Source organism: Lineus longissimus, chromosome 14 (assembly GCF_910592395.1).
Source record: "Lineus longissimus chromosome 14, tnLinLong1.2, whole genome shotgun sequence".
NCBI lineage: Eukaryota > Metazoa > Nemertea > Pilidiophora > Heteronemertea > Lineidae > Lineus > Lineus longissimus.
In genome coordinates, this window is record NC_088321.1 from 13,492,696 (window position 1) to 13,553,643 (window position 60,948).

At 41.2% G+C, this 60,948-nt stretch overlaps 3 protein-coding genes across 22 annotated transcripts; 2 read left to right on the forward strand and 1 right to left on the reverse strand.

The window, feature by feature from the left end:
* Nucleotides 1-5,735: 5,735 nt before the first annotated feature.
* On the reverse strand, nt 5,736-13,371 carry LOC135498571 (procathepsin L-like). 2 transcript variants are annotated; one of them, XM_064788868.1, is made up of 9 exons: nt 13,230-13,371; nt 12,841-12,971; nt 12,633-12,738; nt 11,933-12,088; nt 11,298-11,421; nt 10,449-10,549; nt 9,828-9,988; nt 8,259-8,369; nt 5,736-7,876 (listed from the first exon to the last, which is right to left on the reverse strand). In XM_064788868.1, the coding sequence occupies exons 2-9, from the start codon at nt 12,969-12,971 to the stop codon at nt 7,774-7,776; spliced, it is 993 nt and encodes a 330-aa protein (XP_064644938.1). In that variant the 5' UTR covers nt 13,230-13,371; the 3' UTR covers nt 5,736-7,773. The 2 variants fall into 2 exon arrangements, with proteins under 2 accessions (XP_064644938.1, XP_064644939.1); XM_064788869.1 differs by having other exon boundaries at nt 10,423-10,549.
* A 3,261-nt stretch (nt 13,372-16,632) lies between these two features.
* On the forward strand, nt 16,633-22,495 carry LOC135498624 (procathepsin L-like). Its single transcript, XM_064788981.1, has 7 exons — nt 16,633-16,793; nt 18,091-18,333; nt 18,838-19,111; nt 19,969-20,069; nt 20,482-20,642; nt 20,937-21,047; nt 21,980-22,495. The coding sequence occupies exons 2-7, from the start codon at nt 18,091-18,093 to the stop codon at nt 22,077-22,079; spliced, it is 990 nt and encodes a 329-aa protein (XP_064645051.1). The 5' UTR covers nt 16,633-16,793; the 3' UTR covers nt 22,080-22,495.
* A 1,535-nt stretch (nt 22,496-24,030) lies between these two features.
* Nucleotides 24,031-60,504, forward strand: LOC135498773 (inositol hexakisphosphate and diphosphoinositol-pentakisphosphate kinase 2-like). Of its 19 annotated transcripts, XM_064789196.1 has the most exons (32): nt 24,031-24,120; nt 25,110-25,275; nt 25,673-25,934; nt 26,450-26,540; nt 26,834-26,913; nt 28,700-28,726; nt 29,388-29,644; nt 29,984-30,145; nt 30,948-31,258; nt 31,485-31,756; nt 32,294-32,356; nt 33,576-33,698; nt 34,161-34,282; nt 35,649-35,798; nt 38,643-38,758; nt 40,533-40,559; nt 44,054-44,120; nt 45,009-45,150; nt 45,601-45,827; nt 46,269-46,393; nt 46,509-46,731; nt 46,927-47,046; nt 47,557-48,201; nt 48,661-48,775; nt 49,151-49,255; nt 50,601-50,633; nt 52,279-52,413; nt 53,313-53,417; nt 55,357-55,440; nt 56,128-56,226; nt 58,919-59,116; nt 59,390-60,504. In XM_064789196.1, the coding sequence occupies exons 2-32, from the start codon at nt 25,153-25,155 to the stop codon at nt 59,638-59,640; spliced, it is 4,860 nt and encodes a 1,619-aa protein (XP_064645266.1). In that variant the 5' UTR covers nt 24,031-24,120; nt 25,110-25,152; the 3' UTR covers nt 59,641-60,504. The 19 variants fall into 19 exon arrangements, with proteins under 19 accessions (XP_064645266.1, XP_064645272.1, XP_064645273.1 ...); XM_064789202.1 differs by lacking the exon at nt 56,128-56,226; XM_064789203.1 differs by lacking the exon at nt 53,313-53,417.
* Nucleotides 60,505-60,948: the final 444 nt, after the last annotated feature.

Below are 60,948 nucleotides of genomic sequence, written 5' to 3' on the forward strand. Positions count from 1 at the left end.
AGGTATGACAGGGGAACTCTATGCATGACATAAGAGTCTTTATTTGGTTATCATTCCAGAGACATAGCTGGGGGATAGGGGCAGGGGGAAGTGTTCTTGACCATTGTTTTTCTCCATCAACTTACATGCAGCGCCCCCGTAGACTTCCACTTCACAAAGCGAAAATGAACCTGTCCTATTGGTTTGGACCGTGACGTAACGTCCACTGCCTTGGCACGGGGCCACTAGTACCTCTGCCGACTGGGCAGATGCATCTTGGTGAAAGCAAATCTCGGCTCCAGCAAAGCCGCTAGGTGGCGCTGTATTGGATATTTTTACATCAAAATTGGTCAGTCGGTCGCCTGGAAGTGTATTTCGAAACGTACAACCTCTCTATCGAGGACAAACAGCGACTTATTCTTAGGATAAAATTCTATAGAAACAGATCATTTGTTAATGAGGAACCTGCACAACAAAACCTGCCAATAGGGGGTTCTGCAGGCAAGTTACCATGGTTGTAATTAGAAAGCCATTTCCAGGGTCAATGATTATCGGATATTTTATCCTTTCATTACTCTACATGGGGAAATAGCACCAAAAATGTTGTTTTATTGGTTCTTAATTATATTTTCATGAGTTTTAAGGAGAAAATCAACAAAACTTAATTTTAATGGAAAATGCACTGGAAGTGTACCTTATAGTACTGGTGCTGCCATCTGGATTTTTAGTTCTGCAGGTTCCTCATTAGTCAGTCGTTCATCTGGAAGAATGTTTAAGTACAGAACAACTTCTCTACTAAGGTTGCCCTCGGAACAGACGAACGATGTTCCGATTAAAGAAGTGAGTTGTAGTGTACAAGCAAGGAGGATACCGCGGTGACGTCACATCACGTGATCCCGACCCATATTAGTGATCGCTATGGCCAATCAGATTCAGTCTACTGACAGCACCAGCACTGAACACATCTCCACGTCTCACTGTCTGGTGCGCTCCTGTACACAAAAACACCAATAGACATGAAATATTGCAATACCTAGTATGGATTCTTCCTGTGTAAAATAAAATTTACAGAGCAGATTAACTTCCACGAATAAAAAAGACGTTTGGCGTGGCCAAAGTGCGGAAATAATGTCTCCGCTAAAATACACTACGAAATACACTAGGCAATGCACTACGCAATATACAGTAGAGATGCAGTTGAGTTTGTTATTGTTTTGACTTAGAAGCCCGCCCACATCATAATATATTCATGTATTCATGAAGTATGAACTCATTTCTGTCCCATACAACTCTAAGAACAGTCAATTTCTCCTTAAATCATCACCGAAACCGCGATATCCGCAGGAAGATTTCGTTCTAGTGTCCGAAAATGCATGATCTTACAGGGGCGCTAACTCGACAAATAGAGGGGATCTATGGGGATCTATGCGAGTTTTAGGTATTACAGGTCTCGAACTTGTAAAATCTGTAAACATGACTCCAAATCCCATTGTGATAATGAAGAGATTGCCCCATATCTGGGAGACTGTTTTGAAACCATCGCTAATTTTGGAAGATCGGTGCCCGGCTATTTGGTTTAAAAAACCCTATTTTTCCCCATCAAAACAGCACTTTTCATTATTCAAATGATAGCTTATTGTCTGAAGACTTACTTCATAGCAGGAAAAGTACTAATAACTCTGATTTGATGCGAAAAATCTAACTTTTTTGATGACTTGATTTTCCCTTGACCGTGGATCGAGTTTGTTTACAATATGCAGCGCCATCTTGGAAAAGCCGTGACGTCACCGCGGTATCCTCCTTGGTGTACAAGGGGGAAATTGCATAAAAATTAAATATTTTGGACCAAATTCCTTGCTACTAAAGTAAAGAGGGTTTCCCGAATTGCCTGTCCCTACAGTGAGTCCTGTCCTAAGGAAGTTTAATATTTTGCTAGGGAAAACGGTATCTGCTGACTTAATTACTCCCTAGGGCACATTTCCGAGTTCACAAAATACTGTGTAGACGCTCTTAGCTGGTTCTTGCACTATTGCCTATTACACGTAATATTGGCCGTTCGTTCGGGCGCCCTTCAACCGGCACAATATATAAGAATCGCTACTGACATTAGTAGGAGGCTTTTCCCGACTTCTTATTAACGGTTTCTCTAATTTTTTCCTGATTTATCCGACCAAAGTCCGACATAGTCCGACTTTCCCCTGAAAGTCGGATTTAGGAAAGACTTGTGTCCAAAAATAGGGCTTTGATGATCAAAATCAATTGTTGAATGGGTTATTGATGTACGAGCCAAACATTCACAGAGTCCCTAAATAAGTCAGCTAATTCGAATTCTCATTTAAAGGTCACTCAGAGTGTTTGATTCACACCTCATTAACCTCATTCAACATAGGCCTTTGATCTTTATTGTCCTATTTTGGGAAGCCCTGGTATTTTGGACAATGCAAGACTTTTGTCGAATAATTCAGGAAAAGTTACAGAAACCATTAAGAATTCGTAAAAGACTTCCTACTTGTCTGAGTAAGTATGAATTTCTCTCATTTATTCTTGGTGTAAGGTATTACAGTCTTCGATTGCAGTGCAGATGATATGAACATTCACTCACTATATAAAGCTCCCAATCGGTTGACGATTATGACTGTCCTGACTGACACCTCCGTGCCCAGATCAACAGACCACCAGGGGTTTACGTCATTGTCCATGTGGCTGCATGACCCTGACTCGTGGATTGGATTTCTATTCCCATCCACAGCACGATTTGGCCCAAAACCGCGATAAATTGAACTCTGTGTGGCAGGCCTACCGCGCGCCAAGTTAGCACCTGAAAAGAATGATACAATACAAGTTATGTTCGACGTGGGACTGTGGAATATAAAACATATGTGCTGCCCCACGGTGAATATTTTCAGATTAATTCTAAAGTCAATTACTCATATGAAAGCAAGTTTTTTTGCGTCATGTAGAATATCTTATCACTTTATTCAGAGGCGAAGATTGCACCACGACAGAATCCCGTCGCGGATAACAAAATTCGTTTAAAATCATATCCACCAGCAGTGGCCGATCAGCGCAACCCGTGGGTCTAATGGTATCAGTGTTGGGATTCGGACAATCAGCAAAGAACTCTCCACTATGGTCAAAATGCAGCGCTAGCAGACGAGAACAACAAATCTGAAAACACAGGCAGATTCAACTGCGAATATGTCCTGTTCTATGACACTCGACGTCGATATTTGCAATATGTGTTGTGTTGTGTAGCATTCTGATTTGTTGTTGTCGTCTGCTAGCGCTATGGTAACCATAGTGGACAGTGCCCTGCTGACACCGTCCGAATCCCACGTTGGGTACGAGGCTACGACTCGGTGAAGATTGTCGATTCCCTTGGTGCAAATGCATTATTTATCATACAGTTGAATAGAGTGTAATTGCCTTCATTTTGTGTAGTTTGATTTCTTTAAGCTTCCGTTATGTTTGTGCATTATGTATGTGCGTTTGGTAATAGTAGGTAATGCCATGCTTAATGTTCGTTTCTTTCTATATAAATACATGGATTGGATATGTACTGCATACAAACTTAATGATTCTATATGTTATTTTTTCTTCTTCTCCGAACTCGTGTTGTTGTTCATTATAGTAACATCAATCTGTTTACTTTATCTATAGAGTGGTTTCACGTGACGTCATCCCCTGCCATGGTGCAAGGACAGACAACAAGAAAGCTAGCCCAAAATGGCAAAAACAGCATTTGATTCAAATCAGTCAGGCACGATAAATCATTGTTCTGCCCTCCAACATGACTGACCGTTAAAACACTCTATTATACATGTACATAAAAAAGCCATGTATAACCATAGTCTTTCAAACAAAGAGTCAGGTCATGGCAAGTTTCCTTCGATCCCACAGCTCTCTCGGGCAATTAACTGGAGACCATGATGAAGCCATTTTTAATTCAACTTCAAACTGAGCTGAGGTGCAAAACAATGATGGCACGACCTAAATTCAACGAAATATATTTACTCTGCACATGAGGTACACATATGATTTATCTGGTTACAAATACATACAATATTATATTATATTGATGAGAACGATCTAAAAATTTATATCAGGAAGATGCTAATTGCCAGATACTGTATAACAATAATCAAACCACAATTAAGTTGCATGCACTCTCATCTGTTTACAATTTGTTATAAAAAATTCATAATCAGGTTTTAATTAATCGTAACATGCACTGCAAATTGTGAGGTGACTCAAAAATTGACGTACACATCATAAATGTTTGTAAGGTTTCAGCCAAATTGCGTGTTCAACAATATTGGAACGGGATACCTCACACCAATTTGCGCTTATGTGTGACAAAACAAACTCATCGATTGGAAAATGAGCCGTTTTCTACTGCTTTGATGTTCAACATCTTGGATGTTGAAACCATATGTTCCCTTGTTGCCTGACTCTTTATTTAAAAGACTCTGGTCAGACCAAAATTGATACGGGGCCGAGGTTTTGGCCAACATTTTAGCTCCACCGGAGTAGTTTTGGTAAGACATTCAACACCGACGGGGAGGTATAAATTTGAAATGCTTTCTGACTACTTCCACATTTTGCAACAACCCAAGCGGTTTTGGTTGCCAACCATAACCGCTGCTACGTAGGCGCATAGTGCATTTACACTGTAAAGTGCTGTGCATTCTAAATCGAGGTGTTTTAGAATATCATATTATGCTTACCGAGACATGCTTCTTTAGTCTCACTGAGAATGGTGGTAAAAATGCATATCTTGAATAATATAACGGCTCCGAATTTTCCTCGTAACCACAGAACCGGCATGGCTGCTGCCGTATAGCTTTTCTTATTCTGCCGCCGACCTGCTGTTGCCTGCTCTGCCGATGTCAAAATCGATGGGATGAAATGGCCAGGAGCCATGTCTCACCTGTGGTCAATAACCATTATATTTCTACCGCTATGATTACATAAATATTGATTCATGTCACGTGTGAAATATTAAGGTCAAGGTCAAAATGTATCAACCATTTTGTAGTGATGCTTGCAGATTAATCAAGGACACTCATTCGAAGACTAGACAGTGATTTTGTTTTCTAGAGCTATGACCTTGACTTATTTTCGCCAGAAAAGTAGGTCACATTGATCTAAATCTTGGTCACCACGTAGGTCTAGAGATGTTTAATCAGTGTCAACATGTCAAATTTGAACAGCCTGGGACAAGTATGTTTGGGAAAATTTATGTTTGACCTCTGTGACCTTGGCAATCTTGTTCAGGTGAAAAAGGCACGTTGTAAGGTTTGTTTAGATAAGCCATTGACATTAATTTAACAGATCACACAGTGAATGTTTCTTCAGATATGACCCACATAGAATTATTTACGACCTTGACCTATTTACTCCAGAAAAGTAGGTCACATTGATCTAAGTCTTCGTCATCATGTACACATGGTAGATATGCCTAATAGGTGTAACAGTGGAACCTCTCTTAGCGGAAACCTCTCTACTAGGGCAATCTATCTAATAAGGACACTTAGTTTTGGTCACAAATTGATTGTTTCAATTCAATAAGACCTCTGTAATCAGGACTCCTTTTTATTAAGGACAGCACTTTTTAGCCTATCTGCATTCTATAATACCAAATTTAAAGAGTCTTGCGAAAAATACAAATGCCACAAGACATAGATTTGCGCCCAAAATGCTCCAACCAATTTTTTGAATTTGAAAAAAAGAAAGAAATTTTCTAGTACGCTAGATTATAAAAACATGAACATTTTATTCATCCCATAAGTTTTTGTAGATTGCTTAAAAGTGAGAGGCGAAAATGTGGTTGCCTACACTATACACTACACAGGTTTCGAATGATTTTAAGCTTTTGTTGGTCGCTTGTCATCTTGCTTAATGTGAAAAACTGGTCATGCTAGATCATGGAATAAAATATTTATGGATTTTAACCAACAATTCCAACATAAGTTACTATAATGTAGATATAGTTAATTGTGATAACGATTACCGAGTGACAGATTGAGTGAGTTGTCGTGCAGTGCATTACGTACATTGGTGTCGGGTTGATAAAAAACGCGACAAAATTGAACGTCTGGAATAAACTGCGATAACCGGTCGATGGCAGTGAGATGATCATGCAGTCCTAATTGCACCTTTATACGTTATTCGTAATTTTGCGTAAGATAGGCTTGATAACTTAGATTAATTTATAGCAAATTTAAAATCATGATGTGTCAAAATATGAGGTGTCTCAATATAACAACGTTACAATTTTATCGTTCAGACCAAATAATTATTCCATTACTACATGTTCCAAAAACAAATTTCTCTAATCAGGAGAATTAGGTTACTCTAATGAAATATATTTATTTGATGGGATTCTCGTATATGACGTCGAATTCATTCCAGAAAACGGGACGAAATATTTCATTCTTTCCAACCCGATAACTCTAGATTCACGCGGTACATTCTTTTCCATTTGAAAAATGACTTTGTTGTTTTTGGAGATGCCTTTACGAGTGCCCTGTACAATCAGCGCGATAGTTACCAGAAATCTCACAAGAATCGCGTCGATACTCATCCCAAAGGAGCGGTGTCGTCGCTGGTGGAACACCCGGGAACAAATCGCAATCAACGTATGTCTTCCCATGGTCGCATAGCAGCGGTCCGTACAAGTTGCCTTCCCAAAAAATGGCATCATCCCAGGCAATGACATCTTTGCCGAAAAAATAGATGTCATACTTGAGTCCAGCATACGGGTTGTTGGCAATACCCGGGTGTGGGCATACTCATTCTGCACCGCTCTCGGCATTCTTCAACATATTTTGCGCTTCCCAGGCGACAACAACGAAATTATTGCTACTTTAAGATATGTAAACTTAGACACCGCTAGAGAATGCTAAAAGTCCCGATATCACTTGGTAGATAGAGGGTGTACGAATAAAACCATTTCACTGGCGATGTAGTTCCACACAGTCGTAGTCCTACCGAGTCACTTCTCAGCCCGCAAAGATAACTGCTGCCCTGTGCGGCATTTATAGTGTCCCATGAAGTCACCGTAAAACTGACCAAAAAGTTTCAGGTTTTACTTACAAAAGGTCATACGTTGTTATTTATTGATAAAATAAACCGTATCATGAAATAAGGTGGCACTTATCAGGCCTAAATAAGACTTTAATTCGAACTGGTGACGCAGTATAAGGTGTAGGATTATCAAAAACCTAAATCACGGGATGCTTTGATCAATTCCAGTGCCTGAAATATCTATCTTAAATTTCGTCACTGTGCGAGTTTGTCAAAATGTCGGTATATCTGATTTGATTGTGCAAGTGTTAAATTAATACCACTGATTTTAAACATGTCATTCTATTTTGTCCATCTTCATAATAAAAGTGTTTCATCACATTTTGATACTTTGAGTTCATTACAGATTCTACAAACTTAGCATACAATGTGTACATGCATATTTCCTAATTCTTAATTCGGATACTTCCTAATTCTTAATACGAAATCGGACGTTCGTAACGTGCACAGTCGGTTACAACATTGAGGATGAATAACATCCGCCTGCTAGTAGGCCTACGAGCAATACGGAAGAGAAAGCGCAATTCTACAAACCGAATACAAACGTCCCTCATTTTCGGAATATCTATTTTCGGACAGTTGGCATGGTTTACAGACGATCATCGATCTATGGCTAGATAACAAAAAAGGCCTGGAATGTTGTATTTTTCACAATTATTGCGCAACTTTATGTATACTTCTATCAACATCCGTCATGCACAGTCCTCACATGACCCATGGGTATGTCGCCATTGTGGATATCCCACACTGGTTGTTTTTGTTACGTGTCATCATGACGTAGCCCTGTTGACCCCAAGTGGTACCCCAACTGAAAGAAAAGGATTATTTTGAAAATCAGGAATGAAACCGATGAAACCCCTCCCGCCTACCCCTAAGAATTTTAAAATAAAGGTCAGCATCACAAGTAGGGGGCCTTTTCCGACTTCTTAAAAATTTCTCTTACCTTTTTCCTCATTTATCCGACAAAAGTCCGACTTTCACTCAAAGGTCGGATTTCTAGAAAACTTGTGAAAAATACGGGGGCTTCGAAATAGGTCATTAAAGACCTGTGTTGAATGAGGTTAAAGAGGTGACTGAATTAAGTGAGCTAATTAGTATTCACACTTAGGGTCACTCTGAGTATTTGGTTCACACCTCATGATGTGTGGCTTCCAGAAGTTTCAGATACGATTGCTCTTTTGTTTACTGACCTATTTTTGACTAACCAATAGGGTTGTCCCTGGTAAGTACCGTACCCAACCGCGAGGACACCGTGATCCAGATGAGTAGTGCTGCAGTTAGGTTCGTTGTAGATACCAGTTCTAAAAATATAAAGATATTACGGCATGAGTTTCTGCGCACTATCCATAGATGTCTTCGAGTTTTAACTTGGGTTTTGATTTTTTTTCACTATGGGGTGACTCATTTCTCTGACTCTGAGAGAATCAACTTGAACATTAGTGCAAGTCCGCCATTAGCGAGGTCGATGTATGGCACGCGAAGTGTTGCTTTATTCGATCGCAAAATTGTTCTGATCGATAATTTTCTTTTATGATCAATACTTTTTTTTCTATTTGATAACACGGTTTCTTTTGCAAAAAAAATGTGCAGTATCATTTGTTTATATGCGATAATGAAATTATGGTCATTTAAACATTTGCAATTTTATATGTGCAAACATATTTTATAAGTTCGATAACTTGCATTCTGGGAAAGGATGTGGCGTCATCACTTAAGAGTAACAACGTTTCTCATTGGTTAGAAAACATAAACAATACTGCCACGTGCTTTCAGGCGCGGGGCACGCTGTCATACAATCGGCTGTTAGGGTCAGTGTCAGTCATGGGGACCTCCGCTAGTTTTCCGCAGTTTGTGCGAATAAGTTGTCTCAATAACGACTCTATTCGCTTTGCACTCGTCAGTGGTCATGCCAAGATGGTCCTCCCTATACCACTAGTCAGTTTATATAAGGGCGCTTCTGGCCCTTTAAAGACCAGGAGCAAATAGAATACGCCGTTACAGTATATACGATGACGTACCGATGACGTCACTATATTACCCAGAATGCAATTTACATTGTATTGCATATTAAAAAAGGTTCGCAAATAAAATTTTGTCACCCAAACTAACTGCATGAAAAATTATTATTGCATGAAATAAAAACATTGCATATATAAAAATATTATTGCATATATAAAAATATTATTGCACATATAAAAATATTATTGCATATATAAAAATATTATTGCATAAATAAATTAAGCAACACTTCGCCTGCCATATCAATGGCACCAAAAAATACTTCTCTATAACTCAATTGGGTAGTACTACATATGAGAGGGTTTAGTCATCGACTAATGAGAGGGTTTGTTTACATTAACATCAAGCACGTGGCCTAGAAATCTCGTGTTTGGGAATCAAGTACATAATTGAATGAAGTTTTTTGAAACGAGAACACGCAGCAGGTTGCCCCCCCCCCCCCCACCCCCGTGCCTATGATCCCGGTAATAAGACAGTTGAAGTTACATGCCCCTGATACTGTAATCAAATACTGTAATAAAGAGATAACAAATCTGTAATTAAAGGACAGTGATTGCACACCCCATCCCCCTCAACCCCTACCCTACCCCACCCTTAGCGCAGACACTAACCAGGCGGGTTAACTGTACTCTTTTATTCATGACCACATCTTGCGCAGTACAAATTATTCCCGAATCTCGGTCCTAGGTAAAACGCACTCTAAGGTTAGATATATCTGTAATGCATTGGAAGGAACTTACTTGTACAACTGGAATGACTTATGACTCGCGTCAATCGCGACCGAGATTGGTCCGACCGTCGCGACTGCCACCTGGAGGGCTGTTTCGTTCCCATGGGGGATGTCCTGATACCCCACACAAAGGGAACCAATGCAGGTCGATTTGAAGCGGCACACATCATCCTGAAAAGTTACAGGGGACAAATTAGGAATACCTACTCCTAATCATGGGCATAGCTAGCACGAGTGAGGAGGCGCCAAAAATGTTTTTGACCGTGATTTGGCCGAAAATCATTGCTTGTCAGTTGTGCCACAACCTTTCTTTGGCATCACGTTCGCGAGACGTCTGTGTCAAAACCTCTCTTGCGACTCTCTACATAGCGTGATGTTTTAGGGAGTTTTCGCAAATCCCCCGAATCGCCAACGCGAACGCCTGTCCCATTTTTCGACATCGTGGCCAGGAGCTCGAACAATGGAATTGGCATTGGAGTTGGCGTTTCGTGGGCTTTACGAACCCTCCGATTATCCATCCAACGCGTATCGCTTCAATTGTAAACTCTTCTTATGGTGGGTATCTGAAATAAAATTCTGTGCGTTTCCCTCGCACTCATAAAGACCTTTCTCCTTCCAACCAATCACGTACTTTGGCCTCATACGGGTAACAATCTTCAGTGTCAATCCCAGCATTCATTCTAACGTAATCGAAGGCGTTGCTAGATAACCCTCCGTGGCATCCGAAGTTTCCTGAAAGTAGAGATTTACCAGAAACTACAAGAACTGACATATATGAAGCCCATACAGTTTAGATTATACTTTGTATTATGTAGTGTGTGAGTGGCGGGGGGGGGGGTTAGAAAGCATTGGTCTTGTTTTGACAGAAATTACGATGACAAATCGATACGTCCGTATTACATGGGGGACAGATTTCGGTTCCGGTGACACTAGACATGCTAGACCAGCCCGATCTTTTCGTGGCTGGTGTAATTGAGGGGTGCTATAGTAGTGCATTTCAGCCCTCTTATCGCTTGAGGAAAGATTTAGGCGGGTCTGTTGTGGCCTGCAATCAGGATATTCATTTAATAAGGCACCGCGGAGATCAGTGGACTGGCGACATCTACCAGAGCTTCACACGAAAACAAAGCGTACCAAGCAATGCTTCTACAAACAAAAGTTGATCATGATTGACGTGTTACACAAAAAGCTGTGACAATCCTTGCAAAATCATTGACGTAGTACCCAAGTTTCCTCACTTAATTCCAAATACCGTGCTCATGATGAAGACGATAACGTTCCTGATGGAACTTTTGTTGAAAACAAAAAAAGTACTTGTATTTTCCAAAATACAATCACAAGTACACAAGTAGTCGTGACGTATATTACTCAAAAAAGCACAACAGTACACAAAAAGTGATGAGAATTACGACTAACACCAGTGACGTAGCACTTCGTCTGGTAGACCACAACAAATAAATAGTGTAAAGCATGCTCTCACCTTCAGCTTTAGAGCAGTCAACAAGGTTTTGTTCAGACAAGGATACCAGTTTGCCCTTGACCTTGAAATGCTGACCTTCAAGGGCACCAGTGGCTGAGAAGGCCCAGCAGGAGCCGCATTGTTTCTGAAATAACATAATTATGATTTTGTAATATTTTAAATTTATCTTGAATGTGAGTCAATACCAGACACCACAAAAAGGTCTACACCTGATAATTGGTGTGCGATCTTCTGGGAAATTTAGTGAAACTGATATATATTGACACTATGAGCTCGGGTTGTTTCTGTCAAATAATTGTTGATCAATCAAGTATGGTCAGTTTATGCCAATTTCCTGGTCATATTGACGTATAAACTGAGGTCTGCTTTCCCCCTACTCCCTTGAAAATAAATAAAGGTTTTTCAGCTTTTGGTCGATATTTCAGCCAATACAGATAAGCACCCCATTGATAGATAAAGGTTTTCAGGGAAATGAAGAAAAAACACATTTGAGGTTATTCAACCTTTAGGGGGCCTGTCAATTCTCTGGGAAACCTTTAAATATAGGAGTATTTAACTGCGCTGAATGAAAAACAACTAAGATGTTTTCAGAAGCAAAAAACAATTTTTTTAAAGAGTGTAACTACGTATCGTACCTGATTCTTGACATCAGTCACAAACCCCTTCGGCCTCCAGTCGACAGTGTCAGGGAGAACCAGGTACTGAGGTTCCTGAAAGGTGGAGCCGCCAGTCCTCGTCCTATTCTGGTTCAAATTGATCCCGTTCATGTAGTTGACGAATTCTTCATGAGACTGAAAAAAGATAGAATATCTCAACTCTGCTGTTATTCTTTTGTCTCAATTTGTTACTATAGTTAAGGGAATAAAATGCATTTTAAGAACACTTTGATTTTTTTACTTCCAAGTATGTAGCATCCCCAGTGACGTTGTGGCAAACTATTAGAATTCTCTTAATGTTCTGGCACAGTGTATAGGTCTTTTATTTACCCAGCTTTGCGTGACTTTTAGTCGGCTACGATCAGACACTAGAACTTTCCAAAAAAAGGAACGCATATATTTGTACGTATTGATAGTGAATATTGATCGTCCAGATTAAAGATTGTGAAAATGCCAATCAATTGATCAACGCCGGTGACTAACGAGCCGCCGATTAAATATCATGACCTTCTTTCTGAAGTGTTTTTCACGAAAGAAGAAGGAAAGAAGCCTTGTTTGTTAAAAATGTGCGATTTTCTTTTTGGGTGGGCTTAAATTTTGATGGATTCTTTATGCGTTGACTGTGGTCACCTGTCTGGAGATTGCATCTACTGTACTAATGCATTGTATTATTACGTACCCAGTCTGTGTATTCGTTGATTCCTAACCAGTATGTGTGCATGCCCATATCTGCCTGGAGATTGTGCTTCTGGACGTGAGCGACATTCTCCTTGAAAATTATCTTCCTGAAAGTAGACAGGAAATAAACTATGGTGTGGTATATGGAAGGATTAAAGGCCATCTTCGTTTTTTGGGTGGTTGTGTAATAAAGGGAAAATCCAACGTACCTGACTAATTCCTCAGTCTGCTGATAGTCTTTAGCATAGGTCTTCTTGAAGGACATCCACTGAGCATCAAGGTCAAGGGCAAAGGTCAAGGTCAAGGTCATAAGACCGAGGAACAAAACTGTCCGTATCATCTAGAGAATAGAAAATAAGTTTGTGTCATACGTGTACAATGTACAGTATACTCAATGAATAGTTAAAATGGGGGGGGGGGGGGGCTTTTTCAGCTCTTTTGATTACAAAGTTAAATAAAAGCATCTTACACTGTTCCTATGAGTGATTGAGAGTTCGGTACAATTATCTACGCTGATATGAGATGATTATACTAAATTCTAACCTTTTTTTTGCTTTTAAGTCAAAACAAACGATCTGTGAGAAGAGACTGTACCTACCTTGGCTGTACTTTCTCTTCAAATCCTTTAAAAATGGACACAAATGCCAGAAATCTATACGGATAGTTCTTCCCTCTGCCGTGGGACAACTACAAATGAACTCCACATGACAAGACGACTCGGATGGGACTTTGCTCTGACCTAGGGGAACAGTCAATCTCCTAAAAGATCGAATGATCTCTGCCAACACAAATCGCCATTACACCAGGTAGCAACAGGCGCATGAAGATGCCAAATTTAACTAATCTATCGATTGCCCAGTCCCTTTAAAACATGCACAAAACACACATAAACCTTGACAGAGTGATATTTGTACTTATTTTCAGGTTGTGTGTATCAATAAACTTAGGGCTAATCGATCCTTTGATTCTGGTATCTTCACACGCCTGTGGATAACCACAAAATCTAGAGTGGGATTTCAATAATGGCGACATGTGTTGGCAGACATGGAACAAATATCTGCACAGAGACTGGACTTTGGGCTGACATTTCGGACAGGATAAATCATACTTCTGAATCATAGGCCTGTATTCTAATGAGCAGCGGCCAAAAATAAATGATAATTACGCTTTTTCTATGTTATAAGGTCAGTGACGAATGTTTATATATTGTTCCCTATTGGTAGACCTCTTTGCCTGTCTCAGCTACAAGAGGAGATTTCGTCAATCTCTTCGGACTACACCCTATGGTCCCAAGATTCCAAGGAGCAATCTCCCGATTAGAGGATAGCAAGCATTTGCTCCGTAGGGCATAGGTACGGCCCGACTATCACAAAGCAATCTTGCCAATGGCGAGGCTTGTAGATTGGCCAAGGCGGCCCCTGACGACGAAAAGGACCAATCAGGCACCAACGCTGTGTTGTGAAAGATGCCTTTATGCTTGAAAAAACCACTGACCAAATGTCGTTGATTATAGAGTACATCGAAACAGTACAGCGGCGAATCTGTGTATGTTGCCGATAACCCTGACCTCAAATGCCTGTTGCTGTTGAAAAATTAGGGCACAATAATCGACTCATCATAGCGATTTGACTGAACTGGTATTGGCAAAGGTACACCCGGCTACTTTTATGGAAGCCATGGCGACAGTAAACAACTGCCAGCTTACATCATCGCGAGTACAGGGCGACATATATTCTTGGTCAACAGACTATTAATCACTTTCATCGGGAAATGATAGCAAAAGTCGAAACTCATGTAAGGATATAGTCTGATTACAAACTAAAATGCATGTATCACAAAGTTTAAAAGAATGTAGGCTTTTTATTAAAAGGATACTACAGGTTATGTGCCATGATCCGTCAGAATACAATTCATTGTAGTCCCGGCACTTTTTCCATTGGGACGTGGATCAGGGAAAAGAAAGTGGGTCAAATTCTTTTCGAATTGTTCCTTTTTTAGCTTTTGGGTATTCGTTGAATCCGTTCCATAACTCGGGCCGGGTTATGGTTGGCAGGCGATTTGAGTAAACAAAAATATGAGAAAATTTGATGTCTTTTTGGCATTTCATTGACCACCAGCCGAGAGTCCAAATGCGATGTTAAACATCTTAAAGGCCTAAGCCAATCGTTAAATATCTAAAATTAGTAGTTTACATATAATTAGAATTTACGCACGGGATAATCGCTGTGTAGAGAGATATACAAATACTATAAGTGGCAAAGCTTCAGCAAATTCGTATGCATGAACTGCACTGCGGCATTGTGTAACTGCACATAGTGCATTTCTATTTTCCTGCCCCACCAGTGATTACGAACGACGTACCCCTTTAAATAGCAGTTAGGGAGGTATCTTCCACATTCACCAAATCTACTTTCGTCTAATCCTCATTCGCCTAAACCTTTTTCGCCTAATTTTTTTCACCTAATCCACATTCGCCTAATTCCACTTTCGCTTAATTCCATTTTCGCCTAATTCCTTTTTCGCCTAATCCACATTCGCCTAATTCCCCTTTCGCCTAATTCCATTTTCGCCTAATTCCTTTCTCGCCTAATCCTTTTTCGCCTATTCCATATTCGCCTAATTTTGGCATATGCCTAACCCCCCTGTGGCACATAAAATGGGTCATTCCAAAATGCCATGTCTTATGGTCAGTGATCTTAGCTTGGGTTATGGAATATTCTTACTCATAATATGGACCATTCCTTTTCAAAAAGCCATTTCCTTGGTTCAGTGATCTTAGCTTGGGTTATCCATAAAACGGACCATTCCTTTTCCAAAGGCCATCACTCAAGTTAAGTGGTCTTAGCTTGGGTTGACAGCTTTTCCACCCCTTTGAAAAAATGATGAATCATAAATTATTTTTTTGTCTTACATAATTTGTGATGATGCTTTTACTGATGCTTCTACCTGTATAAACAAACTGAGATGGAATCGATCATATATCTTGATTTGATTGATGTCAAAAAGATTATGAATTGTACATTAATGCGCACTCTTCTTTTTTCTGGGTTGAAAACCATTAGTTACTAGCAATAAACCCTCCGAGCCCCATCCACTAACCCCCCCCCCCCCTCAAGTTAGGGCAACCCCTTAGTAACAGGACCTGATATTCAGAGATCCCCTGCATCACTTAAAATTTCTACTCACCATAGTCTATACCTTGGACTCGATTATGAAAATAATGAGCCGGTGATTTAAAAAAAAAGAGTCTACCGTATAGCTCAAAATCCCTCCCCAAACCCTAACACCTGGCACAGGAATCTTAACCCCTCTGACTGGAAGGGTCCAAGTGATAGGGGTGGTACCTGTTAAGCGAATATGGAATTAGGCGAAAAAGGAATAGGCGAGAAAGGAATTAGGCGAAAATGGAATTAGGCAAATGTGGATTAGGCGAAAAAGGAATAGGCGAATGTGGATTAGGCGAAAGTGGAATAGGCGAATGTGGAATTTTTTAGGCGAATGTGGATTAGGCGAAAAGGATTAGGCGAATGTGGCATAAACCGTTAGGGAGGCTACACGAGTTTTTTTCTTCTTTTATACATTATTCCAATGTTTCTGTTGTTTTGCAACATCCCTTAGTAAGTATGTATCCACCAGTTCTTTTTTTTCACCCCGGTGTGACATTGCAGATTTTCGATGACAATCTCAAATTTGACCTCAAATTCAACTAACAATTATAGACTCGTGATTTGGAAAATTTCAAGTGCTTTTACCTGTCGGTACAGGTCAATCAATACACCTATATAATGCTTTATGAAGTAAAATGTATTGATTTTTTTTCAAATTGGGGTATTTCAACAAAATAGAGTACGAATCGATTGAAACTGTTTCACATGACTGGCATACAAATCACACGACCTATGACCTCGCTACCTAAGTCATGTGACCTCTCTCGTGATTTTTAGGCAGAAGACATCCACCTCGTCCCGTGGTGTATTCGACATTAACTCCAGTGGTACAGTTACATGTAGTTGGCACCTTGGGACGGAAAGCAATCAAGACAAGGAAGTAAGCTCTGGCCCAGTTTCATTGTCTCTGGTTTTGTATAAAAAGCTGAATTCCGGCCGTAGAGTTTACATTCGGCAAATATCATTCCAGCGGACTACAACATTCCAAATCCAAGGTAAGCCTTATCAACGAATTTCTCATTTTTTCTTGCCACATTTTAAATTCAGATTTTGTACACTTTTGCGATCATTTTGCCTGCGCGCCTGAAAGGCAGAAATGTCACAAGAGTATCTATATACAGATTTTGTTATCGAACTCTTGGTACCTGTTAGCAGAGTGGATTCAAATGTCCCGGCCTGTGATCATAAATACAACAGAATGTTTAATAAGTAGTAAACTCTTTAAATCTCTATTCTGGTCCTGTCGAAATTAAGGTGTTACGTCCGAGCAAGGGTGTGGAGGCTTGAGCAAATTACATGTAGTTACACCAGTCCTCCTCGAAGAGAAATAGGGATTTGCCAATAAAACATTTCAATCTAAAGAAGTAGTTATGTTGCAAGCTTTCCCAAAACTCGTTCCTGAGATAGTCGATGGTGATGTTCGAATACACTTTTGTTCGCGTAAGACACACTGCCTCATCATCACCACTCATTTAAGCACAACGATTAACGTGTAGGCCTAAGTAGATGGCCATGCAGGAAGAAGCTTGAATGTTATTATCACCGACCAAGGAAACGTGGCCAGAAGGATATTTATCCAACATTGTATTCGACCAGATGACCTCATTTTTAAAAATTACATGAACGAACATAACATTCAAACAGGAACATGTAGATAAAGACATGAACATTTCCCAAGCACACTTGGTAAACGTTGGAAAGAGAAACTCCCGCGGCAGTTCATCAGTCATCCCATTTTTCTTCCTTGGTGGAAGGGGCTATTGGCCGGTTCACTGCGCCCGGAGTAGGCCTATACCATAGAAAATACATATTTCTACTGATTTTGTCCATTCACTGCATGTGAAAAGAGTCAAACCTACAGTGCAATACAGTAGGCCTACTGTTATTTATTGACCAATACATAGCGCAAAATCCTGAAGGTCTATGAGGACAACTCAAATAACCGAGAAAATGAAAATCAGTTTTTAGCCGAAAGGTGGAGTTTAGGTACATGTAGTAATGATTTGAGTTTTTTTTTAAATATCCGTGCGTTCGTCCTTCTTGCTGTCTTGATTTATGGCCTTGTCTATCCGCCCATCAACCACAAAGATAAATTCAAATTTGCCGGCGACATCATCATATTTGTCTAAATTACTCTGTTTCAATGCCCCTTTGTGGCAGATGTCGAATGTCATTTTCGTTATTCAATATATTATTAGGTAATCAGAGTGTTCGTCCTACTCGCCATCCTGGCGGTTGCCTTCTCGGTCCCCTTAGATTTCTATGTCATTTCTTTTCCTCCTCATTTCATAGATGATCAAAGCGTTCGTCCTACTCGCCACCCTGGCACTTGGCTTCTCGGCCCCCTTAGATCTCCAACAGGACTCGGAATGGGAACTCTTCAAAACAACCCACAAGAAAACATACGATCAGAACACAGAAGGATTCAGGAAACAGGTCTTCCTAGCTAACCTCCGCATCATTCAGAAGCATAATATAGAAGCCGATTTGGGCATGCACACATTTTGGATGGGAGTGAACGAATTTAGTGACCAGGTGAGTACCTTACAGGCTTTCGTAGAAACTACGAAATATTAGCGGGCTGCATGTGCGTCATTTCATGCATATCTCGGTATACTAAGTGATTCATTTCATGTTCGAGGAAGACAAAACCTGGAACATCAAATTATTTTTGGCCTTTCACGGAGAGAAATTAAAAATTAATTTAACATGTAACCTTTTGGGAAAACGTTAACTCGCGTAAAATATGCCACTTAAGAAGTTGAAAGAAGTTGACCCGGATATGACGATGGTAGGGTTTTAGTCAATGGGAGACTGCTAAAATGTGGAATAATCGGCAAAACGAGGATGCTGATTATGCATGAGCGTAACTCAGTATTTTTTTGAAGAAGATATGCTTTACAAGGTATATCCGGTACGCGCGAACCGTACCATTATCATATCCGGGCCAACTTCTTTCAATTTCTTAAGTTGCGTATACACCAAGACACCTGGTATAACATGACATTAATACGTGACATTGCCGGATAAATTTTCCAGACCAATCTCGAATTCCGCAAATACGCCAACGGATACCGCATGGCCGCCAACAGGACTAGTGGCTCCACCTATCTGCCAGCATCAAATACTAATATTCCCGAAACCGTGGACTGGAGGACCAAGGGTTACGTCACACCTGTAAAGAACCAGGGTCAATGCGGATCATGCTGGGCTTTTTCGACCACGGGATCGCTTGAGGGACAGCATTTCAAGAAATATGGAAAACTCGTCTCTTTGTCGGAACAACAGTTGGTGGACTGCTCAGGGAGTTATGGTAAGATATGAGAGTAATCCCCGACGTGATTAGTCGATTCAAATAGGCTCCCATCCGCTACAGTAGATGGGCTGGCTAGGCCGGTCTACGAGATTGAGAGCAACTAGCGCATTCACTGCAGAACTGTAAATCGATTGTAAACTGAACAAGTCCGTATTTCGCAACGGGTACCAATGGCATGGCTTGGAGATGAAAATATGCATGCCACTCACGATGCATCTTTTTATCCATGTTCTGGAAATACTGATTCTGGTCCTAGAATTTGAATAATGTAGCATCATCGGGCTGTCATTACTTTCTAATTATTTTTATTATCGACTGAAAGGTCGGCTAAAAGAAAAAAATGATATAATCATGAGACGCATGTTTCCCAATCGATATCGTCTTAAGGTGTTTACCTAGATTCAAAAGTTCAAGTAGGCCATCTTGAAAGTCTTATTGTCCCGTCATGTGAAACCTATCTCCACTTGAGAGCGATTGGTCAGCTGAATGATAAGTCACGTGTTTAACTATTTTCCGAGCAGACCGAAGGAATTCCTCTCTGCCAACACACAGGGGTCGATTACACTATGGGGTCAGATCGAGACCCGATTCAAAAACTCATGACACCCGTGGAGTACTGGTGCGAAACTGTGCACCTTGTGTAGCTGACCACAAAGTCCCCTGGAGAAGTAGTCATGGACGGTGGATTGTTATATATACATGTAATTACATGACAGACACAGGTTCATCATGCCTCAGTCTGCCACTTTTATACACCTCCTGTCACTAGACGAGTCACGTCGCCCGGTGTAGCAGGTTTTTAAATCCCATTGGGGAGTTACTTTAGTCCTAGCCTATCGTTTAATATTTTTCAGGAAACAACGGTTGCGAAGGAGGTCTTATGGACAATGCATTCAAATACATCAAGGACAACGGCGGGATAGATACCGAGGCTTGTTACCCGTACGAAGCCCGGGTCAGTATCCAACGAGTTTCATTAGTTCCACTTTGTTCCACTAGGGCGTATAAGATGATTACTGGTTCTTCAGTCATCTTGTTGCCTCATCAGTCTCGTCCCTCTTGGTTTGGCAGCCTGTATGTACACGCTCCTAAGTTCATACCAAGCTAGCATCATCGGAGTACTAGCAAGAATGACCCAGAGAAGAATGAGCAACACAAAACAACACCAAAGATATGTGTCTTTTTAATTCGTATCCTGCTCGGTTGCAATGATGGGCCTCCTTGCTGTTTAGGCCTTCTGTACAGTATCGACCCCCACGGTACATCTTTTATGGGCGTCGATCGGTCTAAATCGGCAAGGGCTATAAACGAAATTCTTCGGTTTAGAAAAACTTCTTTTTTCTCATAGTTTGATTTTGATCTTTCAGGATGCGACTTGTAGATTCCAGAGGTCCTGCGTAGCTGCCACTGACACCGGTTTTGTTGATATTCAGAGGGGGAACGAGGATAAACTCAAATCTGCGGTTGCCGAGAATGGACCAATCTCAGTGGCAATTGATGCTGGTCACCAAAGCTTCCAGACTTATAGGTATGCACCACCATAAATGTATAACATGTGAATGAGTCACTTTTGACCACAAACTGTTATTGAAGGAGCGAGTTCTCAGCTTTGCCACCAGGTGGCTACGGCTAAAACCAGCCAATAATGCTGGCCATCAAAACTTCCAGGGTTATTGGCATGAATACCATATTAAATGAACGTATAGAGGAGTTGCTTGAGCACGAAATGAAACTGGAGAGATGAGTTCCATGTTTTGCCACCAGGTGGTTATGACTAGAAAGCAGTTCACCGCATGCTTATTACCTTTGTTTCTTTACACAGGTCTGGTATTTATGATGAGCCACAATGCAGCTCAACGCGACTTGACCACGGGGTGTTGGTGGTGGGCTATGGTACGGATAACGGTCAGGACTACTGGTTGGTGAAAAATAGGTAGGCAATTACTGTGGAGAATTCAACTCACTCCCGACAGTCGTTCAACCCCCGACCTAGCCATCAACATAGGCTTCGGTCCGATGAAGTGAGGTGGGCCAGCGCCGGTATATACTCGACCCTCTGATGAAGAGTGGAATCACTGAGGCAAAATTGCTTTGCAGGGAAATACTAAACATTTCACAAGTTGTTACACGGAGAAGGGGTAGGGGCCCATGAGTTGGGGGCGGTGGGGGCGCTTCTGATCACATACGAGAGAGAGAGTTTTAACTTTAAACACGCTGACAACGCGTCCATAATCGCATTAAGATGGAAGCCATCTTGTATTCTATGACACTTTTTGGCTAGAGTTCTGCCAATTATATCTCTCTTGCATTGTTTTTACACAATTCTCTTACGCACTGAAGCATTGTGCTCATAATGTATACGTACATGTTTTGGGGCTACGTATTGCTTACAAGAAGCTGCGAATATCCCGGAGATTTGAAGATATTCAGCATGCTCAAGAAGCAAAATTTGTCCCCCCCAAAAGAAACGTGTATATACATGTCTACGCATATATTCTATGCGCATACGACACCTAGGAACTTCGGTCCCGGATATGACGATGGTACGGTTTGCGCATAACTGCATATCAGCTATAAGAGCCAGCAAATGACGTAGATCATGCATCATCAGGACTGGTGCGCGCGCAACTCGGTGTTTTCTTCCGGAACCGAAGTTCTTAAGTGTCGTATTGCTTGAGTGGGTTGGGGAATTGGCGAGCAAAAATGATGTACGACGATACGAGAGAAATTGCTGCCGTCACAATATTCTCATATGACAAACAGGCCCACTAGCCCCCTCCCCGTCACCGAGTCCCAATCACAAGCAGATCACTTGGTAAATGAATCAAAATGCGCATTCTCTAAACTAATGTTGTTTATTTTCAGCTGGGGTCCATCTTGGGGAATGGAAGGCTATCTCAAGATGTCTCGGAATAAGAATAACCAGTGTGGTATTGCAACACAGGCCAGCTTCCCACTCGTCTAAGCCCGATGTAAAAAACACCTACTAAAAACGACAACAAACACATCATCAGAAAAGGCCGTTCACTTACATGTAATTTTCCGTCAAAAGGATCCGTTGTAAAGTGTTAATATGTCCCTGGATCGAGTGTCATGGGGACAAAGGTTTTTATACGTTTTTTTACTTCTGAGATAATGAAGGTCATCTCTCTATAGAACCATCCTAATCTGTCACAATACATAGAGAATGATACCTGGACTTTATAAAGACTGAATATAATTTTCTTCGAACATGCTGAATGTCAAACCAACGAGCTTTCTCGGCAAGGGTCTCCTTGTTGTACAAGGAGAAATTTATGTTAAGAAATATACTGTACTCTGTAAAATTCGTGTACGCAATGCGAAGTCAATATGTTTTATAATAAATTGAAATTCTTATAACTTTACTCTTGTTCGTTTTTTGAGAGTCAGAAAAATAATGACCAGGCTAGTCAGCAAGGATCCCCGTTTTGCGAGTTGTCGCAAGTTTGAGCGACCCCCGAGACTCCCCAATTTGACTATGGAGATGCCTCGGCAACTAGAGAACTAGATAGCTGTTGCGAAACGTGGTTGAATGTATAGCCTGAAATCTATATCGTAATCCTACAAAAATCTGCGATATCTCGCTAAATCTTAACGATTGTCAGTTGGTGTCAAACCAATTGACAGACATGACTTCAACCCCACATGTTCGTTTGTTTCATAAACAACCAAGTATTTACCCTGTGTGTGATTCCGTACGCCCCCCCCCCCCCGATTCTCCCTTTCCGATGATTTCACTGCGACTTCTGTATGATAAGTCGAGATGAATGAATCACATTGCGATCATCGCAAGGGACACAAATCATAATGTCAGTTCCCACTCTAAAATTCGAAGTGATGATGACCCCCTGTCTTACCAGGCGGTTGCACAGCATGACGTCGACTGCAAGATGGTAGTGTCCAACCTGGTTATGAAAACGCCATGACTTCAATTCAATTAGGTTGTGACACGGTGCGAAATTCCCTCTTTAAAAGTACTTTACAGGGGGTTATCCCCCTCAAAAATACATATAAAAACATCCACCCAACGTAAATCATGCCGAAGTTTTCACAAGAGTGCATTCGTATTTCCCGCGTCATGACGTAACAGTGACGTCACCTTCATACTCGAAATATCCGATATCCATCAATGTGTGTGTATGAGAATGTAACAACTCGCAGATTTTGGTGACTCAAATGATTTTGTCCAATACGCCTAGACATGCTAGGGTCTCGTTAGGGAGTTTTTCCCAAATGTACGCGATGATGACGTGCCATCTGTTTTAAAATGCGTTTCCAAAGTGAATGCATGAGGACAACCCATTTGTGTCGTATATCACTGGAAACGCCCGATTCCCCTGATTCTGCAGGATGTTAAATCGGGCATTTTATTTCTTTAAATAAATCATAAGCGTCGCATTTGCTCCTAGCTCTGTTCACCATCCCAAATGGCAATATTGCCAATTGGGCCGGACAATCACGAAAACCCCCAAATATTATACATTTCTTCCTGAATAATTCTTACAGAGACCATTCTCCCATGAAAGACAGTTGCTTACGCTATACAAAAATCCAAAAAAAATCGAGGGTCAACCATTGAACTTTTGAGATATGTTGAATTTTGCACAAATCAGCGAAAAACGCACCAACTGGCACTGGACGGCATTTCAACACGGGGCCGACGCACATCCCAAGTTCAGTGTATACATACGTCGGCAACAACAGTATAAATGCGTAGTTTCTTGTTAGTCGCCTATTGAATAGCGCTCTAGGTTTCATAAACTCCAGAAAAACATGTCTTTGCCAAAACAACTGCTGAATCAACACTGACATACTGTAAGGACCGAGAAATCAATGATTTTAGGAACTACGGTTAGGGCTTGGCCGCGCATGAATAACAAAAAAAACTCCCTAATGAGACCTAGAAGGTCAATTAATTTTGAACCAATAAACATGATAAAAGTCGTATTTTACATGGTTTTCGTGGAGTAATCGACGATGAAGTGGTATTTAATGATATTTCATATTAAAGGGTAGATGTTGTTACTGAATGTGGTGCGTGATACGCTGTTGTTATTGAAGGAAATGAAGTTTGATTTTTATATTTTGGTGTCTTGTTTTTCATTTGTTCAGGAAGTGCACTGCACTGTCAACTAGCCTATAGGCTAAATGCACTTGACAATGCACTACGAAGCTTGGTTTTAAAATCGGCGGTTGTGGTTGGAGTTGTCAACTATATCAGATGATGGCGCTATTTGGCCTAATCAAGTCATAATCAATGACATGATACGTGAATATGAGATGACTTGGCCTTCAGATTCAGAACTTTGGTCCCAGGCCATGATAATTTGATATCACCACATGATGACGACATTATAGAGGCCCTCACACCAGGCATGCAGAGGAAGCAACTGATGGCCACAACAAACAAGCAACAAACAAAAGACCGCAATGTCGCACACCACATTTTATAGGCCCCTAAGCTTTTGTTCGTTGTGGTTTGTTTGGGCCTAGTTTGCCCATGACTGACTAGGCTAGTCAATCAGCTAACAGAACCAGCAAATGACGTAAATCATTGGCTTAATCAGATGATTAACGTCATACCTCATTTGCTGGCTCAGGGTTGTTAGCCGATTGGTCAGTTAATGCACAAACCGTACCATCGTCATATCCTGGACCAAAGACATTCTGAAGTGTCGTAATTACTCAAAATCAAAGACATTTACAATCACAATACGACACTAAAGATTTTTGCCCGGAAGTTGTGACGGTACGTTTAGAAAATGGGAGACTCAAACACACTGCTAAAATGTGGAATCTGCCAACTGGCAAAGCGAGGATGCAGCCATTCCCGATTCCACATTTTAGCAGTCTCCCATTGTCTAAACTGTACTGACGCAACTTCCGGGCCAAATTTGTAAGTGTCATATGCCGCTTGCATGATGGCCTAGGATTAACACATAACTGATATTGTACATTTCTCAACGTTTTTCAGAATGTTGTGACCATAACAAAATCATTCCGTACGTTTCAACACCATGTCTGATGGTTACAGCCAGCCGTCGCCCCACAGGGTGGACTCGGGTGGGAGGGCATCATTCTTCCTAGGCGGCGAGCAGTTCAGTTCGGAATATCAAGGCTTTCCCAAAGCCAGTCAGATGGTAAGATGTACAGAATTTTATTCTTATCAGTCAGGAGTGCTAATTTAGAGCAGAACATCAAATGACCTCCCTTGCAAGTACTGTCCTTCAAAAGAAGAGGTATTGTGATAGCACAGGTCAATTTCAATGGAAATGATATAATGGAGTGTCCTTAACAGAGAGGGTGTCGTTAGTAATAGTAGAGAGGTGTCTGGGCTCTCAATCACACGAATACACACCTGTTTAAAAGTGCAGTCAGTGGAACCTACCTTAGAGGTTTGACCTCTCTAATAAGAGCACCTCTCTATTATGGACAGTACATGTCAGTCCCAAGGGTGTCATTAATTAATAGAGAGGCCTTTAGAGGGAAATAATATATTTATAATAATATATCTTATTCCTCTCGGTTATCTTTCAGGCTGCTGAGACTGGCCTCCCAACGTTCTCATGTGTGTCGGAGGTCGACATCCCCGATGTCGATGATGATGACCGACGTATGATCTCCGTCGGAATCTGTGCGATGGGGAAGAAGTCGAAGTCGCAGCCGATGCAGGAGATCCTCGACCGTCTGGACCGCTTCGAATACATCAAGACAATTATATTTGCGGAGGAGACGATCATGAATGAACCAGTTGAAAACTGGCCGATTTGCGACTGCCTCATCTCATTCTATTCAAAAGGTTTGTACAGTAGAACCTATTAAGGACACCCTTGGCTGAGAAGTACTGTCCTTAATAGAGAGGTGTCCTGATTAGAGAGGTCAAACTGAATGGAAACAACCAATTTGGGACCAAAACTAGTGTCCTTAATAGAGAGGTTGTCCTTAATAGAAAGGTGTCCGCTAAGGGAGGTGACACTGTACTCTTGTTGAGCTATCGCTTTATACAGTTGCAGAAATTTCATACGAGTCTAAGTAGCTTGTCGTTAATTCCATCACATGAAATCAATCCATGATTTAATTGCATTAGTGCATTTTTCTATACACATGTGATTCAAATCATGCTTGAAGAACCTTATTACGAGATGAACACAATAAAATTTTGTTGAAAGGAAAGATTCTTACAACACAGTCTGCCAACTTTATTGAATAGCTTTTTCCTGTCCCAGGACACGCCAGCTCGGCATGCTGAAAGGCATGCGTGATACTAAGTAATCTGGGGTGGCTATATATCAAAGTCTTATTTTATTTTTCTAGGATTTTGTTTGGATAAAGCCATCCAGTACGAAAAACTTCGCCGGCCGTTCAGTCTCAATGATCTTCCACTACAATACGATATACAAGACAGGTAAATTATCCATTTTCCTGCCAAAATTCAGTTCAAGGTCCTCTTTACCGGGTTTCATTTAACTCTTTCGTTACTTCATTGAGGCCTGAATGATATGAGAGAAGAGGGTGATGTAAGAGACGGTATCATGCTTGAGTTCACAATCAAGTAAGACTTCATTGTTCCAACCCACGCCCTATTATGTGTGGAGGCAAGTAATGTTATCTATGAGGCTCCTCGCAGGAATTGATAATTTCAACGCCTTTACAAAAGTACAAGTAAATACTATCCTCATTTCTGTCTCTTTTTTCCAGGAGAGCCGTTTATAAGATTTTAAAGGAGAACGACATTGATCATCCGCGGTTTGCCATCCTTGACAGAGAAAGTGGTGAAAGTAAGTCTAATTATTCCGGCCTGGTTGCTCAGTCGTCGTTGGCAGTAGCATGGCATTAAGTCCTAACATTGCTATTGTGAATGAAATTGACTGAAGTGAAGGTGATAATAGAGTCCAGTTGCTCAGTCATCATGACCTTTAGTATTGACATTGCTCAGCTTTACAGACAATGCAATATTAGAGTCCAGTTGCTCAGTCATCATGACCCTCAATGTATTGACATTGCTCAGCTTTACAGACATTGCAATATCAGAGTCCAGTTGCTCAGTCATCATGACCTTTAGTATTGACATTGCTCAGCTTTACTGAAAATGCAATATTAGAGTCCAGTTGCTCAGTCATCATGACCCTCAATGTATTGACATTGCTCAGCTTTACAGACAATGCAATATTAGAGTCCAGTTGCTCAGTCATCATGACATTGCTCAGCTTTACAGACATTGCAATATTAGAGTTCAGTTGCTCAGTCATCATGACCTTTAGTATTGACATTGCTCAGCTTTACAGACAATGAAATATTAGAGTCCAGTTGTTCAGTCATCATGACCCTCAATGTATTGACATTGCTCAGCTTTGCAGACAATGCAATATTAGAGTTCAGTTGCTCAGTCATCACGACCCTCAATGTATTGACGTTGCTCAGCTTTACAGACAATGCAATATTAGAGTCCAGTTGCTCAGTCATCATGACCTTTAGTATTGACATTGCTCAGCTTTACAGACCATGCAATATTAGAGTCCAGTTGCTCAGTCATCATGACCCTCAATGTATTGACATTGCTCAGCTTTACAGACCTTGCGCGGAGTTACCATCTTCTATCTCCTTCAGTAAATTGCATTTCAATCTGAGCAAAAAGACTAAAGCCAACGTTACTGCAAACTTGGCTTGAGCAACTGGCCTCAACCTATAGTCTAGTTTGATGACAGGCCTTTCAAATTGCATGGCCATCTTTATACCCGCTATCATTCTGGCCTACATGTATGTTATGTTTTTTGCTTTAGCAAAATTTGGGTGCATTTTGCCTCTGCAATCTGTTGCAGTATAGTCAGAATTTAGGTGGTTGTAATTCAGAGTAAAGTCCCTCATATTGCATGCGATCTCCACAAGAAAAAGAACAAATTTTTGACAAGTCGTTTTGGAGCAGATTTGAGCATTTTGAGCAGCAGTAAATGCTCTGGAGGGAGGGGAGGTCAGTTAGACCACAGAGGCTGACGAAATGGGCTCATATATACGTCACCTCAGAATTAGGCTAACATTTCAGCCCTACTCCAAATTAGTCTACTGCGCAGAAAGATGTCCTGGCTCTGTAATGTATTTTGCTATGTAATGCCCTTGCATGGAGCTGTATTTATGATAGCTGTTTGGAGGGTGGCTCGCATGTCACCAGCGCTATTTTTAGCAATGACCTGGCGATGATCACATGCATGCCCTGTATCATTTTCGAATCGGCCAATCAGTGTGTGTATGGTGACTTGTGACATCAGGAATCAAGTAGAAATAATTAATTGGATCAAGGTGTTTACTTTTGAACTGATGATAAAAACGCCACCGTTCGAGGCCAGTTCCTATCTTTCTTGTACATGTAGAGGGATGGGCTATGTCGAAAAAAACTTTCAGGGAAACAGTTAAAGAAAGAATTGTTTGCTAACTGCTTATTTGGGGCAATGTGGCACTGAGTAGCCTACTCGATCCTCTCTCATCATCCCCTAGCTTATTTAAGTTAGCATGTTGATGTTTTTATTTTGCTTTAGGTGCTTATCTTGTCGTTTTGTGATTGTCTTTCAGAGAAAGTTCGACTCGACCATTGGTCAGGTATGTATCCATGACGACTGTATTCATGTTTTGTTGTTTGTGGTACACAGGTTGTTGATCTCAGAATCTCAACAAAAATCAGACTGAATCTGTTACGTTCCGTATTTCATGTTCCTCCCTAGATCCCCAGAGCTTCGTCTCGATTGCACCCTTTGGCCATGTGGTCGGTCTCTCACTGTCCCAGAGTGGGCAGTTCTGGAGCTCATGCTCTAGTGTCTTTTTTCTGAATGTTGCACTGGCACCTTCCGAACTCAGCCATATTCATCCTCTTGAGCTGGGCTTTACAGTCAGCAGTGGCCCATCCTCAAAAGATGATAGTCTCTTTTATATTTGGTATACAAAGTACCCAGACTCTAAATATTCTTATTTATCTTGGAAGATCACTAAGTTATTGAATTTTATTTATGTGAACAATTTCAAATCCTACGAAAGTAAGACAAGGGGCTTTCATACAGGATTTAGGGTAGAATGGGGTAATCGTAACCCTGGTTTATTTGTAGCCTCTGCATTGTTTGATGCAGGGGATATTAATCAATATCATAGGCAGGGGCTACAATTAAAGCAGGGTTACAATTACCCCATTCTACCTTACAGGATTTGGGTATGCCTAATCTCAATTCTCGTCCTCGAATCTCTAAAATATTCATTGTTTTCTCGATAGATCACCAAGTCATTGAGGGCGACGACCAGATCGAAGTCAACAGCATCATCTTCCAAAAACCATTCGTTGAGAAACCGGTCTCCGCTGAAGACCACAATGTATTCATATATTTCCCGACAAGCGCGGGCGGCGGGAGTCAGCGCCTGTTTCGAAAGATTGGCAGCCGCAGTAGCGTGTATTCTCCGGTTAGCCGCATCCGGAAGGCCGGATCGTATATTTATGAGGATTTCATGCCAACGGATGGCACGGATGTCAAGGTGAGGATTCAGCAGTTTTCAGAAACACGTTTATTGATATTTATTATTGGGTTACTTTCCCCCCACCTCGAAGTTAAAAGAATTCAGGCCTAGCCCATTCACAAGTATTGTCTTTTTACTCCACAATTTTCAGAAACTATTTAGATATGGACTTTATCATGTTATTTTGCCCCTTACCTCAGAATCCAGGCCGAGCCAAATTAATAGTGTATTGTCTCTAAACAAAGCTTGCTTGCACTTAATACAGTGTAGGCCTAAACTTCCTCTCCCCTGACCTTAGTATAGAGGGTGTCCAGCTAACAGAAGTGTCCGCTAAAGGAGGTTCCACTGTATTTTCAGGTGTACACGCTGGGCCCTGACTACGCCCACGCCGAGGCCAGAAAGTCCCCGGCACTGGATGGGAAAGTCGAGCGTGACAAAAACGGAAAGGAAGTGAGATACCCTGTTATACTGAACGCTGCAGAGAAACTCATGGCGAGGAAAGTCTGCTTGGCCTTCAAGGTAGGAAAATTAATACTCGATAGGAAAACACCACTACCTCGAATGACAAATTGAAGGCCTAGGGTTACCCTTGTCCTTTTTTTTGCTCACCATAGGGTCTATACAATACTGTTATACTGAACGCTACAGAGAAACTCATGGCGAGGAAAGTCTGCTTGGCCTACTGCTCACCATAGAGTCTATACAATACTGCAGTGTCAGTCGTGGTCATCTGATCCCGATTAAAAAACAGTGGCACGTTTCTTAACCGCTTGGGCTATGAACTTGAAACTTTGTTTGCAGGGCCCCCTAGGTCGGGTGACCTCCGACACTGAAGTTAGGTCCGATCTAATTGTCGACTTGTCCACCAGGGGGCCAAAAGAGAAAATCTAAAAAGTGTGGTATCTCACCTTTAAAGGGGCACTATAAGGCAGCAGCAGAGGGGCTAATTCGGCCATAAGTGACGAGTAAGCACAGAATGGGCCTTGGTCATGCAGACTCGGCACTAAATATATTCCTGTACAATCATTAATCATTTCGACGTACTGTGAGATGTGAGAGACCCCTATTGGAGACTTTGTGTAACTTTATCTTGTCTGCCCAGCTGCTGCTTATATCGTCCCTTTAAGTGACTCGTTTTTTGATGTAGGTCTTCAATGGTAGGTACTCCTAGCCAGGACACATATTGTGCGGGTTTTTAATTTGACCTAGATTTGATTTGTTGTGCCTCATTGTTGGTACCCTGTGCGCAAAAAAACCCTTTTAACGCTTGGCTGGTTCAAAGAGGGATAAATTCCTCATTCCTTTCATGAATTGTTTTAAGCAAACTGTATGTGGTTTCGACCTCCTACGAGCGAGCGGGAAGTCTTACGTCTGCGATGTCAACGGATTCAGCTTTGTGAAAAACTCGGCGAAATATTACGATGACTCTGCCAAAATCCTCGGGAACATGATAATGCGTCGATTGGCACCTCAGCTGTCAATCCCGTGGTCCATCGCGTTCCAGCCCGAGGATATCCCAATCGTGCCAACGACGTACGGTACGATGATGGAACTGCGTTGCGTTATTGCGGTCATCCGACACGGGGATCGAACGCCCAAACAGAAGATGAAAATGGAGGTGAAGCACAAAAAGTAAGATATTTTTTGGAGGGGGGAGGGGGAGGGGGAGGGGGGGTTGATGGAGTGTCCTTGAATTAAAAAAAATTACAAGGTGAAATTGAATGTAAACAACCAATTTTGGACCAAAACTAGTGTCCTTAATAGAGAGGTTGTCCTTGATAGAGAGGTGTCCGCTAAGGGAGGTTCCACTGCATTTGTTTAGATTTGAAAATCGACATTATTTCTTCCGTTGTTTTAGGTTTTTCGATCTTTTCGAGAAATACCATGGTTACGAGACGGGTCATCTGAAACTGAAACGTCCGAAACAGCTTCAAGAAGTCCTGGACATTTCTCGGTTTTTGTTGGCTGAGTTCAACACGAACCACAACCCGGAGATCGAGGAGAAGAAGTCTAAATTAGAACAGCTGAAGTCCGTGTTGGAAATGTACGGTCACTTCTCGGGTATTAACAGGAAGGTTCAGCTGAAGTATCAACCAAACGGTCGCCCAAAGAGGTCATCAAGTGAAGAAGGTAAGTTGGCGTTTGTCAAAAAATCTGTTAGAAATTTTGCTAGTGAATTATGAGGCGGTATACATGTACGTGTGTGTCACGCACTTGTTGTAATCCCAGGGATGCTATTTGTGTTCAAGAGGTTTCTAAATAACCCTTTAGCACTCCAGTGTTTTAAATTTGTTTCCATCTCCTAGAAAAATGCCTTAAAATTCCTAAAAATGAGCCATTTTAACATGAAAGTTGGAGTAATACTTGTCAGTAAATGGATAACTCATCGACTGAGGTGGGTGTTCGGCTAAAGCAGAACGATGTTTTGATTAAGCTCTTTCACGTGAGATGTCACCCCGATTGCGGGTGCCCACGGGCGTTTGGAGTGCTAAAGGCACAAACAGCTACACCTAAACTGTTTTGCATGCTGGCTAAAACCATTCCACCAAAAAATGTAACAGCCTGCTACATTTTTCAACTAAATTCAATAAAATGACCAAACTGTTTTAAAAATCTCTACGAAATTAACAACATTCAGTCTTCTCTATTCCTCTATCAACCATCCAGGCATCGAATTCTGGGAAAAGGTGGCACTTGATGATAACTATAGTGGGACCGATTCATCGTCAGGTAACGATGGTGTCGCCCCCTGGTGACAACACAGCTAATTATTGTCCGCCTTACCCTATGCTTTGTGCTTGGTGTCATCCTTTAAGTCTAGGAATTTTAAAAGTATTTATAACCAAATGCCGACAGTCCACTGTCGTTTTCAGTGTTTCGCAAACTATTGGGCAGGGAATGAAATGCCCTGCATGTTCACTCAATTTGATGAAAGATTATGTAAATCGAATGCTAACTAGCTAAGTAGAAAAAGAAATTCAATATCTTTCATGCCAGACCCTGGTATTCCCGTAGGAATTGTACATCATCCTGTAGTGTGTGGGGGGAGGGCGACTGTCTTCACTCTCAGTCAAGTGATTCAATCCTTATCATGTCATGGCTATTTTTGACGTTTGCAAGTTTTAGCCACGAATACACCAAAAGATTGTGCGCATTTTTGTTTTTTCCCTGATTTCTATCAGATTTTGAAGATTGAGACAATGCATACCCTATGCAGCAAAAATTGATATACGCCGAGTGGGGAACGGCCTGGGAACTAACTGCTGATAACTTCTTCTTGTCAGTGTAGTGATCGCATGACCCGTCTATCATATAAGTCTCTGTAAATACATCCTACCTCATTTTGTACATTTCGGTGATGAGCCTTGACAATCCTGGAGAACCAGCACCTCATTTTCCGAGGATATTCCACCGTTCGAGGAAGGATTTCCTGGAATCATGTGAGAGAAAATATAAAAAGTGGCATGTTAATAGCAAGAAACCTCGGGGAAAGGAATGACATTTCTTGGAACGCCCTCGATTAATGTGATTACCCTCGATGAATGCGGTGCTGATTCTTGAGTGCAACTTTTCTCAAAAAAAGGCAAATGAATATGCATTTTGTAGCATGCTGTGCTTACACTTAGCAGGACAAACAAAAGTCTTTTGTCGGGAGTTTGAAAACAAATGGAATAATTTCAATAATTTTTGGCTTTTTTTTCTCGAATTTTTTGTTCTCAGCCATATATACTTCGCATCATGTGCGTGAAGTCAAAACCTATACTTTATATTTGTTTTTTATGTAAAAAAGTTTGCCTTATATATTATTTTGAATAATGCCATAAGAAAGGAAACAGGATTCTTTTTACCTGTTGGGTGTTTGTAAAATTAATGAGAATTTATTTAGAAATACTTGAATTTTGTGCAGTATTTTACCCAACAGAAACCATTCTACACTGTATACTTTTAGATGCACCACGTGAGCCCTCATTGGTGTTGATTCTGAAGTGGGGCGGTGAGCTTACCCCAGCCGGTAAAGTCCAGGCTGAAGAACTTGGCAAGGCCTTCAGATGCATGTACCCTGGAGGGGAAGGTATGTATGGTGGTCTTGAGGTGAACCTACCCATGGGGGGGGGGCTCTGGTCTTGATTTCCTGAGGTGTGCCTACCCACGGGAGGTCCTTGTGTTGATTCTAGCGGTGGGCTGACACCAGTCGGTAAGGTCAAGGCTGAAGGCTGGATGCATTACGCAGAAAGCAAAAGTATGTTTGATCACCCCAGCAGAGATACACCCTGCAGGGTCCTTTTCCCTGATTTCCTTTTCCATAGCCAGCTTTGACTTAAACAGGTAGCACTCATGGCCTGGTCAGGAGCATCTTGAGCACCAGGAGTGCTGAGTTTGGTCTGACTTCTCTCCATCAGCCAGCATGAGGGTCAAAGGAACCAATTTCACCACATCACAGTATTACATGTGCGTGTAGGTTGAAAGATACCCAAGTTATTGGCCAATATAGTTAATTTACATTGTAAACTTAACTGCACAATTTCGATTTCAGGTGATTATGGCCAATGCCCTGGTTTAGGCCTTCTACGTCTACATAGTACCTTCCGGCATGATTTGAAGATTTACGCATCCGACGAGGGAAGAGTCCAAATGACTGCAGCAGCCTTTGCAAAGGTACGTAAGCTTCATTCACTGACTGCCTGGGTATGAGCAAGAATTGATAAAGACTTGTCTTTATAAATTCTTTGTATGACGTAGTGGTGTATTGAATCCGCACGGGGGTAGAGTTGTCTGCCTTTTCAAGGGGCATGAGGAAATCGGTTTTACTACCAGAAAATCAACATTCGAACTACAGTAGAACCTCTCTATTAAGGATACCCTCGGGACTGACAAGTGGTGTCCTTATGAGGCGCCTCTCTATTGATTAAAGAGAGGTGTCCTGATAAGAGAGGTCCAATTATATGAAAACGACTTGCGAGATTCTATGTGTCCTTGTGATGCCATTTGCTGAATCTGATAGTTTGTACCGTGGGACATCGCATGACATCATTTAAGATCCTGTGTGTCCTATATGTAGTGCTACTTGCTATTTCTGAAAACCTATACCACGGGACATTGCTCAACATCATTTAAAAGCCTGTTCGTCCTTGTGATGCCATCTGCTAGCACTGAAAGCTTCTACCGCTTGATATCGCGTGACATCATTTAAGATCCAGTGTGCCCTTGTGACGTCATTCACTGGCTCTGATAGCTCGTATTGTGGGATATCGCGTGACATCATTTAAGATCCTGTGTGCCCATTCACTGGCTCTGATAGCTCGTATCGTGTGACGTGTTTTACGTTGTAGACAGTTGACGTTGTTCTAACAGGCCTTGAAAAGGTACATGCCTCGTCGCGCCATCTTTAGGGATTCATCAAAAATCCACTACCCGATTGTAGTTATGCTTGCTATCTTTTGCTCTTCCTTCCCATCCCCTCCGTAAAGTGTTTTTCAGATAGATCCAGTCAAAGGTACTTGGCTGACTTCTTGTCACTAAACTATAATAGTGTGATCACAAATAGTAATGTTAGGCAGTCTTGGGTAGCTGGTGTCATAGTTGACCAGCTTTACCTTGTAGTTCCACCGAGAAAGAGAATCGCTCTTCAGCATTGGTACTTAGGATAATCTATCATTTGGTAAACGTGATCTGGTCACATTCTCGAGTTCACTAGGTATCTATGGCCGAATCAATATGAAAAACACTTTCACCTCCGAGGTGATGATTAAAATACGGATTTTACAGGAGGTGTGGAAGCGTAGTGAAGCTATGCTAGCTAGCCTTCAAAATACTATCCTCAGAAATAGCGAGTTTGCGCAAATCCCAGGAAATGCCAATGCGAACACTTGTCCCATTGTTTGGCACCGTGATCAGGAGGTCGAACAGTTTGATAGGCGTTCTGCGTCGGTGTTTTGGGGGCTTTACGGAAGCTCCCAAATACCTCTCGACCTCCCACCCATCAAAATTGATGACTCATTGAAATTTTACTAATCCTTCGCAGGGCCTACTCGACCTTGAGGGAGAGCTGACCCCGATCCTCGTTCAGATGGTCAAGGTCGGCAACCTGAACAAAATGTTGGACTCGGCGACTACGGCGAGCGTCTCCGCGTGTCCGACCCCCTCGCCGGCAAACTCGGTCAATTCAGACAAGGTGCTATTTTGATTCGTTTCGGTTTTGGCCTGTGATTGTAACAGAAAATTCTCTCGCGGAAACTTGTTTTGTTTTGGCGGGGGAAAATCGTTCAAAATTTGAAATTTGAACATGAATTTGAGAATTTCCAATTATGAAATACGTAGTCAATACAAATTTTCATACATCTCCGTCTTGGCGTGTATTTCGTGTCAGAAAATTATCTCGGGACACCTTTTTCGTTTTGGCGGGGAACAAGTCGTTCAAAATTTGAAATTTGAACTTGAATTTGGGAAATTCCAACATCAAGATACGTACTGAATGCAAGTTTGAACAGTGGACTTTGCATGTCAGCTCTTATCACATGATAACTGCACATCGGCTTTGTCATATTTCTAGTGAGGTTGTGGCAAATGGAATCTGCTAGGGGGCGCAGTGACTCATGTACCTTTTCAAGGCAACGGGATATCGGTTTTAGTACCAGAGAAATGACAAAGGTGCTGAAATGACCAGAAAAAACCAACCACATCTCGTAAGATGCGTGGTTGTTGGTTTTAATACCAGAAAAACAACAAATCAGACAAAACGGCCACAACAAACCAATCACATCTCGTAAGATGCGTGGTTGTTGGTTTTAATACCAGAAACAATACAACAAATCAGACAAAACGGCCACAACAAACCAATCACATCTCGTAACATGCGTGGTTGTTGGTTTTAATACCAGAAACAATACAACAAATCAGACAAAACGGCCACAACGAAACCAAACACATCTCGTAAGATCAGTAGATCGTTGCGAGATGATTTGCTGGCTCTGTTAGCTAATCCTGCTTGATGTTATCCGACGCCATTTGAAATTACAAACAGACGATGCTGTATCATGAGCTGTTGGCGTTGTCATTACAATGTTGGCGTGGGCCTTGAAAAGGTACTTTCCGCGCTGCGCCATCTACATGTTCAGAGACTCATCAAAAGTATGCTTTCCAATTACCAGTGGGGAACATGTAAATGATGTACATTGTCATCAAATTAGGCCTCTTGTCCCAGACTTGGGCCTTTGTTGTCGGGGATGAACTTGATGTAATTCAACATAGATGAACTACTTTAACATGGATTAACTACTTCAACATCGATGAACTATTTCAACATCGATGAACTACTTCAACATGGATGAACTACTTCAACATTGATGAACTACTTCAACATGGATGAACTACTTCAACATGGATGAACTACTTTAATATGGATGAACTACTTTAATATGGATGAACTATGTTGACCTATGGCTGCCACTAACCAGTATTAAAGGAAAACTTATGATGGAAAGGTTGAATTGAGAGTAAAGAGGACTGATTCTACTTGAGTAGTTTTGTTAAAAACTGTGGCCCTTCGCTGCCCAAGTTTGCTCTTTTTGCTCTAAAAATTTCATCGTGTTAGCAAACTGCAGCGGTTTTCCGCTGTAGTGGAATCTGTCTCTCATAAACAATATTCTTCGAAATATGGAGATGTTAAAGATGTGGTAAAAGTTTTGTTTTAAAACAATTGTTAATGGGTTGAATAATCAAGTTGCACTGCGGTGGTCCTGAACACGTTTTTCACTACATAAGCTGTAGAAGTTGTAGATTTCGTAAGAATAGTAGTTTGAAGGCTTATAAAAAGAGGCTGTTACTGCAGGCCATCCGCTGCATGAGGATGTTCATGTGCACTGATATCTTGAGGAAATCTTGGGTAGATGATCTCTTTTACGGCCCTGCACACAGGGGTGTGCAGGGCCGAAAAAGCAAACAAAATCCCCTGATTTTCTCAGGATGCTGTACTAGGTATTCACAGAATTTAGTGTCCCCCAAGGCAGGCACATTTACTGTGAGCTCTTGGGGGAAACCTTGCTGGCCCAGTGGGACAGTTGCATTAGTGTATGTAGGAGTGCACTGCAATGCATATAAATCCCCTTGCTATTTGATATTGGTAGGGATTCGTTATAGAATACTGCCCCAGATTGTGCTCCATCCTTCTTTCACCAATTTTGGCCACCAATTTTGCTGCCGAGTTGCTAGACCAGCTGTGAGTAGTATAAACTGACGTTCTGTCATGATTGCCCACCAACTACTCTACATGTAATTTGCGTAGATGGTTGTGATTATCATTGCATGAAACATTGAAATAAACTGCAACTGCTTGTCTCTAACACCAAGCATAGATAAGGTCTATGCTTACTAACACTGATATATTTGAGTGTATTCACAGCAATTTTTGATAATGATTTATCCGTTTTATAGTGCTTTTTCATAGTTTTATTGCTCAAGCACTTTTAAAGTGCTTTTTCATAGTATCATTGGTCGAAGTGCTTTTTAGATTATCATTCCGTTCTCCACGGAAAACTTTTTCGGGGTTTCAAAGATCAAGAGCAACCAGTAGGAAGTCACAATTTGACCAGTGAGCAAGCCAAGCAGTGACTCATAAGCTCATAGTTGAATCTTCAATCATGATGCCAATGCACTTTCACTGCCCCATCATCCTCTGTCTTAATTTTCTCTGCAGAATGTTGTATTGTCAGAGACAGTACCTCGGATCTGAACATATGTACCAAACCGTTCAGTAGAAAACTGCCTAACTTATGTGCCTTAATGAGAAAGGGTCATATTGTTTGGAAAGCCAATTTGCGACCAAAAGTGTCCTAATTGATACGTGTAGAGTGGTGCCCACCAAAGGGAGTTTCCAATGTATTCGCATTGTATTCTGGTAAAATTGAATCGAAACATTTTTGAGACATTAATAACATGCCTGTGTTCAATGTAGATGAGCAGATTTTGTGGATGGCGATCTTTGCCGAGAAACATGTGAAACTATTATATTTCATTGCAGGGCCTACTGGCTTTGGAGGGCGAGCTGACTCCGATTCTCGTCCAGATGGTCAAGAGCGCAAACACAAACGGTCTCCTTGACAATGACAACCAATGTCTTTCAAAATATCAGAATATGTAAGTAGGGAGCTTAGTTTGCGCCAGATTTGATTGATCCACTGGCTGTATCAATCAAAACATTATCGCATTCCCAAATTCTAAAATGGTCTGTGTGTATGATGTCTCAACTCTTTCGCTGCCGCAGGCTTTTGGTAGTGTACCGTACCCTGGCCCACACCTGGTAAAGACCGGGCGGCCTCGATCCCAACTTCGCTTTGGAAAGTTTCATCGTAAAATAGCTAGCATTACCCAATCTTGGGAACGAGGTCTGTATTGGATTGAGTGCAGTGCTGCCATCTCGCTTTTCTTGTGTAACCAACAAAAAAACTTATAGGGACTGTGGTGACGATAGAACTTGGAGGAAGTTTGGCCGTACAGATTATTGTGGGCCAGTAGTATGCAGTGTACGGGCCCGGTGTATGCTGGGTGTGGTGGTGAAAGAGTTCATATTAGTTTGGCATGGTGTTTATTTGCCCATTCCAGTTAAGGCCCATCCACCCCCATGAAAGCTGTCATGGGGGGTCGATGTTATTTAGATTTGTCCTGATAATCCTTTGGGAAGACATTAGAGCAATGGGAATTCAGGCTGAGGTGCGAGCGGACTTTGTTTTAAGACAAATGGCCGTGTACATATATTAATCTAGGCCAGAATTCAAGGTAAGGGCAACTGAGGTATTAATGAGGTAGGGGCCATCATTTAGTATGTACCCACCAGGGGGGGGTTGATACCAATGCGTACAGCATGCGTACAGGGGGGTTCAAAGCTAAAGTGTATGCACGCACCGAGAGTAAGATTTTTCCCGCCTGAAATCACTGATCACCGTATTTGACTGACGATCGTTCTTGGCGTAAGCGCCATCATTCACCACAAATAAACATAAGTTATATTTCACGTGTTGTTGTTGTCTGTTAGCGTTTTTATCATGGCCGATTTCACAAACATTGGTAATACCGAAAGGTGTTTATTTCTGAGTTTACTCTCATTTTATACATCACAACAAGCTGTTCACTATCGACGACAGATACCGGTCGACCATCAGGCACATCGGACATTGTACGTAATGTAGGAAATACTTGAGTAAAAGTCCTAATATCAACATTGGCAGGAGTCACAGTGCGTACGTACTCAAGGGGGGAGGGGTGGGGGTCACACCAAAACGTACATCATACGTATAGGAGGGGGAGGGAGGTATCCAAATATCAGGCTTTTCGTGCGTACATACTAAATGGATGGCCCCTGATGTCATCTCGCTGCTTACACAGACTACCTTTACAGCATGTGATTACAGGTGCATGAAAATACTAGTAAATACTAGAATACTAGAATACTAGAATACCTGAATACTAGAATACTTGAATACTTGAATACTAGAATACTAGAATACATGAAGACTAGAATACTTGAATACTAGAATACTACATGTAGAATACTACCTGTAGAATACTACCTGTAGAATACTACCTGTAGAATACTACCTGTAGAATACTACATGTAGAATACTAGAATAAATCAAAAGTTAAATCAGCTGAAACCCTACAGTCCAAATGACAAATGACATCCGTCCTGCTGACGTGAATTTAGGGATGACAGTTGTGATTTTGGCTGTAATTTCATGAAAACCAGCAGGTTTGAAGAAGTAATCTTTCAAGGAAACAAAAACCTGCACCATCATCAAAAACCAGTAAAAATTGGAATGGTGGTCAATTCAGGAGTTCCTTGTCCCCTGCACAAAATGAGCTGACCCGCATTGGCATCGAAGATCCATTCCTAACATTTGCGTTCACGTTTCAGTACTGTTACTAGCGAGGGCGGACTGAGGTGAGTGCCACTAGATGGCGTTGGTGTGCATGTTATACGGCGGCCATCTTGGCGCATGCGCATGTCCTGGCTCATCGTCGTGACTTGGTAACATGTTCTGTTGTGTCTGTTTCTGGTCTGTAGTTGGCTAGGGTTCAGTAGAGCTTTGCTGACCATGTTGATCTTGACCTTGGCCTACTCTCAAGGTCAAAGTGGGGAGTAGGTCAATTTGATGAAGCCCCGCGGTTCATGTTGAATAATGTCATGTGCCAAACATGTACATGTACATGTATACAGCTTCAATGTACACAAAATCATACATATTTGTATGAAAATGCATTAGTATTAACATGTTACATGTACAAGTGCTCAATAGAGTTTTGGCCTGCTTTTGAAGTAAAATACTTCGAAGTCTTGCTCGTGTAGTGTAACGCGTGTATTGGTTCTAACATTGTATGATGAGCAAATCTTCCTGACTTATATCAGAGATGTGATGGAAAATAAAGTATTGATTTTACTCGTACGTCGTCAGTATTTTAATATCTTTGGACTGCACTTGAGTGTGTTTTCGAACTGTCCCTGAATACAGAACATGTAACTCTAAATAACTTTATGATAGCTGTAGCCCTGCCCCTCCTTTGTGACAGCGGCTCATACTAGGTGCATAAATTGTATGAAACGCTCTGACCAGAAACAGACACATTCTAGGGAATTTTGTTCGACATGAGGTAATGTGGTACAATTATGGCACCAGTACAGTTATTTTTGAAGCATAAGTGTGCACTTATGCTATGTTCTGCCATAAGGCTTCGTGAGATCCTCACAAAATTGGTTTTCCAAGGGTCCGGCATCTTTTTTGTCCGGTCCTTTAATTTTGTTGTAAAAGATCCGTTCTTTGACTTTATTTTTCGGGGTTAACGGTTGACCGCTGTAATTGTACCACATCTTCGTCATTTCCGTCTTGTTTTCTGTGGCGTAGCATTTTATTTTTAGCAAACCCTTTTTGGACTGACTGGCAAGCCACCTGGTCTGGGCGTTTTCAGGGCTCGAGCTAGACCTTCCTGATCAGGGGTCAAACTCAAGTCTTGACAAAATCTCAGGAGTCCTGTAACAGATTTTTAAGTTGACAGTTTTAAATGTGAGAGTCCTGGGCCAAGTTGCATGCTTCAAATGACACTTTTCGGGGGTTATCTCAAGCCCTTCATTTTTCATACAAACTGATATCGAAGACCAAATTAAACATTAAAAAAATAAAAAGTACCTTCAGAAACGGTTGATGAAGAGTTTTCCAATGACAAATCAAAATCAATAATCGGAATGCTTGGGTCTCTTGATACGCTTTCCTCCAAAAGGTAACGCTTCTATGACGTAGTGACTAAAGGCCTCATTATTTGCTTCAAAAGCCTACAGGATTTCATTGAAAAAAGGGCACTTCTGCTAGATTGTTGAGTAGGGCACACTTGAATAAAAATCAGTGAGGAAAAAGTTGTCTTCGTGCAGGAAAAAGATCCACGGACATCTGATCAAAGCATTTGCGTCTACGAATTTCTAGCCTTGGATGTCACTATCATTAGAGTCATTGTTCGAAGTACCTACGTGCTGTGAGACTGGAAGCTTTGGTGCTACCCGCGGGTGAAAATGGCGCTTGGGCCAAGTGTAGGATTAACACACAGGGTTTCCACCAGAAAAAATATTTTGGGTACAGACTGAAAGTGACCGGCGAAGCCTGTCACCTGATGCAAGACACCATGGGGTTGTAATTGGCTTTGAGTCAGGTAATTGATATCTGGATGGTTTTATGTGGCTCAATGACTTGACTCTGACTCTAATCGCAGCTGCAATCATTCTGTAGTCTTGTATGTATATTCAACAATAAACTCACAAATTTTTTTTTCGAACTGATTTTTTTGGGTACGTATCTTTACCCTAGGATTTACCCTCTGGTGGAAACCCTGACAAATAATATACCGGTAGTGTAGATTCCTTTAACAGTAGCGATATAAATGGGGAAAGATTCTAACCATCCAAATTGTTGTCTGCACATGATAACGAATTGTCACCAAACCTCAAAACGAGACAGTGTCTGTTTAACATTTCTCAACCTTTTACGATAAACCAGTCGGCTTCCTAACTGCCAAGGGCACTAACATTTTTTAAAGGCCTACGCCGTTCGTTTCAAATTTCGAATTTCTAATTGAATTTAAAAAAATTCAACTGCGAAATGCGTACTAAAATATAAATGTCAACATTGCCGTTGCGTAGACTGATATACAAATACTACGAATACCAAGTTTAAACAAATTTGGATTCACAATAACTGCACTATGGCATTGTGTATTTATTGGTGGATTTCTATTTAACTGGACCACATGCAATTACAAACGGCGTACCCCTTTGGCCTTTAAAGTGATTAAAATACCCTTATTTCTAGCGTTTTATTTCAGCATTCTATAGTCTCCTCATTTTGATATTTCACCTTCAAGTCAACTCACATTTTCCTTTTTATCTTTCTTTTTTTGAAAACAATTTACGATTGTCGTCAATGATTTTAAGTTCACTTTTACGTCTTACATGTAGTATTTCTTTTAAATATTTGCCTCGTTATCTCTATGCTGACCTATATCTATGCCAGCATGCGCTCTTGAGCATTACACCTGACTCATGCGCAACAAAGAGCTTTTAAAAAAGTTTTAGAAAGGTAATCATTAGTTAGTTGGGTGTTGCATGCATTAAGAATGCATTTCAAAGTCTACATCTTTTCTTTTTGCATCATCATAAACAATGTAGGTTCATGTGGGGTACATGTATTTCTCTAGAAAAAGTGGGAGAGTTTGATATACATGTATTCAGTTCAAAGTTGTGATTACAATGTCATGTAGGTCATTGTCATGTTAGTCCGGGTGCTGAGTGAATTTTATTTTACATGCAGGCTACAGTGTTGTGGGATAGAGTATGCCTATCTGACCATAGAAACCCAGTTGTTGAGTTTTTTATCAGCTGCACTCTCGACCTGATCAGACATTCTCTTGAAAAACCCTGCTCAGTTGAGCTCAGTGCACCAAGCAGAGGCTAAACGACATCCCGCAACAACTTTTATCTAAGGGAGCTGGGGAGGAGCAGGTATTGAATCTGTGGAACACTATCCTCAGACTTGGTGCTTATTTAAGGATGTATATGGTAATACATGTAGGTCAGAACTGCTGGTGTTACATTTAGGATAGGAGTATTCCACTGGGGTTTACTGGGGGATTTAGTGGCCTATTGACTCTGTCAGCCTGCGCTTTCAATTTTTTTTGAGATTGCGTATTTCTGGGTGGTCTTTTCAAATCAAGGGTCTTTTTTAGTCCACATTCAGGATAAACAGAAATAAATTGTGTTTAGAAACGGGGACGGAGACATGACGTCCATTTTGTCTGAGTTGTGATGCAAACACTTGTGATAATCATTGCCACCTATAGGGATGGTGTTTCCCTATAGTCATTTGTGGAATCAATGTTGAGTATTTGACTCTTCAGGGCGAAGGAAAAACTACGAGATGTGTTCCACCAAAATCGCGAGTTCACTGATGAAGACTACGAGAAGGTGAGTACTTTAGCAGTACTGTAGCATCCGTTCCCAGGGAACGAGTGAATGGGTACTGCCCAATAGGGGGTCACTTGTACATGTCGTACTAATGCAATGCACAGTGAGCACTACTAGGACTCCCCTGTCTGGCCAATGGTTTTGCTGTCTTGTGTTAGGCCTGTAATCAATACACTCGAGTGAGAGAAGTCTATCTTCCTAAAGCCGTGCGACCTACAATCAGGAAAGCATGTGACAAAAATCGCTTGTTTGCAGTGGTCATAATGCAGGTGCTTGCGACCTGAATCGATGATCGCAGCAATCTGCAATTAATATCAAACCCAGGATTACCGGTTTAAATCACAGACAAGTGATCTTTTGGTCGCACATTGCAGCGATTGTAATGATATCCGAGGTCAAGGTGATTTAAATTACTTGTTTTATATGACACTTAAACGGGAACTGTATAGATTTGTTTCATGACTCTATTGGCCTATTTATGGGGTTTTAGCTATAAAATAAGACCCAAAATGACGAATCGACTAATTCAGTTTTAAAGGCCTATGCCGTTCGTTCAAAATTTTGAATTTGTAATTGAATTTGAAAATGCTCAATTGCAAAAAAAAGTACTGAATTAAATTTCAACATTGCCGTTGTGTAGACTGATGTACAAATACTATGAATACCAAGTTTAAACAAATTTGTATGCACAATAATTGCACTACAGCATTGTGTATTTAAAAGTGGATTTCTATTCAACTGGACCGCAAGTAATTACGAATGGCGTACCCCTTTAAGTAGATTTTTTAAAACCGGACCCCATGGGGAGAGTTTTGCGTCTTGTCACTTATCACTTAGTGTTGAATAATGATGTCAGGAATAAACCATGAATATTTTCTACGGTTCCAGCTCGCCCCGACCGCTAGCTCAAGTCTGATTAATGCCATGAAGTTCATCCAGAATCCGTTTAGAATGTGCCATCGAGTCTACGAGATCATAGGCAAGCTTACCAAGAGGATAAAAGGATTAAAACAGGACCCGGTCTCAAAAGGTACGGTACACGGTATAGCGAGGTGAAATAACTACCCACCGCCAAAGATCTTATTTGGGCTAAACTATGATGATTTCAGCCCATTGGGTTATTTTCTAGCATCTTTTTGAACAAAAAGGTACAATGTAGCGGCGTAAAATTAGCCTGGTCGGTTGAAATGACCCAAAATCGTATTTGGATCAAACTATGATAAGTTTAGGCCTTTTAATTATCCTTTAACATCTTTTGGAACAATGTTTCAGTTAAAATAGAATATTTATGATGTGTGGTTCAAGGTGTAGAGTGGAGAATATATGGGACAGTTAATATGATTAATGGGAGAAAACTCATGATATTTTTAAAGAATTTTTTTCGGACCATTCTTAAATGTTTTCTAGAGAAAATAATCGCCTTGCTCTCGATCTTTTGTGAGATTAAAATCTGAACCGCTCTACCAACCTTCTGTTGCAGAGATGAAACTCTACCACGGCGAGACCTGGGAACTCATGATGCGCCGCTGGGGAAAGCTCGAGAAAGACTTCAAGCAAAAAAACGATCGATTCGACATCAGTAAAATCCCCGATATTTACGACTGTATCAAGTACGACCTCCAACACAACCAGACGGTTTTACAGTTCGAACAGGCGAATGAGTTGCATACCTGTTCGAAGGCTTTGGCTGATATCATAGTGCCCCAGGTGAGTCGCCCACGATGACAAGACTTCAGCACCATGTGCACCACAAGTGGGGATGAGACATTCCCGATTTCAGTTTTTTCCCCAGTAGACAGTAGAGGAGGGGGTTATTACAGGCGTTGGACTTCATTAGCCGGCACAAGAAACAGAGAGGAATGAGCTGACAATCCACCCTTTTGGGTTTCTCTCGGCGGCATTTAAATACGTTGTCCATGTATCTCAATTGGTGTCACAACCAACCAATGAAATAACACTCACTCTTGTAGCCTCCGTCCTTTTTCCGTGAGCATTCAGAGCCTATTCCTGGTAATTTATGCACCATAACCTGAAGACGGCAGGAAATGCTTGGGAATTTCATCCTTGGCTGTCTGAAAGCAAGAAATTTATAGTACTGTATGCTGCTGTGGAGTAGTGAATAATGATTTTCTTTTTTTTGTTTTCAAGGAGTATGGAATAACAAAGGATGAGAAGATTCAGATCGCTCAGAGTATCTGCACGCCCCTCCTCAAGAAGATCAAATGCGACTTGGAGAGAAACACTGAGGAAGAAAGCACAAGACTTGATGCAAGGTGAGGGGCTTCCACATGGATATGGTATTGTTTCGCAGAGTTTAAATTTAACGATTTGCTGTATTGTAGAACTAGCACTGACGAAGGTGGTAATAACTCTTCTCTCCTTTTACAGATATTCTAAAGGTGTGTCGACGCCCCACCGCCACGTACGAACTCGTCTCTACTTCACTAGCGAGAGTCACATCCACTCGCTGCTTACGCTGATCAAACATGGCGAACTCTGCGACGAGAGATATGACAAACAGTGGCAGCGCGCCATGGACTACGTCGCCGCCATCTCGGAGCTGAACTACATGACGCAAATCGTCATTATGATGTATGAGGACCCGACCAAGGTAATGGTTGTCACTTCCATAAAATACTTTGGCAGAGAATTAGTAAAACTTGAAAAATTGCAAAATAGAACAAAATTTGGTCACTGCTATCAAGAACTTATACATTTTAGGTCTCTACAGAGACCCTTGGGTATCAGGGCAGTGGTCATGCAGTGTCACTACTCCGTTTCATCGACATTTTTCTTTTCTTTTCAGGAGCCAACTTCAGAAGAGAGATTCCATGTTGAGCTTCACTTCAGTCCTGGAGCACAGACATGCGAGACGGACATGAATTACCCAATATTGTGTGGCTATCGATCACAACTCGTGAAAAAGGTAGAGATAATCTTCCTTAAGCTGATATGGAGTAATCTGTACATTCTTTCATGCTTGATGCAGCCCCTCCAATACCAATGAAAAAAATTTGAAATGTCCTATTCACATCGATACTCTGAATAGTCAACACCATTGCTAGGTTCCCTGTTTTGGGAGTTGTTGCCTATGCAGGGAGTTTGGCCCTTCCCACGTTGATGCCGTGATACCTACCTACTACTGTGAATCTACTTGATCTAGCTATGTTGTCGTTTCATAGCCGAATCAAGAGGTCTCCAGGGAGTTGTATCCTGAATTTGCGACAAATCCCTGAATTGGTAGGGTGTGTTGTTGTATCAAACCAAGCCTACTGCTCCTCGAGATCCATTTGCTTAATCTATTCCGTTGTGCAGTGTTGTCTTCAGTATTTTGGAATAAAATCGACATGTAAGTAGCAGGTTGCTTTTTCTTTGGCTACCCTGTCTCTCAAGAAAAGCTTTCCTCATTCCCATCCCATGTTTGGTTTTCTTTCAGAAATCTGGCGATTTGCCAGAGAAAGTACCTGAGGAGCATCCTGAACGGCACGTGCGCATCATTTCTCCCTCCATCACACCGGAGAGTACCTCGGACGAAGACGCCCACACCAAGCAGCGCGACGACGCGTCGCAGGGGAGTGAAACCTTAAGGGACAAGGATCCATCTTTGTCCAGTTCTATGGAGACCTTAAAGTCGCCCAGTACGGATAGTCTATCTGTTACCGGCATCGACTTGGAAATAATGGAGGGAAACGTAGACAGGTCTGAGACGGAGGAGAAATTTGAAAGGGGTACTGCACCGAAATTGGACATGGATGTTATAAATGAAGATAGTGATGATTCATCTCGTAAGAGATCGCCGGTCGAGGAAGTCGCTGGTGTCTTTATAAAACCCGCCAAAATTGACCGACTGTCAGAGCCGAGGCGGGTCCACAGCAGCCCGAGTAATCTCCTTGGGGAGTCTGAGAGGGGCCCAAGCAGGAGTGCGGGAAATGAAAACAAGTCGAGGCCGGGGGACGCTGATGGGAAAGTTGAGTTCTCTTCACCGAAATATCAGCGGATGACTGATTTGCCCGAGTCGATGGAATTCGAGGAGATTGCGGAGTATGATGGTAGGAGACGCCACCACAGTGATCCAGAGAAGGTATAGTATATTGACTGTTTCATTTGTATAGCACCTTCTGTGTACCATTATTTAATCCTTGCTGAAAGCGCTTTGGCTTTTACTTTAAGTCTCCTGTTGACCATTTGACAAAATTTGTCTTGCTTTTCTGGCCTACACTTCCTGTATCCTATTGATATTCTCTGTAGGGCCTACATGAGTGCCTATGACTTGACATGCTACTGTTGTTTTGGGCATGTTTGGGCGTGGGGGTTAACAGTAATGAATATGATTTATGATAATCCTTCTGTCAGAATTAACTTTTTCTGCTTCTGTCCAAAAACAAATGATCAAAAGTTAAAGCTAATCCCCTACGAGCAATGCCCTTCCAGCACTTCACTCAGTGTCAAAGCAATTGATATACACAAGTTTCTTAATGAAGCCCTCTTGTCAGTATCCGGTTAGAAGTTTTCAAATCATCACGTTCTCCCTCGCCTTCAGAACAAAGAACATGTAGACTCTGAAGACGGTGGCTCATCACGGCGCAAGTCGTCCTCTCCCGTCACGATACAACAGGTCAAGTCAAAAACGAGACACAAGTCTGAGGAAAACCTTTGTAAGTAGTTGGCTCTTATTCATGTCATTTTTGAATCCCTGTATTTATCTAATCCAAGTTTAATCCCAGTTCTATGTTGTCTGGCCAATGCATGTTGTAGGATTAATTTGTTGTTTACTGTTTTATTTTCAATGTTTATCCAAGTATTTTCCCCAGTTATTGAAATGATTTATGCTGCATACTCTTGAATATTTCATTTTGAGACTAATGTTATAACAAAACTGTAGTTGATTGCCCTAACGGTTGGGGTCGGTTTGGAAGGTGAATCATATTGAGGTCCAGGATAGGAGCATTCGGGCCCATCACACACACCTGGGTTTAGCCCCGCTTTGCTGTCTCTTGCCGAAGTGACTCTCGTGTTTTGTATAACTGTAGCCCTGTCAGAGACCGGCTCGCCTCGCTCTCATAGTTTTGAGGAGAAGCACAGTTGTAGCTTCGAGGAAACAGGGTCCGAAACGGTTGCGGACCGACGAAAGAAAGGTAGGGTTGTTTAGCCGAGTACTTTACATCCTCTTATTAAAATATCTCCATTTACACCACTTTAACCATGTACAGTATATATAAATCGAGTGACGAAATCTATAAAATCTTTGCGTGTGAGAGTTTGTCATTGCACGATAGTAGTAAAGAGGGGCCTGACTGGAGAATTCACTAAGTCAGAATCGGTTGTGGACCGAAGAGAAAAAGGTAGGGTTGTTAAACTTAGTGTACTTTACAGCCTCATAAAAAATATCTACATTAACACCATTGAACAATGTATTTTGTGTGAACGAGTGATGAAATTGATTGACGGTCTTTGTTTGTGAGAGTTTGGTGTTGCACCATGGTAGTACCGAGGGGCCTGACTGAAGAATTCACTGCCATTCTTTCGGCCAATGATGAACGCCTCTTATTTTGTCAATCAGAACCAGGCTTGGGCCCTTTGTCAAGTTGCCCTGTTTAGAGGTTTTTCAAATTCCTCCAGAGGAGGATCGGGGAGGCCCTCATAAAGCCAAAGAATGGAATTCATTGTTACTAGGAAGTTTACTAAAATGCCCAACTTTACAGCTCTTTTCCCCCCTTTCCCCGGAGGAAAGACCAAACTCCTAGCCACCTAACCTTTCCTACTCAAGGGCAATTCTGTACATACTTTGAAGATATTCCATTCGCCTCCTAACTGTTTAACACCATACATGGAGGTTGCATCTGATTAACCCTTTCGCTGCGGGTGACGTGCAAAGTACGTCATACACCTGTCCCCTCATCTTGTATAGCACGTCATGTTGTGGTTTGATGTAGTAATGTAGATGGAGGCAGTTTTGAAAACATATTGCCTGTACACCGTCCCTTCTATCGAAAAAAATATATACCCTTCCAAATCCGCTGCAGCCCAATTCAGATCTAAAACATGTCAAACTTAACACTACATACACTGTAAACAGTGCGACCTTGCGATAAATGTGTTTTGGAATCAGTTGGCCAAATAGCTGCGAGGGCCGGGTATAGTTTGTCTCAGTAAATCAGTTTATTTATTATTTGTGGAATCGGGCCCTAAGGCCTAGAGGCAATACCGTTGTATTTGAAATTACTTGTTGAATTTGTAAATACTTTATACTGAAATGATATAAATTTCAACGGTGCTGTTGTATTGACAGATCCACAAAGACTATGAATACCAAGATCAGCAAATTTGTATGCATAAAAACTACGGCATTGTGTACAACTGCATAACTATTTTCCTGGACCATCAGTAAATACACACGGTGTATCCCTAAGAATCCTCACCTTTGATTATCGTTATCATTCCTGTCTTTGCTTACGAGTGGCTTTATTTTCATTGATTTAGCCGCTAAAACCAAACGTCGTGTTCATAAACGAGGTAAAAGCATGCATCCATTTTGAGGGTTATGGTGATTTTTTATCTGTTTTTTAATACCACACTCCCGTTGTTGAAATATTTCGCATAAAAATCACTTGTTTAGGGAGCGTTTTTTCTTTCAATCCCTTCTTTTTTGGCACTGTTGGTCTTTTATCCCTAATTTTCACCTGTTGATAGGGTTGAGGTGTGGAATTTCCTGATCCTATTTTGTTCTTGTAATCACTTATTTACTTTTTATACTCAGCTGACGAAACTCATCCATCCATCCAACCGTCCATCCATTCATCCAAACATCTATTAATCCATCCATCTCCCAAATTTTCACCTGTTGACAGGGTTGAGGTGTGGAATTTTGTGATCTTATCTAATTTTGTAATCATTTTATCTACATTTTAAACTCAGCTGACGCAACTCATCCATCCGTCCATCCATTCATCCATTCATCCATTAATCCATTCATCCATTCATCCATATATCTATTTATCGATCCATCAGTGGCCACATTATGGCAATGTGTATAAACCGTATTAAAGGCCTTGGCTTATGATCAGCTGAGTTCCAGGTCCTTTGTCCTTAGGCTCTAGTTTATTTTACATTTTGTTTTTTGTTTTGCCTCCATTTATGCCATTTGTGCCTAATTTTGGTGCCAATGAATACGTTGTAAATCATTTGGGTCGTTTGGTGTTAGGCCTCCCTTTATGCCATGGACGTTTGCTTAATTTTGGTGCCAATGTCATTGGGGTCTACCATCTTTTGGTGTTGGGCCTCATTTGCCATATATATTGCTAATTAAGGTGCCAATGATTACGCTTTAATAAATCATTGGGGTCTTTTGGTGATGGGCCTCCCATTATGCCATGTACATTGTACATGTACCCTATTTTGGTGTCAATGAATATGTTGTAAATCACTGGGCCTACCGTCTTTTGGGGTTTTTTTGGCCTCATTTGCCATATATATTGCTAATTAAGGTGCCAATGGCAATGATTACGTTTTAATAAATCATTGGGGTCTTTTGGTGTTGGGCCTGCCATTATGCCATGTACATTGTACGTGTACCCTATTTGGGTGTCAATGAATATGTTGTAAATCACTGGGGTCTACTGTTTTTTGGTGTTTGGCCTCATTTGCCATGTACGTGTACCCTATTTAGGTGCAAACAAAAGTTTTAAATCTTTGAGATCCTTTGGTGTTGGGCCTCATTTGCCATGTACATGTACTCTATTTAGGTGCAGAAAATATGCTTTAAATCGTTGAGGTCCTTTGGTGTTGGGTCTCCTAATTTATCATGTACGTGTGCCTAATTAAGGTGCCAATGAATACATTATAAGTCATTGGGGTCTTTTGGTGATGGGCCTCCCATTATGCCATGGATATGCACCCTATTTGGGTGCCAATGAATACATTTTAGATCATTGGTGCTACCAGTTCTTTTTGCCCTGTTGGGCATTTTTAAAGCAGAAACAAACTTAGCGGTACAATTATGGCCCCAAAAGATTCAAAATTGTTTTTCGGCAATACTTGTATTACCTTTTACGAGATTCCTGCCAAGGATTTGATCCATTGGTTGCCTCCCCGTGAAATAAGGCAGCATCCCCCCCCCCGTCATCCTCCTTTCACCGTTGTGTTGTCTTATCTTTTCTAGCGATGTCTGCAGGCCTACCGAATGCGGCTTCTTACCCTAACATAGCTCGAGTGAATCACAAGCTTGCGTTGAGTTTCTATGCATCACAAAAGGGGTCGACTGACCCAGACGCAGCTTCCACCGACACTAACTCTGGTACATGTTGTTTTATTTTGTTGCATTTTGCTTCGTTTTCTCTTTTTTTGTTTTGCGTTTCGTTCACAATTTGACCCTTTTACTGCCAATGCAATTTTGTAATATCTTGAAATCAGTAGTATTATCGAAACTATCACACACGGGTGTTCATTTGAAAGCACTCTCTGAGAGCGTTCCAGTGAATACATATGTGCTAGGCTTCAAGTATCCATTTGCTTTTCCTTCACAATTGAACGCTTTTACTGCCAGTGGCAATTTTGCTTGAGATAGAAATATCTTAAAATCTGAAATAATGTCGAAACTATCACACACGTCTATTTCATATAATTCATATTCAGTGTTTTCTTTATTTTGGCTTAACAATCTTACATGATTTTGCTGTAGAGTTTCACGTTAGTTTGTCTAAAGTCACTTCAACATTTTCATTAACTCTTAGTGAATTACAAAAAGGCCTAATGTTATGAAGTGTTCAAAAAAAAGCTGGACTTTAGTTAAATGCCAGTGGCAAATTTATCAAATTTTTCATCCAACTTTCTAAAAATGCTGATTCTGGGCCAGTGGCTTGAAACTTGTGATCCACATGTAAGAGCTGAAGCTGTATGTTTAGCTTCTTCTTCTTCGGCGTTCAACCTGCCTGAAATCATAACTTTATTCCTGTGGCGGAGATGAAGTGGTTTGTTGTTTCAAGGTCATGCTGTGTCCCCCACAGTTGTGTATGTTTAGCAAATTTGATGAAACTTTGAATAATTTGCTGCAGGTTCATGTATGTGCTGCTCTGACTAGAATTTGATATTTTATTGTCGTTTGAAGATTTCAGAAGTCAAAAGTGTCAAATACCTATTTGAAACACATAGTATGGCTTGTTACAATGATGTATATGTACCTCTGCCCCTTTTCAGTTGCCCAAAAACACCCTGATATTACACGTGTCAACCAGCAACTGGCCCTTAACACCTCCCTGAACAACAGGAGAAACTCACTGGCCAGTGCACCGACAACTCTCGGTAAAATTTCTTACGTTTTCCAAAAGTTGCCTCTGTCTGCACTTTTGAGCTTTGCATCATGAAGCTGTTCATCTATTAAAAACCCCTCTCTGCCCACTGACCCTCCCCTTACAGTTTAGTTCCATTTATCCCAGGAAAATGGTGCAACATTGAGGTGGTTTCCTGTACAATTTAAAGCAACTGGCCTGCTACCTGGATAAGCCACAGCTTCCATCTTCAACTCCAGTATTCTCCACAAGGCCATTTGTCAGGGCGTCCCAGCCTACCTTGGCAGCTTACTACCCTACCTGGTAGCTGGTTACTCTGAATTAGGTGTAAAGGAAATCTATACATGTGTAGGGTCACCGTACATTAAATCGCGGGCCACCCTACATTGTGTTGCACACTGGCAAAACTTCTCGAATATCAAGGCTCCACCCTGAGAAAACCATTGGAGAACCTTGCAACTTTTAAATAGTCTTTGATGTATTGAGTTACTGCAGCATGGTAGTGACATTGACTTTCAGCTGTTTGCTGTAGGTCCCCTAACCCATGGTAATTGGCTTCCAGCTGGTGACCTTTGCTGCACAGCATACCTTAACCCATGATTAGCTTTCAGCTGGTGACTTGCCCAGATGACCTTTGCTGTAGCGTACCCTAACCCATGATTAGCTTTCAGCTGGTGACTTGCCCAGATGACCTTTGCTGTAGCGTGCCCTCACCCATTGTATATAGCTTTCAGCTGGTGACTTGCCCAGATGACCTTTGCTGTAGCGTACCCTAACCCATGGTATATTGCTTTCAGCTGGTGACTTGCCCAGATGACCTTTGCTGTAGCGTACCCTAACCCATGGTATATAGCTTTCAGCTGGTGACTTGTCCAGATGACCGTTTCTGTAGCGTACCTTAACCCATGGTATATAGCTTTCAGCTGGTGACTTGCCCAGATGACCGTTGCTGTAGCGTACCCTAACCCATTGTATATAGCTTTCAGCTGGTGACTTGCCCAGATGACCTTTGCTGTAGCGTGCCCTAACCCATGGTATATAGCTTTCAGCTGGTGACTTGCCCAGATGACCTTTGCTGTAGCGTGCCCTAACCCATGGTATATAGCTTTCAGCTGGTGACTTGCCCAGATGACCGTTGCTGTAGCGTGCCCTAACCCATGGTATATAGCTTTCAGCTGGTGACTTGCCCAGATGACCTTTGCTGTAGCGTACCCTAACCCATGGTATTTAGCTTTCAGCTGGTGACTTGCCCAGATGACCTTTACTGTAGCGTACCCTAACCCATGGTATATAGCTTTCAGCTGGTGACTTGCCCAGATGACCTTTGCTGTAGTGTACCCTAACCAATTGTATATAGCTTTCAGCTGGTGACTTGCCCACGTGACCTATAATGAAGCGTACCCTAACCCATGGTATATAGCTTTCAGCTGGTGACTTGCCATGTTTGCCTAGTTGGCACTTAACACAATGATTCTTGAATGAATAAAGAATCAGCTTTATAAAGCACCTTTCCCACCAGGGATGCATGGTTCTCAAAAGTGCTCACACTAAGTGTTCTCTTCTGATATTTTAACATCTAGTGATGTTTTAACTTCAAAGTTTCTCCTGAATGAGTTTACTGTTAACTCGGAAATATTTGCGCCCATTCATCTTGCCCTACAGTCATGTACATGTAAGCAATATTTCCACGTTTGCACACTTTTACATTGTAACTTTTGACTTTGACAACTCCACCACGGTACTTTTATTAAGATTTTTTACCGCTGTCTGTTTTCTCAATATCTGTTAACACGGAAAAAAACACGAAAGTAAAAGGCAAGCAAATATTTTTGGGTTGACTGTTGTGTCTGTTTACATCCTCGTGGCATTGACAAAATGGTCATCTTTAATGAACAGAAATTGGTTTCTAGATCGGAGTGAGCTGACTTGATAGTGTTTCCCTTCCATTGCAGATCTCCTGTACCTTCCCGGACAGATGCACGTCAGACATTCCTTTGCCACGCTGTTTGCCCAGACCCTCAGCGACGTCGGCAAAGGTAAGAATCATAACAAATCTAAAGGCAGCTTTTACGCTGTTTAGGGATAGTGGTATAGCAGCAGTGGCTAATTTTGACATGAGTACTCCCCTGTTTGATGTCGTCCAAGCCAAGAGGCAGCATCATCACTCAGTCACACTTGACACGTGGTGTAAAGAATGCATTGTGACGTCACCACAACATTAAGTCTGTGGTAGTGGACCATCGGATTCGCTAGGAGGTTTAGTCACCGAGTCCCTTTCCAATGCTCATTTAGTGTGGTTTATACCAGAAAATGAAATGACGACGGCAAACCGAGTCGCATCTTGCAAGATCCATTCGACATCGTTTTGGTGTCAATGGCTGACTTTTATTATATAGCTGAATGTGTTGAAACATCTTGAGAGATGTAGTGTCATTTGTAACTTATATCAACAGACAACACGATGCCATCAGCTGTTGGTGTTGTTGTCACAATTTTCATTACGTGAACCGTCACAGCAAAACCAGGTTGTTTTTTCACTGTTGTCTGTCATTTAGGCTATCATCTGTGTGACATGTGCCTCGTTTTTCTGTGACGGGTCATGGGCTTTGTACATATTGAACTGGTACACAACCCATTGCACCATCTGCAGGTAGTCATCAAAGTTAGCCTCCTAATTGCCTCTTGCTTTGATACGTTTAATTCTTGTTCTTGGCCCGCTTCAGGTGCCCGGGGTGGCTTGATTAGCACTAAGGTGATCAGCGGGTCCGCGTCTGCCCCCGACTTAATGGAGGTCGATCGCGTCAAGCTACGTGCCGGGCAGGGTACGTCTTGATGTCAACGTTTCATGTCCTCGCTGTCATTATTTTATAACCAGCTTCGTATAACAATGTGGTGTTGAAGTCTGTGCATGATTTTCACAAACACAATCCAAAGATACGATTTTTGCATGGGGGAATTGATAATGATGCAAATATGTTTTTTTTTCTTCATTTGACAGAAATTATAAATTTTACAACAGTGGCTAAGCTTGGAAGCGCACTTAATCTGATTTTCTAAAATTGTCATAAATCTTTTCAAAAACGAAACATATAATTGTGTTATAATACCGGTATCATATCTAATATAGTAATTTGGGCACGATATTTAATTTACTCTGCACCTTAACAGTTTTAGTGCCATTTGTCAGTAGACCTGTGTCACTTTTCTGGTCAAAAATACCCCCTCCCCTTCAAGCTGCTCATTAGTTCTCTAAAGGCTTCAATGCTTAAACATTCCCATCTTCCGTGGATGTAGAAAACTAAGTTATTTTCTGCTTTTAGACTGGTTGTAAAGTAATTCCATGTTCAGGTGCTTTTTGAGGTGGTTTGGGGTGCTGAAAAGGGGTCATTTTGGTCACTTGGTTAAATTTTAACAAAAAGGTTTGGGGTATAGTTTTCCTTGTTGATCCAGCAAGCTCTGGAAATAGGCAAGATGTTGCAAAACCTTTAGCTGATAAATATTCTGATAGATATTGTTCCCTGGGGTTCCAAAAAGCAGGGTTCTGGAGGGGGGGATGAAACTCTGGTACTGAATTAGGTGTTGATACTTAATAATTCCGTAATAATGCAATTATAAATACTGATATTTCCCCTCAATCTACCAAACAAAGTGACTTAAATTTAGTTTTTTAAAATCCCCAAAGATTTATTTCCATAATACCGAAATAATCACTAATTGCATGAGATGACAGGGCATATCTCATTAAAATTTCATGGGGAATTTGATCAAGGGGTCAAACTCTTTCTGGAACTTTCCTGCTATATTTACATGTAACATGTTCAAAGGTCTGCGCCGTTTGTGTATATTTGAAATATATCTACTTGTGACAGAAATAAAAATCCAAATAAATACTGCCCCTGTTTAGTAACTAGACATGTCAGTTTTATGCAAATTGACCTGTAGAGTATATCTAGTATAATGGTATACCCATCAGCCATGTTGAAATTTGTATTCACTGTGTGTTAACTTTATCAAAAAATCAAATTCGAATTTCAAATTTTGAATGATCGGCGTGCGCCTTTGACACAAACAAGTCCTCTTTAATCCGTTTGCCATGTGAGTGGTATTTACAAAGCTTACAGTACTAAATTCATCATCAGCGTGCTAACACGGTGATGTATTCGAAAATACCTAGGTTGCAGTGTAGTGCAGTTCTCTTGTATACTTCAAAACAGACCGTCAAATACAAATCGTATTATTTGTGGAGTTTATTTATTTATAGTATAGAGAGGCATGCATCCGTGTGCATGTAGCTGGCGTAACGTACCTTTGCTTACAGTGAAGCGGTGTTTAAAATTTACCAATTGTTTACTTGTCAAGTTGATAAAGTATTAGGACGCGTATTTGCCGTAAAAGAATGTCAGGGGCCATTTATACAGTTTTGGGGCCAGCTGTTGAAAAGACATTTCGTATGTGCCAGCATTTGAAGTATAAAAAATGTCTAGGGGCCATCATTTTAAGAACATAGTGTTGGGGCCAGCATTTGATAAAGCGGAGTGTAGGGGCCTGCATTTGACAAAGCGGAGTGTAGGGGCCAGCATTTGACAAAGCGGAGTGTAGGGGCCAGCATTTGAAGCACAGGGTGAAGGGGCCAGAATGAAGTAACAAGAATATGAAGTAACAGAGTGTAAGGGCCCACATTTGAAGTAAAAGAGTGTAGGGGCCAGCATTTGAAGTAACCAATGGCCAGCATGATGCAAGTAACAGCACTTTTTGCAGAAATAATTTTAACGAGATTTTTCAAAATCGGAGTTATAACACTTACATAATAAAACCTAAGATTGCAGAGGATTCAAGAAATTGTTTTCAATTGGTTATTTACTGTATAACTTCTATAACTTTCTGGATAAACCCTTCATCTAAATCTTCCTAAATAAACCTTACTGATAATAACACCAATCCTCGAAATGATAACTCACTGCCACCCTACCAAGCAAGCTACAAATATCCCTTAATCCTGAAAAATGTCTGTTGTTGACCTTTTATTAACCGGACCCATTGATATTTTCATTCTTTTCAGAAAACACTTCACCTACTACCTTGATATTGCAGAATCCAAGTTTTCACTCTAAGTTATAATAGCTAATATCACGATTTACTTATTAAATTTTGAAAGCTTCTCGGTATATAAAAATGTGTGTACAGGGTGACTAAATAAAGTGCCACCCATGAAAATGTGATTAATGACTTTTGTGCACTTCGGGCTTGCTTGAGAGGAGAGATTTCCGTAACTCACGCACAGTTGGGCCGTAATGGGTAGCATTTTTTTGGCCCACCCTGTACTTTGATGCTTTGCGAGCTGTTGTGGTGTTGTTAATACCAATTCCTTCCAATGCTGTGACTTCTATGTTTGTTTTGTTGTGGGGTGTTCAACCTCCCTATCCCTCCACAGCAAGTAAAATCTAACTGCCAATTTATTTCAGGTTTATACTAATATTGAACAACAATAATCGGTGAAATATCTCGTTGTTTCAGGGTTAGAGACCCGAGTGCCCGCCATACGTCCGCTAGAGACACTACACAACTCTCTGACGCTCAAACAGGTGGAAGCGTTCGTGGACAACCTCATAGCAAAGACTCCTCCGACACCCCCTCTCCACAGTGGCCATCATAGTTCGACTAGTAGTACCCCGCGTTCCAAGACCAAGCCATCGTCAACCATTCCAGTGACAGGTAAGTCATAACAGGTGCATGATTCAGATGAAATAGTAAATAAAAGGGACTTTCCCCAGACACATAGTACCGCAAATCTATATGCTAACTTTTTTGTGCCCATATAGGTACATTATACACCAACCTGTGCCTGTTCTCCCGAAAAAAGAAACTTTGGGGTCCAAAGGCCAAATATTTTACCCACCAACATTTTCATGCATAGAGTATTTTTTAAACACCGTATTTATTGAAATGAACTGTTCCTTTTGTAATAAGAATCATTGTTCTTTGCAGCCTACAGCTATTCTTCCTCGACCAGCTCCAGCGCTGGCCCAAGTTCACCAACGTCTGTTTCGACGCCTGAAGACATTGCCATCAAGCTCCGCCTACTGATGGACAGTGCTGCTGGTCCTATTGTGTCGTTGGACGACGTCAGTTTCTATAGTCCGGCATCTTCGGTCTCGTCAACACCAACAACACCGGCATCGAGTCAGTCATTAAGTTCAGCAAGTTCCAGTCAGAATTTCTCGTTGAATAAATCATAATGTTGAAATAATTAGGGAAAAATGTTGCAGCGCAAGGTGTTTTTAGATAACGGTCCATCCTGGTTTGTTTGTTTGTTGTTTTTGACCCCAGTGGAGTAATAAAGTCTTGTACCTTTATTCTAAGCCGCCCTGTGCTCATGCATGATGCTACTCAATGGTGCTATTAATGAAGAGTTTCATTGCAATTGACGCAATATTTTCTTTGAAGTGGATTTGGAAATTTGTAAAAGTTTTAGATCATTAAAATGTTATATGCTGACCGGATAGCTGCGAAATTTGGAGGATAAACTTGTCATTAAAGATTCGAATATTGGATTTGTTGACAGTTGTTATAAATTCTCTAATTTGTGCTAAATCGCTCATGTGCTCAGTAAAAGGGCATACAATTCTATGTAATTTGATGTTCAGAACCATGTGGGTGGCTGACCTAACTATCATAAACCCTTTTGCTGTGTTAGATATTTTTCTGATGGCACTGACAGTAGATTCCAAAACTTAACAACTTACTTTTATCTCAATGTTCAAAACTTTTCAAAAGTCCCGACATCTATACTGTTAGAATCTAACTAACATTCATGTTAGTGCTGGTGAATTAAAATTTTAGTGGGGCACGTCACCCACAGCAAGAGGGTTAACTTTGTCCTCTGTTGCATGTTGATTTTAGTTTTAATTGTGTTCTCTGGAAATCGGCTTCCAAACTTGCTTAGAATCAAATGTAAGACCCTGGGAGAGGTCTGACTCTCAGCAAGTTGAGGAATGGATTCTTTGGGTGATGGAAGCATTCACTGTACATTTTCTTGTGTGATCATTGTTAACGATCTCGCTGATTTGATTATGAATAAACTGTAATTTATTTTGATTAAAGCAATCTTTGAGTGATTTCTTTCCAAAGTTCTCAAGTTTCCTTTGGACGCCAGAAGTATCAGATCGGCCCATCATTGGCCTAAGAACATGGTGGCCCAAAAAAACTGACGACCATGTTTCCACCACGTAGAAACCAACTTCTCAAAAATTGGCTCTGGAATTAATTGGGATTTGGGATATTGGTTTAGTTTTTTCTCGCGAAAGATTCTTCATTCACTGGTTCTTGTGCTTGGGAGTGTAAGGGTGGAGGAAAAGAAATTCTGCTTGTTTTTTGTGCCACCCTGGAGCCTGGGAGTGGGATGTACCCCCTCTTATGGCTTTCCCTAATAACTGTGTGATGAGTAGCTGTGTTAAGACCAGTCCTGCAGTTACAGATGCCTTATTACAGATGCAACATGTCCTATTATTTACCAAATTTTCATGTACTTTGATCATGTTGATCTG

Coding starts and splice junctions, on each gene's coding strand:
- LOC135498624 (XM_064788981.1), top strand. CDS start 18,091: ATGATCAAAGCGTTCGTCCTACTCGCCACCCTGGCACTTGGCTTCTCG. Junction 18,334..18,837: donor TGAACGAATTTAGTGACCAG/GTGAGTACCTTA, acceptor TAAATTTTCCAG/ACCAATCTCGAATTCCGCAA. Junction 19,112..19,968: donor GGACTGCTCAGGGAGTTATG/GTAAGATATGAG, acceptor AATATTTTTCAG/GAAACAACGGTTGCGAAGGA.
- LOC135498571 (XM_064788868.1), bottom strand. CDS start 12,971: ATGATACGGACAGTTTTGTTCCTCGGTCTTATGACCTTGACCTTGACC. Junction 9,989..10,448: donor GTTACCCGTATGAGGCCAAA/GTACGTGATTGG, acceptor GTAACTTTTCAG/GATGATGTGTGCCGCTTCAA. Junction 7,877..8,258: donor TATTGGTTAGTCAAAAATAG/GTCAGTAAACAA, acceptor CTTTTCTTTCAG/TTGGGGTACCACTTGGGGTC.
- LOC135498773 (XM_064789196.1), top strand. CDS start 25,153: ATGTCTGATGGTTACAGCCAGCCGTCGCCCCACAGGGTGGACTCGGGT. Junction 45,828..46,268: donor CTGATATCATAGTGCCCCAG/GTGAGTCGCCCA, acceptor TTTGTTTTCAAG/GAGTATGGAATAACAAAGGA. Junction 52,414..53,312: donor TTCCACCGACACTAACTCTG/GTACATGTTGTT, acceptor GCCCCTTTTCAG/TTGCCCAAAAACACCCTGAT.